This window comes from Hordeum vulgare, chromosome 4H (genome assembly GCF_904849725.1).
Source record: "Hordeum vulgare subsp. vulgare chromosome 4H, MorexV3_pseudomolecules_assembly, whole genome shotgun sequence".
Classification (NCBI taxonomy): Eukaryota; Viridiplantae; Streptophyta; class Magnoliopsida; order Poales; family Poaceae; genus Hordeum; species Hordeum vulgare.
Genome location: NC_058521.1, coordinates 126,408,351 through 126,480,439, shown reverse-complemented (window position 1 = coordinate 126,480,439; position 72,089 = coordinate 126,408,351).

Here is a 72,089-nt window from a genome sequence, read left to right as displayed (position 1 = left end):
ACTCCGCTTTGTTTATCCTCCAGTCTGCAGTGCCACCTGAAGATCTTCCTCACTTGCGTCCCTTCACTTTGGCCAAGGATTGTTGGGAGCATATTATGGTGTTGTACAAGGGAAGCTCAAGCATTCAACGATCCAACTATGAAGTGATACTTGATAAGGCCGATGAGTTTGTGATGAAGGAAGACGAGGACCCTCGTGATCTCTATCGGAGGGTGACTGCTATTGCTGTGGCACTCAAGGATCATGGGAGCAAGGATGTGGATGATACATGGGTCAAGCGCAAGTTCCTTAAAGCCATCATGCCTTTCAACAAAGCCATGTCATCTGTCATTCGTCAGCGGCCAGACTTCCACTCCTTGTCTTCCAGTGAGGTGTTGGATGAATTCATTGCAATGTCAATCATGAACGAAACAGCCGACAATGCACTTGCTCGTGTTCGATCAAAGACAACTTCACCCAACCTTGCGTTGAAAGCAAAAGCAATGCTTGAAGAAGAAGAAGAAGATGAGGAAGAGGAGGGCTGCCCTGAAGAAACAAAGTATGCCTATCATGAGCACATGGCTCTTGCATCAAGGCAATTCTGGGGCAACAAGAGGAACTCAAGACCCTCCTTCACCAAGAACAACTCGAGTGGATTCAAACCCAAACAACGAGTAAGGACATGTTATAACTGTGGTAACGTGAGTCACTTCGTGGCCGAATGTCCCTATGAGAAAAGGGAAGACAACGGAGGCAAGCTCATTCGCAAAGACAAAACCAAATCATTTCCAATCAAGAACAACTTTGTGAAGAAACCTCACCCAAAAGGGATGGTGGCCCTTGAAGAGTACCCTTCCGATGATGATGATGATGATGATACAGTGGCAACGACAACTGTTGCTATTGCCACTACACCTCCCCAGAAGGTGTCTCTCTTCAACGCCCCCAACGAGAACCACATCACCAAGTGCCTCATGGCAAAAGGTATCAATCAGGTAACTCCCATCATTAAGACCAACATTACTTCCGCCCCTTCATTGTTAAATTGTGTTGAAGATAGTGATGTTGGGGAACTTAATGAGCATGATATTGACAAGTTTCTGTGCACTATTAAGGGAGAACCCAAGAAGCACTTTGTTGCTCTTTAGAACAACTGGGTGAGGCCACTGACCTCATTGAGTCTCATGAGGAGACCATCTCCGAGCTTCAGGGACACAGTCGTGACTATGCCGATGAAATTGCCGAATTATCTAATGCTCTAGAAAAGGAGCGCACTCTTCGTTTGGCTCTTGAGGAGTCATATAACGATGATTGCGCTAAAATGCAAAAGAAACTAGATCATGATGTTGTTCTTACTCGTATGCTTAAGTCTGAAAAGTATGCTCTTGAGGTTGGCCATGACAGACTCAAAGAGGAGTTTGACACACTTGACAAGGCCCACAAGGTCTTGAAAGGTGCTCATTTCTCTCTAAAAGAGTCTCATGATCAACTCCAAGCAAAGCTTACCAAGGAGATCTCTACTTGCCCTCCCTTTGTGTTAATTGATAATGCTTGTGCAACTAACCCCTGTTGTGAGCATGTACATCTTGTGGAGGAAAATGCCAAGTTAAAGGAGAAACTTGAGAAGGGCCTTGTGGCATGCATACAAGGTGAGAAGAGTCTAAACGACCTCTTGAGCACTCAAAAGGGTGTTGTAGGAAAGGAGGGACTTGGACTTACCTCCAAGTCAAAAGGTAAAAGGAGGAACAGGAACAAACGATCTCCCACCCTCATGGACATCTTTGTCAAAGAGGGTGAGGGGACTCAGAAGGCGAACAGGAACAAGGTGGACTATGGAAACCTCAAGAAGGGCAAAACCATTCCTACTAACACAACCGGCAAACTCAATTCTTCTTATGTCTTATGTTGTGCTAGTGATGGGCATGTTTATGCCAGATTTGTTGGTTCCTACGATGAGGATATTGAATGGGCTATCTGGGTTCCTAAGACCCTTGTCTCTAACATGAAAGGACCCATTAAAAAATGGGTAGCTAAAACCAAGCCTTGATCTATTGCAGGAGTTTGCTTCCGGTGGGGTGTCATGGTTGCTCGATAGTGGAGCAACAAATCATATGACCGGAAGCAAGGACTTAGTGGTGGATGTGCATCCTTCTCCATCTATGCCCACCCATGTCCAATCCGCCGATGCATCCTCTTCAAAGGTATTGGGATTTGGTAAGGTGGTCGTCTCTCAAGATTTATCTATTGAGAAGGTCATGCTTGTTGAGTCACTTGCCTACAATTTACTTTCGGTTCGTCAACTTGCAATTATGGGTTTTTCCACTTTCTTTAATCTTGATACTGTGGTCCTCCTGAGGAGCAAGACTCTTAAAGTAGCCTATGTTGGATATGTCGAAAATGGTCTTTATGTGGTGAACTTCTCAAAGCGACCCACTAAGACTGCGACATGTTTAATGGCTAAAGTTGATGTGGGCTGGCTTTGGCATCGCCGTTTAGCTCATGTCAATATGAGATCTTTGCAAATCCTTCTGACAGGGGACCATATTCATGGACTAACAAATGTGAGTTTTGCTAAAGATCGTGTTTGCAGTGCCTGCATTGAAGGAAAGATTCATGAAACTGCTCATCGTCCAACGACTCTTATCTACACTAAGAGGCCATTGGAACTTCTCCATATGGATCTGTTTGGTCCTCCATCATTTGATCGTCTTGGAGGCAGAAAGTATTGCTTAGTGATTGTTGACGACTACTCAAGATATACCTGGGTATATTTCTTTAAAAAGAAGAGTGAGACTCAACAAACGGTCATCAACTTTGCTAATGAAGCGCAACGTCAACATGAAACAAAGATCTTGATGATTAGAAGTGACAACGGCATCGAGTTCAAGAACTACACCTTGGATGAGTTTCTAGGTGATGAGGGAATAAAACACCAATCTCAAGTACTTCCGGGTATTCGGTTGTAAGTGTTTCATTCTCAAGAAAGGTGCACGGTTAGCTAAATTTGATTCTAGAGCACATGAGGGTATCTTTGTTGGTTATGCTACAAACTCTCATGCTTACCGTGTCCTCAACAAGTCCACTGGACTAATTGAGGAGACGTGTAACGTAGAGTTTGATGAAAATAATGGCTCCCAAGTGGAGCAAAGTGGTCTGTGTGATGTAGGTGATGAAATTCCTCCCCAAGCCATAAGAAGAATGGGGATTGGTCAAATACTCCCCATTGAGGAACCCCTTGTGGCCGAAGGAGAAGGACAATGCTCTACTCAAGTGGAGCCATCACCTCCACAAGCCCCACACGCTTCCGATGAACACAGAGAAGACTCTCAACAAAATAAACAAGCTCAAGGTCAAGATAAATTGCCCAACAATGATGATGTGTCTCAGGATATTAAAGCACTACCCCAAGACTCCGAACCTGCTCATGATCAAGATCAAGTGCAACCCCGAGATCTAGACCAAGTAGAAGCACAAGATCAAGATCAAGAGCAACCACAAATACAAGAACGAACTAGTGAACCTGCTCAAGTCGAAGGACAAGATGATCAGGAGACTGTCTCACAATTCCCTTCTGGAGCACCAACAGCCGGCTCAAGACGCAAGGGCAAGCAAAGTAAACAAGTTGATGCTCCCCCGTTATCTAATGAAGATCTCTTGGGGCGTCGAGCATCCAAGATTGCAAACAAGCTGAGAGTCAAGTCACATCTTATGAAGAATGTACTTGGCACTTTAAAAAGGGGAGTATCCACCCGTCAACAGATTTGGAATTATTGTGAGCATCACGTGTTTGTTTTGTATTGTGAACCTCAACAGGTACAGGAAGCGCTCGATGATGAGGATTGGCTTATGGCCATGCACGAAGAACTTAACAACTTCGAGCGCAACCAAGTCTGGGATTTAGTACCTAGGCCAACGGAGGAACATAATGTCATCGAGACCAAATGGATATTCAAGAACAAGCAAGATGCCAATGGAATTGTGATTCGAAACAAGGCAAGATTGGTGGCTCAAGGCTACTCCCAAGTCGAGGGTATCGACTACGGTGAAACCTTTGCCCCTGTTGCTCGTCTAGAATCTATTCGCATGTTGCTTGCATTTGCTTCTCATCATAACTTCAAATTACAACAAATGGATGTGAAAAGTGCCTTTCTTAATGGTCCTTTAAATGAGTTGGTCTATGTCAAACAACCCCCGGGGTTCGAACATCCCAAGCTCCCCAATCATGTGTACAAACTTAATAAGGCACTCTATGGCCTTAAACAAGCCCCACACGCGTGGTATGAGTATCTTACTGAGTTGTTACAAGATCGTGGGTTTGAAATTGGGAAGATAGATCCCACTCTTTTTACTAAGAGGGTTAAAGGGGATTTGTTCATATGCCAATTATATGTTGATGATATTATCTTTGGCTCTCCTAACATTTCCTTCAATGAAGAATTTGCTGCACTAATGACTGAGAAGTTTGAGATGTCCATGATGGGAGAGTTGAAGTTCTTCCTCGGGTTCGAGATTAAACAAGGTCTAGAAGGGACATTCATCAAACAAGCCAAGTACACTCAAGACATGCTCAAACGGTTCGAGATCGAAGATGTCAAACCGGTCAAGTTCCCCATGCCAACAAGATGCAAGTTTGACAGTGATCCCAATGGTAAAGCAGTGGATCAAAATGTATATCGCTCCATGATTGGACCCCTCCTTTACCTTTGTGCATCTAGACCGGATATTATGTTGAGTGTAGGGATATGTGCACGATTTCAATCCGCACCAAAAGAAAGTCACTACATGGCTGTTAAGCAAATCTTTCGATATTTGGCTCATACCCCAAACTTTGGCCTTTGGTATCCCAAAGGAGCAAACTTCAATCTAGTTGGCTATTCTGACTCATATTGGGCAGGAGATTGTGTGGAGAGGAAGTCAACGTCTGGAGGATGCCAATTCCTTGGTCGCTCATTGGTAAGTTGGTCGTCAAAGAAGCAGAATTGCGTCTCCTTATCATCCACCGAAGCTAAGTATGTGGCAGCTGCAAGTTGTTGTGCACAATTGCTATGGATGAGGAAAACTTTAAAGGATTATGGTGTCACTTGTGACAAAGTGCCTCTTCTATGTGACAATCAAAGTGCTATCAAGATTTCCCTCAACCCAGTGAAACATAGCAAAACCAAACATATTGATATTCGCCATCACTTCATTCGTGAACATATCAAGCTAGGTGATATTGAGGTTCACTTCATCCACACTGAAGAGCAACTTGCAGATATTTTCACTAAGCCTCTAGATGAAGCAAGGTTCCGGGAGTTAAGGCATGAGCTAAATATCATTGATTCAAGTAATGTGGATTGAAACTAGGCATGTTGCACCTCACTTTGAATTCCATCTTGGTCTAGATGTAGGCATGGACATAGGGGGAGTGTTGTTCTCTCAATGAACTTTCCCTCCCCCCATTATGCATAAATCAATCTAGTCTTTCACTTTAGCCATTGTCAAATGGCACTTGTGCTTCAAAGACGAGCATTGGTCATGAACCCAAGGATAATTCTTCGCGGTGTCATACCATTGTCTCAAACATAGGTGGCCTCGGCCACCGCCCCTCCCACCTTTCTTTCGTATAGAAGAAAGGATATACAATGACAAGTCAGTACATATTTCTAGGATGCTATCTTTTTACTTACTTGTCATTTGCCCAAGTTCTTCTCTTATCCTAGGCCGCGTTGTGTCATTTGCAGCAGTACTACCGCCAGGGGTAGCGGTACTACCGCCAGGACCCCAGCGGTACTACCGCTAGTGATAGCGGTACTACCGCCAGGATTCCCATCTAACACGACCTGCTAGGAAATTTTTAGGGCTGTGTCAAGGGGTAGCGGTACTACCGCCAGGGGAAGCGGTACTACCGCCAGGACCCCAGCGGTACTACCGCTGGCCCGTACCCCTTGGGCTATATAAAGGAGGGGGAGCCCATTTTTCCCAGGCTCTTTCTTCTTCCTCGCGGCTCCTCCCTCCCCTAGCCCGAAATCCCTCTGTTTTGATCTCTATTCGTGGAACTCCTTCACTCCGTTGGATTGGAGGGGTTTCTCCACTTCTCCTTCCTCCTCCAAGGGCCATGAATCCCGGTAAAGCTCCTCCCCTTCTTCTATTGGTTGATGTTCTTGTTCTAGGGTTAGGAGCATTGGTGGTTTAGATTCATGTCTTTGATCTTGTGTCCTGTTCTTGGATGGCATGAAGGAGATATTTGAGGGGAGGGTAGGTCCTATGAATCTTTGCTGTTTAGTTTTGCCATGCCCTAGGATTCACATGTTTTAGATCAAGTACTTGAACTATTTGGATTAGATCTAAAACTTGCTCTCTCTTGCCTAGGCATGCACTTATTTCGGTGGTACTAGTGATTCTCATGTGTGTAGGGCTGTGGTGGAGTTCTTAGTGTTCATCCACAGCCCATTCCCCTCGTACAAATTCGTGTAGCCATATCCGTGAGGTCTATTTTATCTGTCAGATCTGAAAATCAAACCCCAGCGGTACTACCGCCAGGGGTAGCGGTACTACCGCTAGGGGTAGCAGTACTACCGCTAGGACCCCAGCGGTACTACCGCTAGGGGTAGCGGTACTACCGCTAGGAGGATTCACTGTGCATTCTTTTCATGTGCGTGGCAATGAGTGTTTATTGTTCTGCCCTTTCCAGTTCTTTGCCTTGACTCTTTTTGTCGCTTCTTTTCGCTGTGTATTTTGTGTCACAGGTAGTTCTCGCCGTTCGAACCCCCCACGAGACACACAGTCAAAGCATTATCGCAACCTAGAGGCTCCAGAGGGTTCCGCCACTTCAGGTCTGCAACCCAAAAAGCAGTCCTTCAAGAAGACCGCGAACAAGGACAAGGCGATCAATGTCCGCACAATGCCCCCAAGGACTTTCTGCGGTTCCGCACTCAGAACCATTATCTCCAAGAGAAGGTTGTGATCAAGAATGTTGATCATGTTTGGGCAAAGGATCACTGCTGGATCTACCGTTATATTGTCATGCATTTCAAGAAGAACTTTGTCCCCGTTCAGTGGATTGACCTAGCTCATCTTCAGCGAAACCTGGACTATTTTGGTGATGCCCTCTCTCTGATTGACAAACTGGGCATCAAGGACATCATCACTTTCAAGACAGATTTTGACCCCACTGTTGATGCCCAGTTCTATGTCACGGTCCACTTCTCTCCTGATGAAGAGCGCTCTATGGTATGGATGACTGGGACTCAGAAGATGACCAGTACCTGGCGTGAATTCATGGCATTCCTCAAGGTTGAGTGCCAGGGAGCTGACACTCCACTTGGGTCGCGTCCTCATGCTGCAGCCCCCACTGATAGGCCCCCAGCCAAGGACAGACTGCAGCAACTCTATGTGAGGAAGGGGGTGCTCCCCAAGCATTTGGACATCATGCATCGGATCTTCCGCAACACCCTCTTCCCTCGCATTGGTAACTTCGACGAGGTTCATGTCTCTTTGGCTGAGATGCTGCTACTCTGTGAGGAGGCTATGACTAAGGAGTCTGCCCCTCTTGATATTTCTGATGTGATGTTCACGGAGCTCTGGAACTGCATCATGATGCGTAAGGTTCCCATCTACGGGCCCTATCTGTTCGCTTATATTCGTCAGAAGTGGCAAGATACTTATCCACAGGAGGAGCTCTACATTCAGTCTGACTACATTGTGCACGACCCTGTCAAGCTTCGCGTCAAGGATAAATGGGCCAACCCATCAACTTCCTCTCAGCACATGGATACTGACACAGAGACTGCTGCTGACAGAGGAACCGCCTCTCAGTCCCGCTCTTCTGCCATGCCATCTTGGGCCATCAAACTTCAGGATAAGATGAAGACTCTATTCTGTATGCAGGCTATGGGTCAGTACCAGACGCACGTGGCTCAGAAGGAGAGACGCTAGAGGCACAAGCGTGTTCTAAGGACTCTTGATGTTGACATCTCCAGCGGATCAGAGGACGACATCACTCCAAAGGCTACTTGGATGCAGGCTCAAGGGTACCAGTGGTCTGGCGATGAGGCGGAAGAGGAGGAGCAGGACGATCCGGAGGGTACCGACGAGTCTGGCGATGCTGAGGATGAGGAGTAACTACCTGTGGCGTTAGGTGTGCCCCTTTTTGGTGTCTTGTGCCAAAGGGGGAGAGAGTCTAGGAGCTGGATTTGCTTTCAGAGTCGAACTTTGCTTTGCTTTCTTTCGTGGTTTGCTTCGAACTTGGTTTGCTTCTAGTTTGCTATCGTTTGTGAGACATGAACTTATGTGAGATTTATTTCCATCATATGTTGTGAGTCATATGCCCCGTACTGTCATATATCTCTATCTTTTTGTTCTCATATTTCTTACTGTGCAAATCCGGTATTGTCATCAATCCACCAAAAAGGGGGAGATTGTTGGGGCATAGTTTATGCCTAAGTAATTTTGGTGATTGATGACAGTACTGTAAAGGACTAACCGTGTGTGTTAAGGTTTCAGATAACACACGTCAACGACACAAGACGACTCGCCTCCTCATTCATGGAACGGAAGCACGGCGCTCTCTACGATTCTCTTTATTTGAGTCATAGGAAAGCCGTACTATTAAGAGGGGAACCGTAGTGGAAAGGTTTGGGTGGAATCCATCTTTGCACGCGCACACTTCACGTATTTTCCCTTACCTTCATCTTTGGAGCGGCCCCCGCCACTGTGTTTCTTTCCTCCTTGCAAAATGGTCCCCAGCGGTAGTACCGCTGGCCCTAGCGGTAGTACCGCTGGCCCTAGCGGTAGTACCGCTGGAATGCTAGCGGTAGTACCGCTGGCTGGTGGTAGTACCGCCCCTGGTCAGCGGTAGTACCGCTCCAGGAGCTTAGTACCGCCTGCCTAGCGGTTGTTCGTGGACGGACCTTTTTGTGAAGACTTTCTTGGCGGTGGTAGTGCTTTTGCACTACCAGGGGCCCAGCGGTAGTACCACTGGAGTGCCAGCGGTAGTACCGCTAGTCGGCGGTAGTATCGCCCCTGGTCAGCGGTAGTACCGCTGGAGTGCCAGCGGTAGTACCGCTGCAGCCAGCGGTAGTACCGCTGGAGTGCCAGCGGTAGTACCGCTGCAGCCAGCGGTAGTACCGCTGGAGCTCGGGCGGAGAGTGGGGAAATGGTTGGATTCCCCCCCCCACTATATAAAGGGTTCTTCTAGCTGTGGAACCTTATCTCTTACCTCCCCAAGCTCCATTGTTGCTCCCTAAGCTCAAAAGTGCCCGATCTCTCTCCCTAACCAATCAAACTTGTTGATTCTTTAGGGATTGGTTGAGAAGGCCTAGATCCACACTTCCACCAAGAGAAAAGTTGATTCCCCCACCAATCCCTTGCGGATCTTGTTACTCTTGGGTGTTTGAGCATCCTAGACGGTCGAGGTCACCTCGAAGCCATATTCCATTGTGGTGAAGCTTCGTGGTCTAGTTGGGAGCCTCCAAGCTTTGTGTGGAGTTTGCCCCAACCTTGTTTGTAAAGGTCCGGTTGCTGCCTTCAAGGGCACCTATAGTGGAATCACGGTACCTTGCATCGTGCGAGGGCGTGAGGAGAATACGGTGGCCTTAGTGGCTTATTGGGGAGCATTGTGCCTCCAGACCGCTCCAACGGAGACGTACTTCCTGTCAAAGGGAAGGAACTTCGGTAACACATCCTCATCTCCATCAGTTCCACTTGTGGTTATCTCTATCCTTTACTTTGTGTATGCTTATGTTGCGGACTATATCTTACTTGTCTTAATAACTCTCGTTGTTAGCTTCATTAGGGTTCACCTCATTGTCGTAATATTTGTGAACCCATATGTTGTTTACCTTAACTTGCTAAGATTAATTAAAAAGTGGTCGTTGTCTATTCACCCCCCCTCTAGTCAACCATATCGATCCTTTCAGGATCCAATTGTCGTGATGCATATTAACTTTCGCTCCATCTCCCAATCTCCAGACTAGCCCTTCCCGAAGCAAGTCCCTTCCATGAAGGATACTTCGATAGGTGTACGACGATTTGGACGGGCAGGTTGTTGTAAGGATAGGATGCTCCTTGAAGTACCTTGCCTTTAGCACCCTAGCACAAAGGGAGTTCAGAGAGGTGAGAATTCTCCAAGCTTGCTTTGCCAATAGAGCTTGGTTAAACCCCTCATAGCTCCTAAAGCCGAGCCCCCTTCCTTCTTTGAAGTGCACATTGTGTCCCAAGATATCCAATGCACCTTCCTCTCACCATTTATTGCTCCCCACCAGAATTTCGAAGAGATAGAAGTCAGGTTCCGGCATATCTTCTTCGTGAGGAGAAAACAACTCATAGTGAAAGTGGGTGTTGATTGTAATACAGACTTTACAAGCACTTCTCTTGCATCCTTTGACAGCCCTTGGCCCTTCCAGCCCATGACTTTACCTTTTGAGCTCTCTGTAACATATTGGAAAGTACCATCTTTTGATTTACCCACCAGTGTAGTCAAACCCAGGTATCTTTCACTCAAAGCTTCAGGCCCAATGCCAATAGCTTGTTTCAATTCCTCCTTTCTATCACCACTACAGGCCGTGCCAAAGAAGATCGAGGACTTTTGTAAGTTCACCTTTTGGCCCGAAGCCTGCTCATGCCTCACCAGAATATCTTTGAGGGCCATCATATTTTCATTAGTCCATTCGAGAAACACAATACTATCATCGGCAAACAACAAGTGAGTAACGTTGCAGCCGGTGCTCCCAAACAACACTCCTTTGTTCTCCTTATTGTCTTGTGCTCTCTTTAGTAGCGCAGAAAAGCCCTCCACACAAAATAAGAAAAGGTAGGGAGATAAAGGGTCACCCTGTCTCAAACCACGAGAGGGCAAAAAACTCCTCGAGCAGCCACCATTCAATTTGATTGAAAAACCGGCCATAGTGACACATCTCATTATCATATCTACCCATATAGGATCAAATCCATATCGAGCCAACATTTTCTCCAAGAAAGCTCACTCAACTCTACCGTAAGCCTTCATCATATCCAGCTTCACTTCACACAAGCTCTTCTTCCTCTTTCGGGTATGGATGGCATGCACACACTCGTAAGCCACAAGAACATTGTCCGTGATAAGACGTCCGGGGACGAACGCACTTTGCTCCTCGGAGACCAGAATGGGTAAAATGCTCTTAAGTCTGTTCGCCAGCACACGTGTAGGGATAGCCAGAGAAGCCCAAACCAGCGAGACTGCAGTCAACCAGACAATCTCGGAAGTCCTCCATGCGAGAGAAGCTCCTCAAGTTGCCTCCGATTTGGTCAGTTTGAAACAAAACTTCATTGTAGTCACCAACACATATCCAAGGGAGATCATCTTGGGCTCGTAAGTATCTGATAGCATCCCAAGACTTTTTCCTCATCTCTGTATTAGGTTCCCCATAGAATCCAGTGATCCTAGAGGTTTTGCCATCACAACAAATTTGTGCATGAATAAAGTATTGGCTCCACGGCCTCACTGTTGCTTGGACATGATATCTCCACCATAGTACTAGGCCTCCACTCCTACCCCTACAATCAACAGCAACACCATTCCTGAACCCCAAACTCCACTTCAATCTATCCATCGCTCTAGAATCCTTTTTTTCTCACCCAAGAATACCACTGATGGATTGTAAGACCGTATCAGGTCTCTCAGTTCACCAACTGTCGAGTCCAACCCCAATCCTCGATAGTTCCAGGCCGGGATATTCATTGCTCCTGGCGGCCCTGATTAACAGGGTCCGCCGATGAATCTTCCTTCTCAGAGATGCGGTCAAACACTATCGACGTCTTACGCCTCATATCGCTAATGAAACCATCATCTGTACCTTGCCTGTCATTCTCATCTTTCCTTTTCCAGTACTGCATGGGGGCCCTCATCATACTCTCCGAGTAATACCGCGGGTGCGAGGAGTTGTACTGTTGCTTGTTACAGTCCTGCCGCGGCTTCTTCACGTAGTATCCTTTCTTCCTCCCACGTTCCCCATGCATAACGGGACTACCATACATACCGGTTTCATTGTAGTACATATCCCGCCCTGCTCAGTAACCAGGCCGCCCACCTACATGTCGCTCCTGGCTATAACTTGTTGCTTATTTACCCTTGCTCACCTCCCGCGAGGCCTCCTGATCCTCTTTCTGCCGCTGCATATTATGTTGAACTAGATTCTCACGCAGGTCCTTCTCTCTCCGCAGTTCAAGATTTTCCCGAAGGTCCCGACCTCGCCGATCTTGCTGGCCAGGCTGGTCCTTCTCCGGGTTATTAACCTCCTCTGTGTCATGCCTCGATCGACTGACAGTGCGACGATCCACAGAGCTAGCAAATTGAGTGCCCAAGTTTCTCTTAGTTGGGAGGTCCCGAACTCTAACTTCCCTCTGCCGCCGTTTTCCTCCATCTCCTCCTTGAGAGCTGACAAAACTGTTGATGCTACTCTCAGTTGCGTTACTAAAGGAACCCTCTTTTGTGGAGTTGAATCTGCCTGGAGAAGCACGGAGCCAACTCCCCCACTGGTCCGAGGAGTCCAAAGGAGGATCACCCCCCCTCAACATGGACAAGCCTGCCACATTCAAAGCAAAAATGTGGGACCTTCTCATAATAGAAATCATACCATGTTCCCTCCTTGTCCTCCTTAGATTTCTTGAGATTAAAACCACGAATCAATGGCTCATAAACAGAAATCGAAGTTCTGATCCGCAGTTGTTGTCCACGCGCTATTCCATCACCATATGTATCCACTCTTACCGCTTTACCAATCCAGTTGCCTAGGGCAGTCCCAAAGGCCTCACATCTTTTATTAGGTGGTAAATCCATAACTCTAACCCAAAATTCAATGTTTTCAAACACCATCTCTGAGGGCCTAATGTTTCCCTCATATTCCTTCACAATCAGCACAACAAAATCATATTGTCAGGGGCCATTATTCAACACATGCCTCCAATCCCCTTCGCTACCCAAGTGGGCTACAAATGTGTTAGATCACATATCTCTGAATTTTGCTTCTTTGTGTAACCCCCACGCCCTTGGCATCGTCTTCTCTAGCCCAAACATCTTCAGAGGTGTTGTTGAACATACCTTTCCTACAACAGACCATCTCGTTGCCCTCGGGATCGGGATCTCTTTATCCTCGAAAACTAGCCCGTCTACTTCCTTGTTCATCAGTACCATCCCTCCCAACCTAGCTGAGAGGCTTGCTACCGGGTCTAGACTTTTGCTCTCTACCGGAGATATAGAAGATCCCCTGCTAGCAGGATCCCCCGACTTCCGCTGCTTTGGCATTGCCGCCGCTGCCGCAGGTTTCAGGGTCATCATGGCTTTCGCGGCAGCCGCCTTTGAACCATCAGCCTTCTTCGCCATTGCCTCCACCCTTGGCGAGAGCAAGCTGGTCACATCCCGCGCCCAGAGTGCACCATCGCAGCCCTGAACGCAGCTGTATCCTCATCACCCCTATAGGCAAAAGCCTGACGCTAGCGCCGGAAGAGAGTTGCCCGTGCGATCGCCTCCGAATCGCCATAGCGTTTTTTCCCTACGTGGTGGACCCTCGACTTTATTACTGAGAATTCAGTTATATATTATTTGGTTCTTTGAATTTCGGTCACCAAAAGATTACGTGCCACCAAATTAGCCTGACCATAGTGATGTTATGTTAGTTGGTACGTAACTTGGTATCGTGCAGGCTAGACAAGCTACTCCTAATGAATAATGTAGTCAGGACATCGCCTATTCACCGTCTGTTGGTTGCGGAGGCCACTAAATGGGCTTTGGAGCGTGTTGATAAAGGTTGTCGGGCATTCTTTTGGACCGGCACAGGGAAGATCCACGGAGGTAAGTTCTTAGTAGCAAGTTTGTTGTCGGAGAAGTATGAGAGGGCTCGGCATCATTGACCTGGCTAAGCAAGGGCTAGCTCTCCGATTGTGCTAGGAGTGGTTTAAACGTACGGAGGTATCCATACCTTGGCAAGGTCTGTCGATGGCATCAGACAAGAGAGTTCAGATGGATTTTAACAGCATGGTGCATTGGAAGACTGGCTCGGGTGACCGGACCTTGTTATGAAGGAATAGATGGATCAGAGGCTTTAATGTTGCGGATATCGCCCCTTTGGTCTTAACATACGTCAGAACACAAGTTATTAATCGCTTAACTGTGAAGGAGGGTATGCATATGTATCGGTGGGCCAATGATATTAGCGAGGAGATTCACACGGATGGGATGATACAACTTGTTCGTCTATGGGAGATTATGGTGGCGGTTTCCTAGAGCCTTTGACTGAGGACAAGGCCATTTGGAGATGGCACTCGAGTGGAGATTACTCCTTGAAGTGTGCTTATGCCATGGTATGTGAAGGAGACATTAGGGTCATGGATGAGAAGCCAATTTGGCGTTGTTGGGCACCATCATCTTGCAAGATTTTCATATGGTTGCTCATCCAATATAGAGTCTCGACATCGGATAGGAGGATGAGACATGGTTTGCAGGATGAATTATCGCCTTGTTTCCTCCGTGATCAGGAGCATGACTGCGTTGACCACATACTTCTTCAATTTTTCTTCTCTAGGCAAGTCTGGTTTAGGTGTTTCCAAAGAGCCAACAATTAGCTAGCCATTCTCCCTAAGACTGCTGATCGTGTGGAAGGCTGGTGGTGCTCGGCCCGCAAGGCAATTCACAAAGATCAAAGAAAGTGTTCTGATTTGGTACTGACTTTGATCTGTCGAAGTCTTTGGAAGCAGAAGAATGCCAGAGTTTTCTCTAACACACAACAATGTCTTGATCAAAACTCGCTAGTCTCACAAATTTTTGAAGAATTGAAGCTATGGGGGACGGCTGGCAGGAGCGGAGTCCTAGTCTTTTATGATGAGTAGGCGTGTGTAGGAGGTGGAGTCTGTCCTTTGGATCCTTCGCGCTTCTCTCCGGCTTGTGGAAGAAATACCTACGATCATTTCTTGTTAATATACTCTTTCTTCTATAAAGCTATGGTACGCGTTTTGCATACTCTCGAAAAAAACATGCATTTGGGACTAACAAATATGCTGCAATTAAATAGTAAAAGGAGGGTTAGTGCATCTTTAGTGACAACCCGCAAATTTTCTTCCGCATCCGTCCGTGGACAGGAGGGACCAGTCCGTGGACACAGATGCGGGAGGGCGACATCCAATGCTAGTTGCATATATTTGGACAACAACTCGAACTAACCCAATGAAATTCGTGCAAACAGAGAGGATTTCATTCAACTTCAGATATATTTATATAAAAAAACTCGATATTTTGACCGTTTAACTAAAAAACTAGAAAAAAACCTAAACCCTATATCGGACGACCACCACGTACACGTGGCCACCCTTCCATGCCGCTCCGCCGTCGCCGTCGATGTCGTTGTCATTGTCGTCATCGTCGTAGTCCCGCTAGCAGCATAACAAGACCAGGAGGCTGCCTGTCGCTCGCGGATGAGCCCTGTGCCTCTGTTGCGCAGTGTAGAGTGTCGGCGTGGCCACTATCGACATGTCCATCGGAACCATGCCACCGGCTTTGCCGCGACATGCATTGGCGGAGCAATCTAAGCGACCAGTCATAACCCACATGTATAGGGGATCATTTGTAGCCCATTTCGATAAATAAGAGTGTCGAAACCAACGAGGAACTAAAGGTAGAACAAATATCCCCTCAAGTTCTATCGACCACCGAGACAACTCTGCGCATACTTAATGTTTGTTTTACCTAAAACAAGAATAAATTAGAAGTACTTTGCGAGAATAAATTTAAAATAAATTGCAAGATTATAAATATAGTACTATGGTAGCAAGCTTTTTTGTAACAAAAGAGAAGGATTTGGCCCTAGGCAATTGACTACGTTACTAGACCGATAACAAGTTTTTATGTGGGAGAGACCACTGCTAGCATGACATCCCTTACTTGGAATTCTATGCACTTATGATTCAAACTATTAGCAAGCATCCAAACTACTAACGTTCATTAAGGAAAAACCCAACCATAGCATTAAGATATATATTGGCCCCCCTTCAATCTCGTATGCATCAATTTCTATGTTATGAAGAAGTATTCTGTCACTCTTGCCCTCCAATGCATAGTCCTATCAACATACAACTAACCCTATGTTGTGATCCACACGTGTGCCCATATGATGGGCACCAAAGGACAACAACATATCCACAAGCAATTAAACCAATCATAGCAACTTCACCAATTGTACCATAGGACAAAACAAATCTACTCTAACATCATACGATAGCCACATATCATTGGGAAATAGTATGTAGTGTTGAGAAGCATGTTTAAGTAGAGAGTTACAGTGGGAAAAGAGGTGTTACACCGCTCCATAGAGGGGGAGAGTTGGTGTTGAGGGTGGCAAGATTGTTGATGTAGATCGCCATCACGCTCCTAGCCGTGACGACACTCCGGCGCAACCAGGAGAGAGAGCAAGAGAGCTCCCCTCCTTCTTATTCTTCCTTGGCCTCCCCCTAGATGGGAGGAGAGTTCCCCCTTTGGTCCATGGCCTCCATGGCGGTGGAGGGGCAGGAGCCCCTCCGAGATTGGATCTCCCTCTGTGTTCTCTTCTGTTCCGCGTTCCTATTTTCTGGCCCTTCATCGTTTCTTAAATTTCCCGAGATCCATAAGTCCGATTGGGCTGATTTTTTTACAAGATTTTTTCCACAAATTATATTTCTTGCACCCGAAGAAGAGCCCCAACCAGCTTACGGTGTGGCCACTAGAGGGCAGGGAGCGTCAGGGGTATGGGTCGTGCCCTCGTGGGTAGTGGAGGCCGTGGGCCTCCGTTTACGTTGATTCCAACTCCCAAAAATTACATATATTTCAAAATAGTTCTGTGTAAATTTTTATCGCGTTTGGGCTTCGTTTCAAATGGATACTCTGCGAAACAAAAACATGCAACAAATAGGAACTGGTAGTGGGCACTCGATAAGTAAGTTGGTCCCACTATTAATATAAAATTTTGCCAAAAGTATATGAAAGTTGTAGAACATTGGCATGAAACAATAAAAAGTTATAGATACAACACAGACGTATCAGCATCCCCAAGCTTAAGTCCTGCTCGTCCTTGAGTAGGTAAATGGTAAAAAGATATTTTTTATATGAAATGCTACCTAACATAGTCTTGAACAAATGTGTAATCATGGCATGAATATTAAGATACGAGTGATTCAAGGCAATAGTCTATCATTTGAGAAAAAAACATCCATACTCAGGTTTACTAGCAAACAATCATGTCCTTTCAAAATAACAATGCTTGAAGAATTCTATCCCTACAAAATCATATAGCATGTCATGCCTGGTCTTCCTAGCATAAGATATAAATCATGAGCACCCCGGTGTCAAATCAAGGAATTGGATCGCACTTTTTAACGTGCTTCAGCTTTTTATTACTTACTCAAGACATGAATGTGAACCATGGATATAGCATAATGGTGGAATAGAATATGGTGGTAGGTTTCAAAGGGGTAAAAGTGAAGAAGAAAGTCTCGCATCAACTCAGAGTATCAACGGGCTATGGAGATGCCCATCAATAGATATAAATGTGAGGAGTAGGGATTGCCATGCAACGGATGCACTAAGAGCTATAAATGTATGAAAGCTCAATATGAAAACTAAGTGGGTGCGCATAAACTCTATAATGAAAAATTCCCACTGGTATATGAAAGTGACAACATAGGAGACTCTCCAATGAAAAACATGATGCTACTTTGAAGCAGAAGTGTGGAATTAGCATGCCCCTTCTCTATTTTCTCTCCTTTTCATTTTTCTTTCTTTCTTTTCTTCTTTATTTTTCTTTCTCTTTTTTCTTTTTTTCTTTCTATTTTTTTGTTTTTTGTCCAGAGTCTCATCCCGACTTATGGGGGAATCATAGTCTCCTTCATCCTTTCCTCACTTGGTCAATGCTCTAATAATGAATAATGATGATCATCAAACTTCTATTTACTTACAACTCAATATTACAACTTGATACCTAGAAAAAAGTATGACTCTATATGAATGCATGTGGTAGTGTACCAAGATGTGCAATGATCTAGAGTAGCACAAACATAAAAAAATGTACAAGCCATGGAAATATCATGCTGGCTATCTTACGAACATGCAAAGCAATATGACAATGAATGCTCAAGTCATCAAAACAGAAGCGGTGGAAGTTGCATGGCAATATATCTTGGAATGGCTATGGAAATGCGATAATAGGTAGGTATGGTGGCTGTTTTGAGGAAGATATATACGGGGTTTAGATGCACGTGCGAAGTTTGCACAGACTCTCAAGGTCATAAAGGGCAATGCATGGTACCGTAGAGGCTAGGAAATTGTAGAAAGGTACGATTGCGTATAATCCATGGATTCACATTAGTCATAAAGAACTCACATACTTATTACAAGATTTTATTAGATCTCTCGAAGCAAGGCAGTACCCGCATGCCCTAAGGGAGAAGGTTGGGAGGAGTTAACCATCGCACGACTCCGATTGTAACAACACAAAGGATCTCAATCAAGGATAAATTATGCTCCAACTTCATCGCATAACCAGGGACTATACATGCATGCTTAGGGAATCACAAACCTTAGCATCAATATTCTTACTAATCCACAATCATCAACTAGTTCACCCACATATTGCTATCTTAATGTTGCAAAACTATTGCAGGGAATCAAACATACCATACTCAGTGATCTACAAGTTTTATGTAGGATTTTATGACTAACCATGTAAATGACCAATTCCTTTTGACTCTCTAAATAGGTATAAGTGAAGCATGAGAGTTTAACTCTTTCTAAAAAATACCACGCTCTAATAAATATAAGTTAGACAAAAGAGATTCTACAAATAACGGTTTTCTATATGTAGAGAAACAAGCAATCCAAACTTCAAATGATATAAGTGAAGCACATGAAGCATTCTATAAAGCCATACTCAAAATATATAAGTGAAGTGCAGTGAGCATTATATAAGTCAACCTTGGACTCAGTATGGTGCATAAAATAAAAGTGAAAACTAAACACAAAAGATGCTCCAAGATTTACGCATATCACGTGAACGAAACGAAAATGAAAATATACACATACTTGTTGAAGAAAGATGGGATGCCTTCCGGGGCATCCCCAAGATTAGACACTTGATTATCCTTGTATATTTAATTGTGTTGCCTTGGGAATCCCCAATGCTGAACTCTCGCCTCTCCTCCTTCTCCTAATATCTAGACCTCCTCGATCTTCGAACACTTCATCCACACAAAACTTAACAGAAAACTCGTGAGATCAGTTAGTATAATAATGAAAATTACTACCTTAAGTAACGTTGCATACCCAGTCATATTTTGTTTTTGCATTATAGCTACTGTAATATAACTTCTCCATGGCTTATACCACCCGTACAATCGATAGTTTCATCAAAACGAGCAAAACAATGCATCAAAAACAGAATTTGTCAAAAACAGGATAGTCTGTAGTAATCTGAACATTGACCATACTTCTGTAACTGTAAAAATTCTGAAAACTTAGGAAGAAATATTTTTTGCATATAATTGCAGTGTAAAAATTTCAGAAACTTTCGACGTTCTAGTAAAAAATGTAAATTCACGCACTAAAGCCAAAGTTTTTATTTTTGCACCACACATACCAACAAGCAATTTAATCATCCTAAAGGCAAATCTTGGCACATTATTTTAATAATACAATGGATTTGTACAAGTGGATAATTATTTCTGTTTAAAAGTTTCTGTAATTGAGATTCACAAAGTTTCCATGGGCATGAACAAAGTTCAAGGACGGCCCCCACTTCAACGGTGTTCGTCTTTCTCACTTCCACTTTCCTTTTTCAAAAGTTTTAGGTTACCCTCTATATTTTTTGTTTTAAACTTTATAAAAGAACACAACAGAAATAAATGACTCTTTAAAACTTCTAGGTTGTCTCCCTGGCAGCGCTTTCTTTAAAGCCATTAAGCTAGGAATAAAGTGCTCAAGTAATGGATCCACCTGGATCCCAAGGTATATCAAAGCCAATTTTAAATAATAATGATTTTTAATTTAGTAGTGAGCACAAAGCAACATATATCATGCAATGACTAAGTCTAAATCTCTTCCTATGCATTGGCATGCCATAAAAGAACAATTCATGCACATCAAGTAAAGGACAATACATAGCATAAGCAGTTTCTTGCAATTTTATCGTGTTGGAAATATAAAGAGGTGGAGATGTAGTTCCTCTATCATAATAATTGCAAGTAGGAGCAACAAGCACATGCATATTATATCCATCAAAATAATCCTGTGTAATGGTAAAACGCCACTCATAAATATAATCCTTAATAAGAGAAAACTTCTCCGAAATAGTGTAGTTGGGAGAATTCAAAAAGATAATAGGACTATCGTGTGTGGGTGCAATAGCAATAACTTCATTCTTAACACAAGGAACTATAATAAGTTCATATTCACAAGCATAATTCGTATTGACATCTTAGCCACAAGCATAACAAGCATCAATTTCATCAAAAAAGGATATTTCAAAAGAATCAACGGGACCATAGCAGTTATCATAGCATTTATCCTTCAGTAAGCACGAAGGGAAACTAAACAATGTATGAGTTGAAGAGTTACTCTCATTAGAAGGTGGGCACATGTAGCTAATCCAATCTTCCTCCTTTTGTTCTTCACTCTCCTCGTCATCTTTTTCATCCAATGAGCTCATAGTTTCATCAATTTCTTCTTCCATAGACTCCTGTAAAATATTAGTCTCTTCTTGGACAACAGACGAGTCCTCAATATATAGTTTAACATAAGAATTAGAAGCATAGTTTTCATACAAATATTTAAGTATGATTTTTTCCAGATTTGTATACTTTTCAATAAAAGAAGCAATTTCATAAGCACCCTTAAAAGCAACAAATTATTCAATTTGTTCAACATCATAATAACTATAAACACCTTTAGCATAAGATTCCATTATCACTAAACTCACATTGGTAGGGAATGTGTTTCTTAGGGTCTTCAGAGCAACAAGTAAAATCATATATTTCACATAAATTCCAAGCATATGAATGCAAAATATTAATATGATGCCATAAAAGTTTCCCTTTTTGAGATAAGAGGTGTCGCACATAATAAGAATGTTCATCTAATGATTTTCCCTCAAATAAACTAGTTGGGATTTCAGCACAAGCACATAGGGATTGAAGATAATCCAAGTAAAAATCTTCAGCAGTATGATAGATTTTGGGTGGTTCTTCAACCATTGGTTCGGTAGGCACAACTAATTATTTTGGTATTTTGCGTTTCCTACCCATAACTAAAGATAGAAAACAAGAACAAAATTAAAACTACTTAATGATAAAGCAAACAAGAACACATAATAATATTCACCCCATGTTATTGCTCCCCGACAAAACCGCCAGAAAAAGATCTTGATAACCCACAAGTATAGGGGGTCATTTGTAGTACTTTTCGATAAATAAGAGTGTCGAACCCAACGAGGAGCTAAATGTAGAACAAATATTCCCTCAAGTTCAGCCGACCACCGATCCAACTAATGACTACGCACACTTAATGTTTGCTTTACCTAAAATAAGAATAAAACTAGAAGTACTTTGCGAGAATAAAACTATAAATAAATTGCAAGATAGTAAATATAGTAGTGTGGTAGCAAGAGTTTTTTAACAAAAGAGAAGGATTTTCCCCAAGGCAATTGACTACGTTACTAGACCGACAACAAGTTTTTATGTGAGAGAGGCCACTGTTAGCATGTCATACCTTACTTGGAATTCTATGCACTTATGAATGGAACTATTAGCAGGCATCCACAACTACTAACATTCACTAAGGAAAAAAACCAACCATAGCATTAAGATATATATATATATATATATATATATATATATATATTTATTTATATTGGTCCCCCTTCAATCCCGTATGCATCAATTTCTATGTTAGGAAGAAGTATTCTGTCACTCTTGCCCTCGAATGCATAGTCCTATCAACATACAACTAAACCTATGTTGTGATCCACACTCGCGCTCATATGATGGTCACCAAAGGACATCAACATATCCACAAGAAAATTAAACCAATCATAGAAATCTCACCAATTGGTCCATAGGATAAAACAAATCTACTCAAACATCAAAGGATAGCCACATATCATTGGGAAATAGAATGTAGTGTTGAGCACCATGTTTAAGTAGAGAGTTACAGCGGGAAAAGAGGTGCTACACCGCTGCATAGAGGGGGAGAGTTGGTGTTGACGGCGACGAGATTGTTTATGTAGATCGCCATCACGCTTCGAGCCGTGACGACACTCCGGCACAATCAGGAGAGAGAGAGGGAAAGAGATCCCCTCCTTCTTATTCTTCCTTGACCCCCGCCTAGATGGGAGGAGAGTTCCCCCTCTAGTCCATGGACTCCATGGCGGTGGAGGGGCACGAGCCCCTCCGAGATTGGATCTCCCTCTCTGTTCTCTTCTGTTTCGCGTTCCTATTTTCTGGCCTTCGCCATTTCTTAAATTCCCAGAGATCCATAACTCCGTCTGGGCTGAAATTTGACATATTTTTTTCATAATTTATCTTTCTTGTGCCTCGGGAAGAGCCCCAACTGAGTCACAGAGAGACCACTAAAGGGCAGGGCGCACGAGGGGGTATGGGTCGCGCCCTGGTGCGTAGTGGAGGTCATGGGACTGTGTTTACGTTGATTCCAACTCCCAAAAAACACATATATTACAAAATAATTCTCTTTAAATTTTTATCACGTTTGGACTTTGTTTGATATGGATATTCTTCGAAACAAAAATCTACAACAAACAGGAACTGGCACTGGGCACTGGATAAGTAAGTTAGTCCCAATATTAATATAAAATGTTGCCAAAAGTATATGAAAGGTGTAGAACATTGGCATGAAACAATAAAAAATTATAGATATGACGGAGACATATCAACCACTCCTCGCCGATCTTGGCGAGCTTGGCATCAAGCCGGCGGAGTCGCTTGGCGGCCGTCTCCGCGGTGGTCACGGAGCCATCGAGCGCCCACGCCGTGGCAAGGTCCTGGTCATTGCACAACCATTTCAGGGCCACATCAATCTTGGAGAACACGGAGCAGCGACCGACATTGCAACCGTCGTACCCTCACCTACTATCGTGTCGCTCGCTCAGCCTAGGACACCACGACCCGAGAGCCAGAGGCACCATCGAAACCTATGCCTTCCATGTAGTGGAGGATGCACCCATGTGCCTTGGAGATCGAGGGCATAACCTATTGCTTTATACGGGGGTGATGGTGTCTAGGTGGCCATAATGGCTCGTCGATCCACGTGTACCTGTTGTGTGACGGGGGCGACTCTGGCTCCGACTTCATGCAACAGAAGCATTGGGGGATGCAGGCTCCTGCTTCACACGACCGCTGATGTGGGGGTTCCGGTTGCACGGCGAGGGTGTCGGCTTATCCTTCACTTGCTAGTGCACGGATGCTATCTCGTGCTTGATGCAGACCCATGATGGGGACACGGGCTCCTCCTTCACGCGTGCAGGTGATGATGGCACCGGTCCCATCTCACGGAGTGAACGCGCCGTCATGATCTCCATCTGTCGGAAAAATTCTTCGTTCGTAATCGCCGCCTCCGACAATAGGTGTGGCCGCTAGTGCGGCTGCTCCTCCTCATCGTTGAAGGAGATGACTATATCCTCCTTGCCATAGGAGCCCGCCGCCAATGATGCAGATGGCTATGGTGAACGAGCATGGCACCGCCATGATCCGACAGACGACGAGCTCCGAGCGGTACGACTTGTTTGCACGGAGAACCAGGACTTCTGCATCACCACTGGATGGGCTTGAAGAGGATGTAGAGGTCGGACAGAAGGAAAGATTCAGCGAGAGGGTGGAGGACGGTGCAGTGCTATAGACGGCGCTGGAGCGCGGCTTAAATAGGCGTAGCCTGTCCAAGCAATGAGGTGCTCAACCTGCTTCAATGTGGCACATTTGACGGTGTTGGTTTCTCGCGACACGACGCCCGCATTGAAGTCGCGATGCCCGAGAGGTCGCGTTCATGTGCCCTTCCTCCCCTTCCGATAAAATTGCGACTTAAATGACGGTCACTACAAGCTCTCGACCGACATTAATGTGGCTCGGAAAGTGGTGCGACGCGTGGGATGGAAAGCACAGGAAGGGAGGGTGGGGGTGGCCAAGAGCGGCTAGAATCGGGCTTGGAAGTGGTCCATACTCCGGCAAATCTCCCCACCACCCATTTTTGTCTATGTTTGTGAGGGAAATTGCATACGGACTGCTCCACGGACTGATACAGGACCACATTAGTTGTCTTCTGCAGTATGGACAACGTTGTACGGATAGTTGCAGGATGATTGTGGGCGTGCCTTGGAGATGCCCTTAGTTTGGTCATATGGATCATGCATATGATACTAGGGTACGATACTATCTTTATTGTGCATAGTATCATATAATAGTATCTTAGGTGGTCTCATTTTTATTGTCACATAATAGCAAATAATTTATCATAATACGATATCATAATAAATGTTATCTTACTACTTGTCATGCATGTCAATAAATAAGATGATATATGGTACTAATGTATGATAGTACTATGTACTATGAAAGTACTATCATTGACTAGTATAATACACATGAAATTAATGTAATATAGTCCCCACTATGAGTAGCCTTACAGTCTTGAGGTATAAACATTAATACCGACATTTTTAGACATTTTCTGTTTAAAGGTTGTTGACCACATACGCCAACGGTCATCAAAATTACATTCTTGAGGTATAAACTTTAATACCAACATTTTTTCGTCCGTAGTTTTATGTACATGCTTTAAGTTCTTTGTTTTTATTTAATGTACCTACTTTGCTTGTTGCCAAATTTCCACATGCCAACTAAAATCACATGGTACTTAATTCAGTTTGTGCTTCTCTTTGTGGTGCGGTTGAAAGGCTAGAAATGCCCACACAATGTATATGGTATGATATTAAGCATGTGTAGTTGTTGATTCTGGTGACACTCATAAAATAGCAAATCCATGTAAAAAACATCTCGTGGGGATGGAATCCTCCTCTGATGGTGGGGTGGGAGACAATTAGGCATGTATCGAACGTGCTTTATTAAGTCATCCTCCACACAACAACTTCTCATTAGCATGAGCTATGCTTCAAAGAACATTGTCGTTCACCCATGATAGCCACCAGCCAAGCCCCACCCCAACAACCCATCTTATTGTGGAATGAAAGTTGTCACCCTTAGGGAGTGTTTGGTTGGGATTTTCCTTGGCTCTTGTACTTTGGCTTGTAAGCCGAAAAAACTCCTATTTAGAGAAGGGGCCTTCGGTTTGTCTTTTGACTCTAAATAGGCCAAAAGTCAAAGCCAAAATCACCTAAATAGATGTTTTATGTCTTATAAGAAAAAGTGCAAAAGCCATGTAAAATCCCAACCAACCACCCTTAGCCCAAGCACTCTGTTGGAGCTAACTCCTCAAATCAATCATATCTCAAGAAGACCAAGACCAAGAATATATCCTCTGCAATAATGATATTGGAAGAGTCTAGGTGGATAGAGATATCTATTTGATTTATGTCTTTCATTCTTCTCATAATTCATGTGTAATGAGGATTGTGGCTTTGTTATATTCTTTATTTTCTTGTATTTCCTTTTCTCGTTTTGGGAACTAGTTTCATCAATCTTTATGGATCTTTCGGGTTTCGTAATAGGTGGGGTAGGAAGTTATTTGTCCCTTGTGATGCTCTAAAATGTAGCTTTGTCTTAAGTGAAACTTTATAAACTCAAACCAATACCATTTCATTTATCATTGAATATATTTTCACAACATATTTTCTACTCCCTCCGGTTCAAAATAAATTTCACAATTTTGAACTAGGGTTACTTCAAAACTACGACACTTATTATGGATTGTAGGTAGTGCAATATATTTCCATATCATGTTTTTATGATATATGATTGTAAATGTTAATATCGTTTTCTTTAAAGTTGGTGAAACTCTTGTAAAGTTTGACTTAGGAAAACGGTAACATGTAAAATAAATAAAAGCATAGAGAGTCTTCACCTTTTTGTACCAAAGGATCACACTACCTTCTCGAGGTTCTAAACAACAATGCAATAATTCTATCCGCTTTGTAATACATTTGTCTCAGTCACTTGGATATGCCTAGGATTTTTTTCTCAATGATTTCTTTCAAAGATGATCTTGTGGTACCTGAGAATGTTCCATTTCGTTGTAATATTATCACCTATTATCTTACTTATAATATAATCTTTTAGGCATCTATTTAGTTTATGCCACAATTTATTATCCCCATTGTCCGTAAATCTCTTGTCAAAGGGTGTAACATTTGTGATGTGAATTTTGTTTGCGTAACTTTTTTCTGACACTCATGGACAATAACCATCGACCAACACATCTAAATAAGCTAAAAAAAATCTAGCGAGTTTCCTACGATCAACGTGAATCTCATTATAAAATCCTTATTTCATTCTATGTTTTGTACTGATAGATCTCGTGTGTTGTGTTCCATTCTCCAAGCATAAGTAAAAGGATCAGTATGGTCAACTAGAGGGGGGTGAATAGGTGACTAACAAATGTTTAACTCTTCTTAACAAAATTAAGGCTAACAAGAAAATATGTTTTCTAGATATGCAACTAGGTGGAGAACCTATATGAAAATCAGAACAAAACAAATGCAAGAACAAGGTAAACACACAAGGAAAGCTTACACAAAGTAACTGCAAGTGAAGTCAATGGAAATGAAGATTTGTTGCTGAAGTTCCCTCCTTGGGGGAGGTACGTCTTCATTGGAGAGTTGTGGATGCACAGTTCTCTCCAAGATGTCACTAGGACCACATTATTTTCCACATGAGCTCGCAAAATGCAAGATGTCATGACTCCACAAGCGTTGCCCTTGAAGGTGGCGACTGAACCTTTACAAACAACGTTGGGGCTCTCTCCACAATTTAATTGGAGGCTCCCAACACCACCATGATGCTTCACCACAATGGAATGTGGCTCCAAGGTAACTGATACGTCTCAAACATATCTACTTTTCCAAACAATTTTACTCTTGTTTTGGACTCTAATTTGCATGATTTGAATGAAACTAACTCAGGAGTGATGTTGTTTCCAGCATAACTACCATGGTGTTATTTTTGTGCAGAAATAAAAGTTCCCAAAATTGGACGAAAGTTTTTTTGATTTGTTTCTAGAATATATAATGAATTATAGAGTGAATAATCACTCGAGGGGAATCTAGTGGGGCACAAGCCATCAGGCTGTGCCCACCCCCTAGGCTCTCCCTAATAGCTTGTGGGGCCCACGCAGCTCCCTCGACCCTAATTCCAGTACTATAAATTCACATCTTCGAAGAAAAAAAAATCGGAGAGAAGGTTTCATCACATTTTACGAGAGAGGGCCGATCTGGAGTTCATTTGGGGGTCTTGAGAGGGGCATTCATCGTCGTCGTCATCACCAACCCTTGTCCATCAACAACTCCATGATGCTCACCACCGGGAGTGCGTAATTCCTTTGTAGGCATGTTGGATGGTATGGGTTTTGGATGAGATTGATAATGTAATCGAGTTAACTTGATAGGGCTTGATCCCTAGTATCCATTATGTTCTGAGATTGATGTTGCTGTGACTTTGCTATGCTTAATGCTTGCACTAGGAACCAAGTGCCATGACTTTAGATCTGAACCTATTATATTTTCTATGAATATGAAACTGTTTAGATACTATCTTGCAAGTTGTATGCACCTATTACGTGTTATGATCCGCATCCCCGAAGGTGACAATAATTGGGATGCTTTCGAGTGATTGCCGTAGTATGAGGAGTTCATGTATTCACCATGTGTTAATGGTTTGTTCTAGCTCTCTATTCATAGGAGGTCTTAATATCCCTTAGTTTCCATTAGGACCCCGCTGCCACAGGAGGGTAGGACAAAAAATGTCATACAAGTTCTTATCGCAAGCACGTATGACTATATACGGAATACATGCCTACATTATATTGATGAATTGGAGCTAGTTCTGTGTCGCTCTAGTGTGTAACTATTACATGATGAATGTCATCCATATCTATCCATTGTTGATGCATGTCCCTACACTTTGGATATACTGAATCTTGCTAAATTACTACTGTTGCTGCTACTGTCACAACTGCTACAAAATAATTGCTACCATTGTTTATTACTACTATTACTTGTCGTGCTACTAAATCTTCGCTGTACGGAGATCTCAGGTGTGGTTTAATTGACAACTCAACTGGTAAGACCGATAAATATTACTTGGTTCCCCTTGTGCTGAATCAATAAATGAGAGTGAAATACTACCCACAAAGACTGATGCGATCCCCTACACGTGTGGGTTATTTAGACCTTTTTCTGGCACCATTGCCGGGGAGCATAGCTATATTTATTGTGTTAACTTGAGGATATCCAATTGCTACTATTTAGAATCTAAAAGTTCCTCGAACCAATATCATCCCCTCTCACATGAGAGGAGGTAAGGAACTGCCATCCAGCTCTGCTTTTGATTCATCTACTGTTTTGAATCAGCTTGTTACACCACCACCTGTTGCTCATTCTGACATATCGCATGAATAATGCTACTTATGAAATTAATGATGATACTGAAACTGAAACTGTGCCATCGAATGAATTATTTGATGCTCTTATTGCTAAAGTTAAGTAACTTGAAAATGCTGAAACTTATGAAGATTTTGAATCACCTATTACACCTCGCTCTCCCAATAGATATGAATTTAATTATGTAATGGATGGGGAAGTAGCTAGAGATTTTCTTGCTTGTGAAAATAGAGGTGAATGGAAGAATTTACTATGCAAACTGAAAGAAAAACCAATGATGGAGAAAATGAAATATGATCCTAAATTTGCTACCTCTCCTATATGTGTTACTGATAAGGATTATGAATTCTCTGTAGACCGTGAGTTAATCCATATACTAGAGTATGATCCTTTCCATGGTTATGGAAGTGAAACTCTTGTTCGACACCTCACTAAATTGAATGATATTGCTGCTTTGTTTACCGATGACGAAAATATGCGTTACTATTACTTCCTTAAGCTTTTCCCTTTCTCGCTAAAAGGCGGGGCTAAAGAATGGTTCCTTTCTCTTGCTCCTATTTGTGTGCGTAGTCCTCGGGATATGTTTTATCACTTCTGTGTAAAATATTTTTCTGCCCATAAGAAACAAGCTGCTTTACAAGAAATATTTAACTTTGTGCAAATTGAAGAAGAGAATCTCCCTCAAGCTTCAGCGAGGCTTTTCCACCTACTAAGAGCTTTGCCTGATCATCTCTTAAGAAAAATGAAATACTTGATATCTTTTATAATGGACTAACCAATGCTTCTAGGGACTACCTAGATAGTTGTGCTGGTTGTGTTTTCATGGAAATAACAGTTGAATAAGGTGAAGAATTATTGAACAATATATTACAAAATGCTTATAATTAGAGACTTACTGAGGCATCGTCGAAACCTATTCAAAAGAAGAAAAGTATTCCATTCCTCAGTCCTGAAGATACGCAAGAAGCCAAAAGATCTATTAAAGAAAAATGTTTTAAAGGTGAAGATGTTAATAAATTACCACCTATCAAAGAAATAGATGGACTTGATATCCCGACACAGGTAGTAGAGGTAAATTCTCTCTGTACCTTTAATGAAAGTGATATACCTTATACTAAGACTCCTAGTCAGTGCATGGATGAATTTGATAATTACATCGTTAAGCCAGAACATTTCAATAACTTGTTAAAAATCAATTAAGACGTAATGCTATGATGATAGACCGCTTGGGTGACTTGATGTTTAGAATTGCTAATGATGTTAAGGGTCTAGGTAAACATGCTTCCATGGTTCATGCTCAACTAGATCAAGTTGCTAATTCACAAAGTGATTTACTTACTGAAATTAATGAGAATATGAATGATCATGTTGTTAGAGTAATGACTAGAGGGGAAAGAATGACTCAGGAACCCTTTTATCTCGAAGGTCATCCTAAAAGAATTGAGTAGGATTCCTAGAGAATTAATGATAGTGCACCTAGTACATCTAAGAAGAAAAAGAAAAAGAAAAATGATAGGATTTTGCATGCTTCTAGTGGAACTTTTATAGAAAACCCTACTGAGTATCAAAATGATGTTTCTATATATCATGTCGAGACACAATCTAGTAGTGAACATTCACCTAGTGATAATGAGAACAATAATGATAATTATGATCTTCACGTAGATGCTCAACCAACCAATAATAAATAAAATGAGAATGACATGGAAATAGAACCTGCTGAAGATCTTGATAATCCACATCCCAAAAATAAATGATACGAAAAGAAAGACTTTGTTGCTAGAAAACGTGGTAAGGAAAGGGATCCATGGGTTCAAAAACCCATCTCATTCCCTCGTAAGCCTTCTAAGAGTAAGGATGAGGAAGATTTTGAACGCTTTGCTGAAATGATTAGACCTGTCTTTTTGTGCACTCGTTTGACTGCTATTTTGAAAATGTCTCCACATGCTAAGTATATGAAGGATATTATTACCAACAAAAGAAAGATACCTAAAACCGAGATTGCTACTGTGCTTGCTAATTATTCTTTTGATGGTGGAGTGCCTAAAAAGTTGGGAGATCTGGGTATGCCCACAATACCTTGTTGCATTAAAAGAAATTATGTTAAAACTGTTTTATGTGATTTAGGATCCGGTGTTAGTGTTATGCCCATTTCTCTATATAAAGGAATTGATTTGAGTAATCTTACACCTACTCAGATATCCTTGCAAATGGTTGATAAATCCACTACATTACCTATTGGAACTTGCGAGGATGTTCTTGTTGTGGTTGCAAATGTTACTTTCTTAACAAACTTTGTTATTCTTGATATGACCCAGGATGACAACATGTCGATCATCCTTAGTAGACCTTTTTTAAACACTGTAGGGGCTGTTATTGATTGCAACAAAAGCAAAGTCACTTTTCATATCAATGGTAAACAACATACGTGCATTTTCCGAAGAAGTAAACTTTGGTTAATAATATTAATGTCATCAACCCAATTGCCATAGTCACCATTGGAGGTTTTAAAATTCCTCTTCCTACTGCCAAGAAGAAATATTATACCCTTATTGTCGGGGATATGTAAATCCCCATTGAGGTAACTTAGTTTCATACAAAAATTCTTCGATTTAAATAGTTATTAATAAGACTTGATCGACCTTATTAATGGATCCTTTTTGAAAGACACGTGGTTGTTGAATTTAGTAGGCACAACTCTATATATTATTAGCTTACTCTATGTCATTATTAGTTAAATAAAATAAAATGCCATGATTATCTTGTTCTCTGAGTTTCCTGTGCAATAAAAATGACCAAAAAATGAGAAGTCTTAGATTGCCACAAGATTTTGACATGATTTTTTCTGGATTATTTAAAAACAATTGGTGTTGAAAACACATCAGGGAGGAGCACCTATGGGCCACAAGAGAATAGGCCCACCCCCTAGGTGCGTCACGATAGCTTGTGGGTCCCACAGGGCCCCCTGGCTTATCTCTTCAGCCCATGTCACCGTACCTCCAGCAAAAATTCATTCATACTCTCTCTCTCTCTCTTGTGTTCTTGCTCCCGAGACTGAAACTTTCGATCTCTTTGCTCGGAACTCTATTTCCAAAACTGGTTTGAGGAATTCCTCCTTGGTATGTGACTCTCCCATTCCTCCAACTAGTTTTTGCTCTGGTGGTTTATATTTTGCATATTTTTCTGCACTTGGTGCTACTGAAAATGAGCTTGCATGTAAAATTCTTTGAGTTCCAAGTAGTATGAATGCTTTATATGACCTCTCGGCATCTATATGATTAGTTGCTACAATCTTGCAAGTTATATTGACACAATCTTGTGGTCCAAAAATTTCATTAATTTTTTCACAGGAAGATGAGTTTCTTTAGGAGGAGTTCTTCGAGAAGACGCTCTTCGGGAGAATTGTCGAGTGAGGGCTCGATGCGGAAGTCTTATGTCGAGCCCCAAACAAGCTTGATAGTAATGTCTGACACTAAGTCGTGTTGGTGTCCATGCGGATATTTCATGAGAGGTGCATGCATTAAAGAAGAGTTTGATCAATACATTTATGATACCTGCCTCACCGACTTCCTTGCACATAAGTGTCTCCAACACTATAATCTTACTCGTCCATTCACGCATCGATTTTGATATCATCCTCACACTTTTAGAGCGTTGTTTAATCTTTGTGATATATCTTTTAGTATGACTCTAGAAGAATTTCGCAATGCATGCAAACTCCCATATTGGGGCTCACTAGAAAAATCGCAAAAATCTGATTATAATATGTTTGTTAAAAGTCTTGACGTTGGAAAAGATAGAGGGGTGACACAAGCTAGAATAAAAAGTATTCATTTTCCCTGTATTCGCTACTTTGCATTGCTTAATGAGAAATGTATAGTCGGTAAGCAAGATTGTAGCACACTATGCGCTCCTGATTTGAGTCTTATTCCCATTGCAGTGACTGGAAAAAGACATTATAACCTCGGTGCAATTGTTGCCCGAAAGTTGCATTCTAACGCAGGTCGCGCCGACTTCTATGGAGGCATTTATGGCACCTACGTAGCTGCAAAACTGAAAATTTCACCTCAACCTAATGACCCTATGCTGCGTGAGAGATATATAGCCTTTCAAGCCATGCGTCGTCATGACTTCTTTATGGATAGTGTCAGACTGTATGAGTATAACTCAATGTTTAACAAATATAATCCTGTTTCTATTACTTTCCCTGTTCTCGCTATCTTTGACTTTTAGAATAAATGAAGATAATATCTTCTTGAGAGCGAGGTGCAAGAATACAAGCTGTAGTGGAGGTAGCTCGCTTAGCGGAGGAGGCGGCACAAAACGCCTCCCAGAGCTACCACTTGAACTATTATCCAGACCAGCGATGGTGATTATCAAGGTAGACAAACGCCTAAGCTTGGGGGAGTATGTATTTCTCACCGACAATACATTCATGTTCACACACTTAATATAAACTATCGGTGTTCATCCTCTTTCAACGTATATCCATGTTAGTTTTTATTTTTTTGCTTTCTTCTTGCATGTTTAAAAAGCTTTGAAAACCCCAAAAAATATTTCCCGTTTCTTTTCAGTTTTTCTTTCTCGTTAAATCAGTTGTAGTACTAAAAGAAAACCCAAAAAGATGTCCTTTACATGTTGGGAGCTTTTCCATATAAATAGTGTTTCTCGTTTGTGTTTTTATTTTGTTTATTTGCTTTCTTGGGAAAACTAGAAACTCCAAAAATATTTTAGTGTGTTTCTCTGAATTTCTTTTCTTTTCTTTGACCCGTTGAAAGGATAAGACCATGATGAAAATGTTGAGTGGCTCTCATATGCATTGATGTTTATCTAACAAAGAGACAATATTACCTTGTCTTCTCTCTATAAACTGTCTCGCACACTCTAGCTTAGTCCATGACACTCTTGCACTATTATTTTTATCACGTCATTCGGTCGTCCAAGTGAAAGAAAATAATGATGACAATTGATGAAGTGATCATGGTAAAGGAACCTGCTATGAACTCTCCTTGTTTTCTATTTTTGTAAGTATGTTTAGCTCATTCGATCTTGATTCAGTATATCATGAGTGAACATGTTTATGATGACAATTAGAGACTATAGCTTCTCATGCCATGCTTAAATATCCAGGAGTGGATAATGATTTATCTTATGTGTCAACATGCATTAAAATGGTTATGATGTGATATGGTAGTACGGTATTTCCCTCTGAGTAATTCAAGTGGCTTTACTTGGCCCATGTGCAAACATGTAGTTGATTCAAAACCAATGCAGCCTTCATGATGTTTAAATTCAGAGTCTTCACATCCTATCCTAGTTAATGTCCAATGTTAATTATTAATAATGCATGATTATGACCGTTTTTTCTCTCTAGCTGGTCGCTTCTCAATCTATTGCTAGCCTTCACGTGTACTAAGCGGTAATGCTGCTTGTGCATGCAAACTCTTAAACCCAATATATGCCAAATTAGTCCACCATACCTACCTATATGTGGTATTACCCTGCCATTCCAAGTTAATTTGTATGTGCCACCTCTAAATATTCAAATAAACATGTTGTGTGTGCTCGTACCGCTCATGGAGTGATGGGGCGGTCGGTATCTTCCATGCTATGTGGGTTATTCTCAAGATAGGCATTTACTCATCCGTCATTGGACGAGAGAGACTAGTAAAAACGATGCCCAACCCCTCTTAATCAAAATTAAATTAAACAAAACTTCTTGGGACAGTTGATATGTTGGCACGCACCCGTGGGTTTGGTCGGCCATGGTTTGTGAATGGATGGTGGAAATGTGTAAACTTTATATTTCCGCTTGGGGAACTTCGAGTAATGTGTTTAGCATGGAAGATATTGAAAACTCTATCGTAACATTAACAGAAAAAGCACACTACCCAAAATTACAATTCATCTATGTTTTAAAATCTTAGGTTGTGGCACCTCTGCAAATCAATGCTCCCCTCTGTGAAGGGCCTTTCTATTTACCTTCATGTTATTTTACTATTGAGTCACCACCTTCTTATTAAAGCACGAGACATGAGAGCATTATTGTCATTGTTATGCATTGAGTCTAGTTAATGTTGGAGGTGTGCGTGACTTGATCTTTCCTACCCTGAATTATAACATTTAGTTGTTCTTTGAATCTCAGAGGTGATCTGCATTTATGTTTGGCGGTCTTTGAAAGGGCTAGTGAAATACCATGTCATCATACTATATTATGATTGTTTTAACAAATTGTTGGCATGCGATATATTTTCTAATTGCTTGCTAGTTGGTTATGTATTGCCATGAGTAAATATAATATTTGGATGTTATCATGCATATGTTTATTTATGATTTATTCTAAATACATGAACACTAGCTAAGCATGTGTATAACAACGTGAACAAAAGAGTTTGTAAAAAAATTATTTATCACTTTCAGTTTATCAACTGAATTACTTGAGGACAAGCAATGAGTTAAGATTGGGGGAGTTGATACGTCTCAAACATATCTACTTTTCCAAACACTTTTGCTCTAGTTATGGACTCTAATTTGCATGATTTGAATGAAACTAACCCAGGACTAACGTTGTTTGCAACAGAACTACCATGGTTTTATTTTTGTGCAGAAATAGAAGTTCTCGGAATTGGACAAATTTTTTTGTGCATTTTTTATGGAATATATAATGAATTATGGAGCGGAGAACCACCACAGGGGGGCTGCCAGTGGGGCACAAGCCATCAGGGTGTGTCCTGATAGCTTGTGGGACTCATGCGGCTCCCCGACCCTAATTCTGGTCCGACAAATTCACATATTCACATAAAAAAATCACAAACAAGATTTCCTTGCGTTTTATGAGAAGGATCCACCGCCACCTCTTGTGCTTCCTCGGGAGGGCTGATCTAGAGTCCATTTGGGGCTCCGGAGAGCGGGATCCATCGTTGTCTTCACCGCCAACCCTTCTCCAGCAACAATTCCATGATGCTCATCACGAGGAGTGAGTATTTCCTTTGTAGGCTTGTTGTATGGTTATGGGTTTTGGATGAGATAGATCATGCAATCGAGTTAAGTTGATAGTGCTTGATCACTAGTATCCATTATGTTTTGAGATTGATATTTCTATTGGTTTGCTATGCTTATTGCATGTCAATAAGGACTGAGTGGCATGATTTCAGATCCGAACCTTATGTTTTCTACGAATATGAAAGTGTTTATATCCTATCTTGCAATTTGTATGCACCTATTACGTGTTATGATCCGCATCCCCTAAGGTGACAATAATTGGGGTTCTTTTAGATGATTGCCATAGTATAAGGAGTTAATGTATTCACCATGTGTTACTACTTTGTTACGGTTCTCTATTAAAAGGAGGCTTTAAATCCCTTAGTTTCCATTAGGACCCCGTTTCCACGGGAGGGTAGGACAAAAGATGACATACAAGTTCCTATCGCAAGCACGTATGACTATACATGAATACATGCCTACGCTCTATTGATGAATTGGAGCTAGTTCTGTGTCACTCTAGTGTGTAACTTTTACATGATGGATGTCATCCTTATCTATCCATCGTTGATCCATGTGCCTACACTTTACATATACTAAATCTTGCTAAGTTACTACTTCTGCTGCTATTGTCACAACTGCTAAAAAATATTACTATCACCATTACTACTACTACTAGTACTTTTCGTGCTACCAAATCTTCGCTGTAGAGAGATATCCCAAGTGTGGTTGAATTGAAAACTCAATTGCTAAGGCTGATAAATATTCTTTGGCTCCCCTTGTGTTGAATCAATAAATCATGGTGAAATACTACTCGCGAAAGACTATCGCGATCCCCTACACTTGTGGTTTATTAGTAACCTCTTCTGTCTAGGGTGCCTAAGCACCCAATGGTAACAAGATTCACAAGAAATGTATGGGGGAATAAATTTTGCTTTGGTGGAAGTATAGATCTAGGTCTTCTGCCTTAATTCCTAGCAAATTAGTAAGTTTGGTTGGCTAGGAAAGGAGATCAGGCGAGTTGGAGCTTGAGAAACAGTGGATCTAAAATGGTAAGGGTGAGTCTTCATGGAGAAGAAGACTAACTTTATATAGTGGGTGGGTGGATCCAACCGTTATGTCGTGGAAATGCTCAAGCGATACTACCGCTCAAGGGAGTTGTTCTGCCGCAATTATAGGGGAGTTACACAAACGCAACAAGAACCAACAATGGTATTAATGTAGTAGTACTGCCGAAGCAGTACTACCGACGCAAACAAGTTGTACTATCGCTATTTATCAATGGGTAAATACCTCTCCACAGTAGTAGGCGCAGCAAAACAATGGAAGTACCGCACAAGTTGTACTAACGTAGGAGCCAGCAGTGTTACCACTAAATATTGGAGGGCAATAAAGCCCTTCAGAGTAGTATATGTGATGTCCATTGTGCAACGTTATTCTTGTAGATGTTGTTGGGCCTCCAAGTGCAGAGTTTTGTAAGACAACGACAAATTTCCCTCAAGTGGATGACCTAAGGTTTATCTGTGGTAGGTGTAGGATGAAGATGGTTTCGCCGAAACAACCCTGTAATCAAATACAAGAAATCTCTTGTGTCCCCAACCCACCCAATACAATGGTAAATTATATAGGTGCACTAGTTCGGCGACAATATGGTGATACAAGTGTATTATGGATAGTGGAAATAGATTTCTGTAATTTGAAATATTAAATATATCAAGGTAACATGTGAAAAAAGTGAGCACAAATGGTATTGCAATGCTTGGAAACAAGGCCTAGGGTTCATACTTTCACTAGTGCAATATCTCAACACTAGTAACACAATTGAATCACATAGCAATCCCTCAACCTATGAGAAAGAATCACTCCAAAGTTCCTATCTAATGGAGAACATAAGATGAAATTGTTGTAGGTAGTAAAACCACCTCAAAGTTATCCTTTACGATCAATCTATTGAGGCATCCCTCTAAGTGTCACAAACAACCCTAGAGTTCGTACTATAATAACACATATGATACACATCAATCAACTCTAATGTCATCTAGATACTCAATGTCACCGCAAGTATCCATGAGTTAATTATTTGACATGCATCAAACAATTTCATACTTATCATATTTAGTACAACACAAAGAATTTCGAAGAGTACCCCAAGATTTCTATCAAAGAAAGTAGGACGAAAACATGCATTGACCTCTGTGCATAGACACTCAAATGTCATGGGAATCTGCAAGTTGATTACCAAAACATACGTCAAGTGACTCAACAGGATACCCCATTGTCACCATGGGTATCCACATGCAAGATATATATCAAGTGTTCTCAAATCGAATACAACATAAGAAAACCTCAAAGGCAAAGACTGAATTCATCGATTCAACTATATTAACAAGCTCGTGACACGTCAAGATCATGCCATCTCAAGAACACGAGAGAGAGAGAGAAAGAGAGAGAGAGAGAGATAGTTAGAGAGAGAGAGACCAAACACATAGCTATTGGTACATACCCTCAACCCCGATAATGCACTACTTCCTCCTCATAATGGAGATCAATGGGATGACGAAGATGGCCTATGAGGATGTCGAAAAAGGGCGTCAGATGAGATCGCTTCAAAAGAGAGGCTTGCGGCGGCAGAGCAAAAGTTCTTCGTCAATTTTTGGCATTGGTTTCACGTCAGGGGGATGCCCGAGGGGCCCACAAGTTCAAAGGGCACGCCCTAGGGGGGATAGACTTGTGGCCTCCTCAGGCATCCCCTCGCATATCTCTGGTGCTTCGTGGGCCTCTTTTGATCCATAAATAATCACCAAAAGTTTTGTTCAATTCCGATATGAAAGCACATATGCTCCCTTGGTGGTTTTGATAATTCATGACAACATACATTGTTTCTTGGACTAACACTTTTACCTATTATATTTTAGGAATAGTCCATAGAGAGCATTGGCTAAAGGACTATGTGGAGATGCCCCTTGATGCAAGAGAGGAATAAGATTGGCCCAAGCTTCAAGCTAGAAGACTCTTCATTTTATATTTGTGAGAAATCACTTTTAAGTCCATAGGAAAGTGCTACTTCTTGAGCTTGCGTTGGTTTTCCCTTGAAGAGGAAAGTGTGATGCAACAAAGTAGATAAGTAGGTCCCTCAGTTTGTTGAGAACCAAGGTATCAATCTAGTAGGAGGAACAAGCAAGGCTCCAATCTTAGCACCTACACACACAATCAAACACTTGCACCCAACACTAAAAAGGGGTTGTCAATCCCTTCACGGTTATTTGCAAGGATGAGATCTGACAAAGATAGATATAAAATATTGCTAGAACAAAAAGTAAAACAACGACAACAATATTTTTTTTTTGGTATTTTTGGTTTATAGATCTGAAAGTATAATATGGAAAATAGACCCAAGGGGCATACGTTTCACTAGAGGCTTCTCTCCTGAAGGAAAATAATACGGTGGGTGCACAAATTACTCTCGAGCAATTGATAGAAAAGCGGATAATTATGAAGATATCCAAGGCAATGATTATGCATATAGGCATCACGTCCGTGTCAAGTAGACCGAAACGATTCTACATCTACTACTATTACTCCACACATCGACAGACTCCTGCCTGCATCTAGAGTATTAAGTTCATGAAGAATAGAGTAACACATTAGGTAAGATGACATGATGTAGATGGATAAACTCAAGAAATATGATGAAAAACCGATCTTTTTATCCTCGATGGCAACAATGCAATATGTGCCTCGCTACCCCTACTTTGTCACTGGGTGAGGACACTTCAAGATTGAACCCAAAACTAAGCACTTCTCCCATTGCAAGAATTACCAATCTTGTTGGCCAAACCAAACCAATAACTCGAAGAGACTTGCTAAGATATGAAATCATGCACATAAGAGTTCAGATAAGATTGAAATAATATTCATAGATAATCTGAACATAAACCCACGATTCATAGAATCAAGACAAACACATAGCAAAAGAGTATTACATCGAATAGGTATCCATGAAGATCATGAAGAACATGGTATTGAAGAACAATGACAGAGAAGAAGCCATATAGCTACTAGCTATGGACCCGTAGGTTTGTGGTGAACTAATCACGCATCATCGGAGGGGCAATGGAGTTGATGTAGATGCCCTCCGTGATCGATTCCCCCTTCGGCAGATTACCGGAAAAGGCTCCCAGATTAGATCTCAAGGGAACACAGGCTCCCGGCGACGGAAAATTATTTTTTGGTGTCCGTTTGGTATTGGGGGAATATTTGGGAATTCATAGGACGAAGATTAGGGTTAGGAGGCCTGTAGGGCGCCCACAAGCCAGGGGGCGCAACACCCCTAGGGCGCGCCCTGCAAGCTTGTCGTCTCCCGGTAGGTCTCCTGCCCCCTTCTCCAAGTCTGGCAGGTTTCTTCTGGTCCAAGAAAAATCATTCTGGAGATTTTATTCCATTCGGACTCTGTTTAATATTCCTTATCTGCAATACTCAAAAACATTGGAAAAACAAAAACTGGTACTAGGCTCTAGGTTAATAGGTTAGTCCCAGAAATAATATAAAATAGCATATTAATGCATATAAAACATCCAAAACAGATAATATAATAGCATGGAACAATAAAAAATTATAACTACATTGGACGTATCAAGCATCCCCAAGCTTAATTCAAGCTCGTCCTCGAGTAGGTAAGTGATAAAAATAGAATTTTTGATGTGGAAGGCTACCTAACATATTTATCCATGTAATATTCTTTATTGTGGCATGAATATTCAGATCGATAAGATTCAAAACAAAAGTCTAATATTGACATAAAAACAATAATACTTCAAGCATACTAACAAGGCAATTGCATCCTTTTGAAATAATATGGCCTTAGAAAGTTATCCCTACAAAATCATATGGTCTTGCTATGCTCCATCTTCCCCACACAAAGTATCTAAATCATGCACAACCTCGATTGAAGTCAAACAATTGTTTCACACTTTTGATGTTCTCAAACATTTTCAATCTCACGCAATACATGAGCGTGAGCCATGGATATAGCACTATAGGTGAAACATAATATGGTGGAGGTTGCAAGAAGAAAAGGAGAAGATAGCCTCACATCAACTAGGCATATCAATGGGCTATGGAGATGCCCATCAATAGATATCAATGTGAGTGAGTAGGGATTGCCATGCAACAAATGCACTAGAGCTATAAGTGTATGAAAGCTCAAAAAGAAAACTAAGTGGTTGTGCAAAAGATGAAATTCCACTAGTTATATGAAAGTGACAAAATAGGAGACTCTCTATGAAGAACATGGTGCTACTTTGAAGAACAAGTGTGGAAAAAGATAGTAGCATTGTCCCTTCTCTCTTTCTCTCAATTTTTTTCGTGGGCATCTTTGGCCTCTTTTTATGGGCTTCGATGGCCTCTTTTATTGTTTGTAAAGTCCGGAGACTCATCCCAACTTTTGAGGGAATCATAGCTTCCATCATCCTTTCTCACACGAGACAATGCTCTAATAATGCAAATCATAACACTTTTATTTACTTACAACTCGATATCTAGAACAAAATATGACTCTATAAGTAATATGGAAGTGATGGTGCGTGTCATAAAAAAAGAGACGGTGGTGTTGCATGGAAATATATCTTGGAATGGCTATGAAAACGCTATAATAGGTAGATATGGTGGTTGTTTTGAGGAAAGTATATGGTGGGTGTTTTGAGGAAAGTGGGTTTAATGTACCGGCGAAAGTTGCACGGTACTAGAGAGGCTAGCAAAGGTGGAAGGGCGAGAGTGCGTATAATCCATGGAATCAACATTAGTCATAAATAACTCACATACTTATTGCAAAATCCTATTAATTATTGAAGCAAAGTGTTAGGCGCATGCTCCTAGGGGAAAGGTTGGTAGGAATTAACCATCACGAGATCCCGATATCCACACAAAGGTTGACAATCATTACACAAATCATGCTCTGACTTCATCACATAACGGTTCACCATACGTGCATGCTAAGGGAATCATAAGCATCAACACAAGTATTTGTTCCAATTCACAATTACTTACCAGCATGACTCTCATATTACCATCTTCATATCTCAAAACTATATGCAAGCAATCAAACTTCTCATCATATTCAATGCACTTAATATGAAAGTTTTTCTTATATCCCTCTTGGATTCCCATTATATTAGGACTTAATTCATAACCTAAACCAATTGCCATACTATTTAAAAGACTCTCAAAATAATATAAGTGAGGTATGAGAGTTTTAGAATTTCTATAAAATAAAACACCACCGTGCTCTAAAAGATATAAGTGAAGCACTAGAGCAACATTGGCTAGCTCAAAAGATATAAGTGAAGCACATAGAGTATTCCAATAAATTCACAATTCAGCGTCTCTCTCTCAAAAGATGTGTGCAGCAAGGATGATTGTGGAAAACTAAAAAGTAAAGACTCATATCATACAAGATGCTCCAAGCAAAACACATATCATTTGGTGAATAAAAATACAGCCTCAAGTAAATTTACCGATGGATTGAAGACGAAAGAGGGGATGCCTTCCGGGGAATCCCAAAGCTTAGGATCTTTGGTATCCTTGAATATGGCCTGGGGTGCCTTGGGCATTCCAAAGATTAGGCTCTTGCCATTCCTTATTCCATAGTCCATCAAATCTTTTCCCAAAACTTGAGAACTCCACAACACAAAACTCAACAGAAAACTCATGAGATCCGTTAGTATACGAAAAAATAAACCACCACTTTAGGTACTGTTTTGAACTCAGTATTTATTTATACTGGTGAAATATTTAGTGTATTCCAACTTCTCCATGGTTCATACCCCCCGATACAACCCATAGATTCATCAAAATAAGCAAACAACACAAAGAAAACAGAATCTGTCAAAAACAGAACCGTCTGTAGAAATCTATAAACTTGGAATACTTCTGTAAATCCAAAATTCTGAACAATTAGGAAAACCAGGGAAATTTGTATATCAATCTTGTGTAAAAAATTCATATCAAAATCACATTCCACTGAATTTACAAAATTCTTGGACTGAGAGCGAAAGTTTCTGTTTTCAGCAAAATCAACTTGCAAACACCATAGACCATCCCAAAGGTCTTACTTGGCTCAAACACTAACAAAAACAAGAAAACACAATCATTGCAGAGGTAATAATGTGTGCAACACTAAAAACAGAAGCATGAACAAAAGCATAAAAATAAAATTGGGTTGCCTCCCAACAAGCGCTATTGTTTAACGCCCCTAGCTAGGCATAATGCAATAGATCTAGGTGTTGTAATCTTTGGTATGCAATCCATAAGTAGCTCTCATAATAGATTCATAAGGTAATTTTATTTTATTTGTAGGAAAGTGTTCCATGCCTTTCCTTAATGGAAATTGGAATCTAATATTTCCTTCTTTCATATCAATAATTGCACCAATCATTCTAAGGAAAGGTCTACCAAGAATAATAGGACATGTAGGATTGCAATCTATATCAAGAACAATGAAATCTACGGGCACATAATTCCTATTTGTAACAATAAGAACATCATCAATCCTTCCCGTAGGTTTCTTAACTGTTGAAAAGGATCAAGATGGACCTAGAGGGGGGGGGGGTGAATAGGTACAGTTCCAAATTTTAATAGTTACTTAGCAATTTTAGGCAAAGGTGCGGAATATGAGCGTGAGCCTAATAATTGCAATGACAAGGAGTAAGCTATTTAGAGTGAAGTAAGGCAACTGGTAAACAATAATCAAATGCAAGTACGTAATAAGGATTAACACAAGTAGAGAGTTAGGGTCAGGGATAACCGAAACTCCAAGAGAGACGAGGATGTATCCCGATGTTCACTTCCTTGGAGGGAAGCTACGTCACCGTTAGAGGGGCGGATGTTACCACGAAGGCACACCAACGCCATGAAGGCTCACCCTATTCTCCCTTTGAGACAACTCCACGAAGGCGTTTCTCAACCACTAGTGGTAAGCCTTGAGGTGGCTTCCAAACCTTCACAAACTTTCCGGGGGTAATCATAATGGTTTGATTCCTCTCCGAAGACTCCTACCGCCTAGGAGTCTCCAACCTCCAAGAGTAACAAGATCACGGGGATTGCTCAAAACTTGCTCAAATCACAAATCACTTTGGTGGAGAGGAGGAGGAGGAGACGATCTATCTTTTGATTGGAACAACACACAAAGGGACTCACAAATGCTCTTGGGATCTAAGATTGGGTGTAGTCAAGAGTGAGTGAGGAGAAAGGTGTTCTTGTAAGTGTTCTAGCTATGTTGAACACCCTCTCACGAAGTGGGAGGGGGGGGTATATATAGTGGGGAGAGTAAAACAGCCGTTGGGGTCACTTAAGTGTGACAGTGGTCGGACATCCGGCAGTTTCTCGAATGTCCGAACGTCCACAAGGAGTCAGACGTCCGACAGGGGTCCGTCGTCCGAGGGATGTATATATATCAGGAACCACTGTGTAGTTGAAAAGGGACCGGACATCCGGAGGAAGCCGGAATTCCGAGTTATTCGACTCAAACTTCTTTGGTGCAAGATTCCGGATTTTCGAAGGAGGTCGGACGTCCGGAGGGAGCCGGAAGTCCGAGTTATATGGCTCAAGTTTCTCTGGTGCAAAGTTCTGGATTTCCGAAATTGGTCGGACGTCCGACCCTCGGACGTCCGGAGGGAGCCAGAAGTCCGATTTATATGGCTCAAGTTTCTCTGGTGGAGAGTTCCGGATTTCCGAAGGAGGTCGGACGTCCGGAGGAAGCCGGATGTCCGAGGCATTGATTCTGTTTTGAGATAAGAGCAGAGTAGTGGAGATGTGGCATGAGCAGAAAAGTAGAGATGTAGTATGAGCAAGTTCATCACAAAACCTGTGATCCCCTCTTAATAGTGCGGGATCCCTATACTCAAGAAAGTAAATTTAAAGGATAGGCTACATCATATTTTCTCAATCTCGAGCCTTCTTGACATATAAGTCCCTATCTTCTCAGACCACCTTGGCACATAATTCTCAATCTACTAAAAGTACTTGCCATCCTGAGATACACTCAACAAATAAGATTAGTTTCCTATGTATGTGTTGTCATTAACACCAAAACTCGATTAAGGGCATGACTGCACTTTCAATCTCCCCCTTTTTGGTAGTTGATGACAACATATACATAGCTCTCAAAAGATTTAACATACATTTTAGCTTTGGAGAGGTTTAGTACGGAGCTCCCCCTTAGTATGTGCATGGTAAAATATCGGAGCTCCCCTTTAATGTGTGTATCGAAAGTATCATGTGACTTAGTAAGGATAATAGATCATCATATGAAGTAATGGAGCAAAACATAATAGCATACGATGATATCATAGCAATCCATAGCAATCACTCCATTCATAGGTAGCCATACATAGTGCATCACAGTCGTTTATACATTACATTACATTACACAAACATGCAAATTTAGACTAAAAACTAAATCTCCAAAGAGTAAAACTAGGGATACATTACTCCCCCTTTGGCACCAAGTACCAAAAAGGGAGGCACCAACAGCACCAACCATGCTCAGAGATCATCATCAGCATCATCATCATCATCCTCATCGTCAGGCAAACCACTGCCACCAGCCTCATCAAGAAAATCAGCCCACTCAGGACCAGATGGGAAGCCAAAGTCAGAAGGAGGAGCAGCAGGAAGGGCCTCATCGTCACTCACATAAAGAGCGCCTGAGTCTCTCAGACGAGCCTTGAGGGCATTCTTGGAGGAGACGAGGCGAGAAACCACATCATGAGTTTGACCGCACTGGAAAGAGAAGGCCTTCGTCATAGCAGAATGTGCCTTGCCAATGAATTTGGCAAAGCGACCGAGAGGAGCTGAGCTGGATGAAGGGGTTGTTGTGCGGGCAGCAGTGCGGCGAGTGGAGGTGGATGGTGGGGTTTTCTTGGGAGCATAGTTATCCGCCATGTGAGCGGGAATGACCCACTTGTGATGCGTGTGAGTGGGGGCAACAGTGAATTCAGCAACACGGCGGATAAAAGCCTGGATGAAGGGGGCATGAGGGAAGGCTCGCTTGTATTGAAAACTAGCAAGCCGAATCTCATGCCATAGAAAGTGAGGCACATTAATTTTGCGCTTGGGGAACTCGTGTAAATGTGACATGATGTCAATACAGTAGCCGCTGTAGGATCCCCTATCACCCATCTTGGGATAGATGGTGCGGATAAGACACTGAAAAATGATAAAGTAGGGAGAGCGCCAGATGGATACTTGGTTAAGATCCTTCATCCGTTCGTCTGCATCAAGTTCACGAAGTGGTTTGAGGAGAAACCCACATGCCTCAATGGGCTTATGTGCATGGTTAGGATCATTCTTATGGATTTTGAAGCCGGAGTCGGGGAAACCGAGTGCGGCAACAAACTCATCATAAGAGGCGGTGAACTGAACATCAGAAGTCATCCAACTAACAGTGTTGTTTGAGCCAAAGAAACATGTGGCATAAATTGATGAATAGCAGTACCGTTAAAATCGCACCGAAAAGCAAAGGCGGGAGCGAGCCCCGATGACTCAATGAGCTCAATGGCACCCGGGTATTTCGCCGGGTGCGTGCGAATATGCTCAAGATCAATATAGTGATGGACAGAGAGACCCTTAGGAACAATGACAGTAGTAAAGATGTCCGCTTGGATGTTTGTGCGGAAACGTGAGTCCATAGAGTCACGTACAACAGAAAATTGGTCAACGTCGCGGCGGAATGTGAAGTAGGAAGGCTTAGGAATGTAAAGTAGGAGGAGGTTCAAGAGAGATGCGACGAGCTTCACCTTCGGGCTGTTCGGGAGGAGGCGGTGGCATATAGGAAGGCCTGCGAGTCCCAGGCTTTGGCATAGTCTTCCGGACGGCGGGCTGTTCAGCACGATCCTCAGCTGCAAGCTCATCCTCAAAATCGGAGCCATCAGACGAGGAGTGGAGCTATTGAGGAGGACGTCGGGTGATCCGTTTGAAGGGACGGCGTGTCGGTGCATCGGAGTCATCCGGCCCCGTGCCAGTAGGGGCACGAGCGGATGAGCCAGCAGAGTTATTTCGGGCGGTGTGCTTAATCTTGGGCATGATGAACAAGGCCTACACGATTGGAAACCCAATGGGGAACGGTCACGGTCAAACCACATGAACGACGTATGAACTTGTGAGAAAGGGGAACCAATCGCGAGAGAGACCGAGAGGATACCTGCAGACCGTGAGAGGAGAGGAAGGGAAGACGGATCCCGCGAAGGAGATCGGATCCCGCGGAGGAGATCAGCGAGATCCGGGAGCAGGGCCCCCGGTGACGGCGCGGGCGAGCTCCTCTGGCGCTGGCGGCGGCGGCTGTGGTGGCGGCTAGGAGAAAAGGAGGCGCGTGGGGGCTAGGGCAAGGCCCAGCCCGCGCCCTTCTATTTATAGAGCTCCCGATGTGTCGGATGTCCGACAGGCGTCAGACATCCGGAGAGTATTTATCCGTCGGACGACCAACATGGTCCGGACGTCCGGAGTGTGTTTAGCCGTCGGACGACCGACATGGGCCGGACGTCCGGAGTGTGTTTATCTGTCGGACGTCCGAGACTCGTCGGGCGACCGAGAGAGGAATAGGCAGAGGCAAATTCTGGGATTTGGATGATGAGGTGATTTGACATGGTTTATCACAAGGGACACTGAACACAGTTGCCTACAATAATTATATATACTACTTGTGGAAAGTAGTTGATTGATGCATATTTGTAGGATTAAAACACGAAATTATGACGTAAGTCCTAGTGACTCCCCCTAAATGCATGCCGACAACAAGACAAGAACATAATGTGAGTGTGGGCATGTGTACAGGATTTCAAGTTATGTTATCAAGCTCCAAGATACCAAGTTCACGCCTAAGTTGACAGAATCTTGCTACGCTAAGTGGCTTGGTGAAAATGTTAGTGAGCTGCATGTCGGTACCCACATGGGCAATGTCAATGTCACCCTTTTGCACATGGTCTCTCAAGAAATGATACCTAATATCAATATGTTTTGTGCGAAGGTGATCAATGGGGTTCCCGGAGATCTTTATGGCACTTTCATTATCACAAAGAAGAGGCACGTGGAGATACGTGATACCATAATCCTTTAGGGTTTGCCTCATCCATAGCAGTTGGGTTGCACAGCTTGCGGCTGCAATATATTCGGCCTCGGCCATGGAGAGAGAAACACAATTCTGCTTTTTCAAGGACCAACTTACCAAGGAGCGTCCAAGAAATTGACATGCACCGGAAGTGGATTTCCGTCCCACTTTGTCACCGTCCCAATCCGCATCGGAGTACCCAATAAGATCGAACTTGGCATCCTTAGGGTACCATAGGCCTAACTTTGGGGTGTGAACAAGGTATCTAAGAATATGCTTAACCGCCGTATGATGGCTTTCCCTAGGGGAAGCTTGAAATCTAGCACATATGCCTACACTTAACATGATGTACGGTCTAGATGCGCAAAGATAAAGTAACGAACCAATCATAGAGCGGTAAGTAGATGGGTCAAAAGGAATACCGTTGGTGTCTTCATTTAGAACGACATATGTGGCCATGTGTGTCTTCATTGGTTTAGCATTTGTCATATCAAATTTTTCAAGAATGTCCTTGAGGTACTTGGTTTGAGACAAGAAAATTCCTTCTTGAAATTGTTGTATTTGAAACCCAAGAAAGAACTTCAAGTCCGTGTTGAGTGACATCTCAAAGGTCTTGGTCATGGAGGCCGCAAACTGCTTGCATAAATGGATGTTAGGAGAACTAAAAATGATGTCATCTACATAGATTTGGCATAAGATCAAATCATCATTTTCCCTCTTAGTAAAAAGAGTGGGATCGATCACCCCTACCACAAAGCCATCATCGAGTAAGAACTTCTTAAGATGATCGTACCAAGCACGGGGTGCTTGTTTGAGGCCATACAGAGCCTTGTGAAGTTTGTACACATGGTCTTTGTGGTGGGGGTCAACAAACCCAGGTGGTTGTGATACATATACTTCTTCTTGTAGAGGACCGTTAAGAAAAGAACTTTTCACATCCATCTGATGCAGAGTAAAACCATTGAAAGCAGCATAGGCCAATAGAATGCGAATGGATTCAAGACGAGCAATAGGGGCAAAAGTCTCACCAAAGTCCAAACCTTCAACTTGGGAGTACCCCTGTGCTACTAACCTTGCCTTGTTGCGGAGGACAGTCCCATTCTCATCTTCCTTGTTCTTGAAGATCCATTTAGTTCCAATGACATTGTGTTCCTCAGTTGGTCGTTCTATCAATGACCAAACTTCGTTGCGTGTAAAACTATTTAACTCTTCTTGCATAGAAAGGAGCCAGTCATTGTCACACAATGCATCCTGAACCCTGTGTGGCACAGTACTAGAGACAAACGAAAAGTGAGCACAAAAGTTTGTTAATTGTTTACAAGTCACTCTACCTTCCGACACGCCGGTGATGATTTGATCAATATCAACACGACCGACCACACGTGGCATGATGGAGGTCAGGGTTTCACGAGGTTCTACTTCCTTTCCATCATCAACATCCTCAACATATGGATCATTAACGTGCGGTGGAAGATATTCCTCTTCGCGTTGCACCTGTTGAGGTTCATCATCAACCATATCCATACTTTGGTCTAGGTCTTGAAGATCAACTTGTTCTTGAGTGTGATCAGAGTGAGAGACATGTTCTCCTACTTGATCCTCAACAACTGGCATGATATGTGTGCTAGTATCTTGTGGAGGTACGGGCAGTGAACTGTCTTGAGGATGAGAAATACTCTCATCATCTTCATCATCATCATGCGGTCTTTGTTACATGGGAAGAAGTGCACCTACACCCATGTTCAAGATATCTTGCGAGGAATCTTCTTCACCTGCATCACTTAGATCAACCTGCTCCCCATGGGAGCGATTAAATTCATCAAACATCACGTCACAGGTTTCTATAACACATCAAGTGGATTTGTTGTAGACTCTGTAGGCGTGAGAGTTTGATCCATAGCCAACAAAATTCCCTTCAGTTGTTTTGGATTGAAATTTTCCTAACCGTTCCCGTTTGTTGAGGATGAAACACTTGCATCCAAATACACGAAAGTACTTAACATTGGGCTCGTTCCCGATTAGGAGCTCATATGGAGTCTTCTCCAATATTAATCGAAGGAAGAGTCGGTTTGATGCATGACATGCTGTGTTGACAGGCTCACCCCAAAAACTATGTGGTGACTTGTATTCGTCTAACATGGACCTTGCCATTTCCACAAGTGTCCGGTTCTTCCTCTCTGCTACACCATTTTGCTGAGGGGTGTAAGGTGCGGAGTATTGATGTTCAATTCCCTCATCACTACGAAATTCTTCTAGGGTGTAATTCTTGAACTCGGAGCCATTATCACTTCTGATTGCCTTGATGTCCTTGTCAAACTTCCGCTGGACTTGTTCGGCAAAATCAATGAAGGTGATCTTCGTCTCGTCCTTGGACTTGAGAAAGAATACCCATGTGTATCTTGAGTAATCATCAACAATGAATAGACCATACTTTTTCCCACCAAGACTTGCCCATGAAGGAGGCCCAAAGAGATCCACATAAAGGAGCTCTAACGGCCTTGAAGTGGATACAATATTCTTGGGTGGATGTTTTGATTGATGTTGCTTCCCAGCTATGCATGCACCGCACACACGATCTTTCTTAAAAGATACATTTGTTAGTCCAAGGATGTGATTGCCGTTTAAGAGATTTTGAAGATTTCTCATGCCGACATGGTCGAGCCGACGATGCCACAGCCATCCCATGTCAGCCTTGGCCATCAGACAAGTTGTATGGAAAGTGCTCTCTTTCGAGAAATCAACCTTGTAAAGGTTGCCATCCAACTCTCCAACAAAGGCCACTTCGAGAGTGTCTCTCTTAAAGACTTTCACATCCGTTAGTCCGAATAGTGTGTCATAACCAACGGAAGCCAATTGGCGAACTGAAAGCAAATGATATTGAAGAGATTGGACAAGCATGACATTTGCAAGAGACATGTCATTAGTGATTGCCACCTTGCCCAACCCAATTACCTGCCCTTTCGACCCTCCACCAAATATAATGCTCATGTATGGTCGAATGGCTTGCATGAAGTGATAGAGCAAGTTACTATCTACGGTCATATGATTGGTACATCCACTTTCGATCACCCATTTGATTGCTCCGGAGAAAACAACCTGTACACGAATTAAGACTTGGTTTGAGGTGCCCATTTCGTCATGGGGCCTCTCACATTAGTTACAAGAGTCTTAGGGACCCAAATAGCATAAAACCGGAATGCATTACGGGGACCAACGAATTTAGCATAAACCTCTCCTTCCTTTGATTTGCGAAGTACATAGGATGGAGGCATGAATTCAGTTGTCTTGTTGAGAGTGGGCAAACCCCTAGTGGCCGACCCACTCACAACCTTACCTTTCTCCTTGTGTCCCTCTCGTACAAATATTTCTTTAATCGGAGTGGTACACTTGAGAGGAGATGCACTTTTCTTGGCGGTGCTTGGATTGAACCCAAGCCCTTCCTTGGCAAAGACTTCATTGTGTTGACTTAAGATCTCATTGAGAGTCTTTTGTCCTTGTGCACATGTCATGAAACCTCTATCTAGCTGTGCCTTTAGCGAACAGTTTTCCTCAAGGATAGATGACAGTTCACTACTAGAGTTGGTAGTGCAGGTATCAACATTAATAATGGGTGAGGAGTAAGCCTTAGCTAGAGTGTCAAGATAAGTAACCTTGAGTGCCTCAAAGCTCTTTGTAAGAACAGTGAGTTTCTCTTCCTTGTCCTTGAGAGACAAGGATAGGCGCTCACAGTCCTTAGAAAGAGAAGCTTGAGAGTTCACAAGTCGGTTTTTTATCATTTAATAACTCTTTGCACACAGATTCAGCCTTTTTCAAGGAGGCAAGATCATTAGCATGTTTATCAAGATTTTCACCAACTTTTGAGCATAATGCATCATTTTGTGCTTCCTCATACAGGACTTTCTGCTCAAGGATTTCATTTATTTCCTTCTCCTCAGTGACGAGGGTTTCGAGTTCCTTGATGGTAATGGTGTGCTTACTCACCATTTCCATAAGTATGCGAAACATAGTGAGCTTATTTCCTTTAAGAGAGCACATAAATTTGTTTATTTTGGCAAACATAGGATGATCTAAGTCATTATCCTCATAGTGATCTTCCACATCAAGGTACTCATCAGGTGAGGTAGAAGCTAGACTGAAGGAGTTTAACCGTGGAGTTACCTTAACCTTATCATGGGAGCTTTGGTCTTCCTCATCTTCTATGGCAGTCTTTGCCATCAAACACTTGTGAGCGTTGCCCTTGTAGTCTTTCATATAGTTGTAGTGAACAACATCGCCACTTCTGTTGACTAACCTCAAGGTGTTTTGTGTATCCTAAGCTACTCCGGCAACCCCACCAACGTCTTCTGGATCTGATTCTTCTTGTGCAACCATGGCTCTTCCATCCCTTATCTTGAGCTTGGATTTCATAGGGTTTGGCAATTTCTTCTTTACAAAGGTCTTCGGAAACCTTGGTTTATCTCCTCTCTTCTCATAGGGGCAGTCATTTGAGAAGTGGTTGGTTTCCTCACAGTTATAACATTTCCTTACTTTCTTCTTTGGGAATCTTCCCTTGAATTTTCCTGCACTGAACTTATTTACAAAGAGAGCAATGTCCTCATAAGACGGGCTTTCATCAGAGTCAACATCATCACCATCTTCGCAGTCATCATCACCCTCTTCTTCTTCACTTTCTTCTTCGTCACATTCATGCTTGGCTTTCAAAGCAAGATTAATCTTTGATGTTGAAGTGCCATGCATGGCAAGGTGCTTTGTTGCATTTGCCTTTGACTCTTCATATAATTGGAAAGTGGATATGATGTCATCTGGAGTCATTTCTTTGAACCCATGGTGCTGCCTCATGTCCCATACCATTTGATAGTGGTACGGAGCAAGAGCATGAAGTAACTTGTCCACGAGAAATCTCTTGGTCAGGTTGAAACCCTCTTGTGTCTTGTCACAGTCACAGGACTCAATGTCTGCGGCGAGAGTCATGAGCCGTTCTAGCAGTTGCTTGGGAGATTCACCCTTTTCCATACAGAAATTCTGCAATTGCTCCTTGGCAATTTCATATTGAGCAAGCCGAAGAGTGGAGGTACCGGTCTTGGTCCTTATAATGCTATCCCACAGTTCCTTGGCGCTTGTGATGTGAATGTAAGGTCTCCGTTGCTTGTCATTCATTCCTTTTCTTATGCACATGATCGCAGTGTCGTTGAGATGCTTGTCATAAGTTTCTGTGGGAGTGAGGCACCTTGGATCTACAGGATTGTAGCCATGCTCGAGGATGTCCAACATCTCATCATTGGCGTACCTAAGATGATCCTGCATACCAACTCTCCACAAAGCAAAATCGGAATTGTCATCAAGCAAAGGAGGTTTTCCTCCAGGATTGTACTTAGATTTCTCAACCTGAGATCTAGCATAAAGCCATGGAACACTGATTTGGTTATTGCCTGGAGATTGTTGGCCAAATGAAGAACCGTGCACATTTTGCCCTGAGGCCCTCGGGGACGTGGCTGTCCCCATGGTTAATGATGCCAGTCTTATTTGGACCAAGGCCTCAAGAGAAGCATCATGCTCCTCTTTTTGCTTGGCAAGGGCCCGTTCCAGGTCCTTAGAGGTGAAGGACCTGACTTTCGTGGAAGTCCCGTCCCTCTCCACTGGACCTACAGTAGTGGGAATCCCGTCCATCTCGCTCTAGGGCGGTTAAGCCACAAGAATAGAGCACGACGCTCTGATACCAATTGAAAAGGATCGAGATGGACCTAGAGGGGGGGGTGAATAGGTACAGTTCCAAATTTTAATAGTTACTGAGCAATTTTAGGCAAAGGTGCGGAATATGAGCGTGAGCCTAATAATTGCAATGACAAGGAGTAAGCTATTTAGAGTGAAGTAAGGCAACCGGTAAACAATAATCAAATGCAAGTACGTAATAAGGATTAACACGACTAGAGAGTTAGGGTTAGGGATAACCGAAACTCCAAGAGAGAAGAGGATGTATCCCGATGTTCACTTCCTTGGAGGGAAGCTACGTCACCGTTAGAGGGGCGGATGTTACCACGAAGGCACACCAACGCCACGAAGGCTCACCCTATTCTCCCTTTGAGACAACTCCACGAAGGCGTTTCTCAACCACTAGTGGTAAGCCTTGAGGTGGCTTCCAAACCTTCACAAACTTTCCGGGGGTAATCACAATGGTTTGATTCCTCTCCGAAGACTCCTACCGCCTAGGAGTCTCCAACCTCCAAGAGTAACAAGATCACGGGGATTGCTCAAAACTTGCTCAAATCACAAATCACTTTGGTGGAGAGGAGGAGAAGGAGACGATCTATCTTTTGATTGGAACAACACTCAAAGGGACTCACAAATGCTCTTGGGATCTAAGATTGGGTGTAGGCAAGAGTGAGTGAGGTGAAAGGTGTTCTTTTAAGTGTTCTAGCTGTGTTGAACACCCTCTCACGAAGTGGGAGGGGGGGTATATATAGTGGGGAGAGTAAAACAGCCGTTGGGGTCACTTAAGTCTGATAGTGGTCGGACATCCGGCAGTTTCTCGGATGTCCGGACGTCCACAAGGATTCGGACGTCCGACAGGGGTCGGTCGTCCGAGGGATGTATATATATCTGGAACCACTGTGTAGTTGAACAGGGATCGGACGTCCGGAGGAAGCCGGAAGTCCGAGTTATTGGACTCAAACTTCTCTGGTGCAAGATTCTGGATTTCCGAAGGAGGTCGGACGTCCGGCCCTCGGACGTCCGGAGGGAGCCGGAAGTCCGAGTTATATGGCTCAAGTTTCTCTAGTGCAAAGTTCCGAATTTTCGAAGTTGGTCGGACGTCCGGCCCTCTGACGTCCGGAGGGAGCTGGAAGTCCGAGTTATATGGCTCAAGTTTCTCTGGTGCAGAGTTCCGGATTTCCGAAGGAGGTCGGACGTCCGGCCCTCGGACGTCCGGAGGAAGCCGGATGTCCGAGGCATTGGTTCTATTTTGAGATAAGAGTAGAGTAGTGGAGATGTGGTATGAGCAGAAAAGTAGAGATGTAGTATGAGCAAGTTCATCGCAAAACCTGTGATCCCCTCTTAATAGTGCGGGATCCCTATACTCAAGAAAGTAAATTTAAAGGATAGGCTACATCATCTTTTCTCAATCCCGAGCCTTCTTGACATATAAGTCCCGATCTTCTCAGACCACCTTGGCACATAATTCTCAATCTACTAAAAGTACTTGCCCTCCTCAGATACACTCAACAAATAAGATTAGTTTCCTATGTATGTGTTGTCATTAACACCAAAACTCGATTAAGGGCATGATTGCACTTTCAACTGTAGAATCCACTAGATGCAAATTTAAAGAGCAATCATCAAATTCACGGAATCCTAGCACATTATTCACCCAAATCACACAAAGTATGGCACTCATAATCTTTAATTTTAATCTTAATAGTAGGTTCCCACTCATCATAAAGCTTCCTAGGTATAGAAACTTACAACTCAAGTTTCTCTTCAAAAGATTTCATCACAACATCCACAATATGTTTAGTAAAAGCTTTATTTTGATTATAAGCATGTGAAGAATTCAACATGGATTGCAACAAGGAAACACGATCAATAAAAGAACAACTATCATAATTAAAGTCCTTGAAATCCAAAAGAGTGGGTTCATTGCTATTTAAAGTTTTTACCTCTTGAATCCCACTTTTATCAATCTTAGCATTAAGATCTTTTCGGGGATACTACCCGGGGGTACCAAAGGCGGAGATTATAACTCTCCAAGACAATTAGGGGGCCGCCTGCCCGCTGGGCCGACTGGCGACAGCCGGCCCATCCACATGACCGGCTGGAGGTAGCCGGTCTCCTCAAGTCATACGTACGGCCGACTGGCGGTAGCCGGCCCTTCTCTCCAACAGTCGGATGCAGTACGGTCGGCCGGCTGGCCAGTAGCCAGCCGACCAGAGTGCTCCGTCCCATCGAGTCATACAGCGGTACGCTGACATGACAACACCGCATGGCTACAGTACCCCTGGCACAGGCTAGGGGTGTAGCGGGATGATGGTCTAGCTAGCATGGCTACAGGGGGCCTAGACGACCCCGACGCTAGCTAGACGACGCGGCTCTGTAGATCTCGTACCTCCCGCGCATGCGTCATGGCGACCCGGCGCGTAAACCGCTCGCGGTGCACGCTAGAGGGCCCTACGACAAGATACGGCATCCGGTGGGACCCCCAAGGCCGGCCAGGGGTTGACGGCCGGGTCCCACCATCGATTTTATCCTCAACACTGTACCCCTCTGGCTGCACTATAAAGCCTCCCCTCAGCCTCCCGAGAGAGGGGCTGGTTCCCTTCGCATTAGCAGACACGTATATTACACTGATACAGCTCCATGAGCACCATTGTATTGTGACCCCATATAGTCACACAGACAAGACGTAGGGGTATTACCTCACCGGAGGGCCCTGAACCTGGTAACACCGGCGCCATGTGTCTTGCGCCCAAACCCGTTCCCAGACGCCGCCGACGCCCATCGGCCCCAAACCATGAGATAAGACACCCTATGGCATCTGTCCTGGAAATACCACGATAGTTGGCGCCCACCTTGGGGCCGGCAGCGACGCCGGCTGGAGTGACATTCCGGGAGGGACCCTACACTACTTGTGGTGAGCGCGTGGCGCACGGCTTGGTCGTGCGCTACAACGCGTTTGACTGCGTCAACGACAACACCCGTCGTGTGGAGGACACGGCCTTCCCCGTCGACGGCTGCATTATCTCGTTTGGCTCGCACCACATTTACGTTGCGGTGGTGGCGGAGCACTACCCCGCTGATGTAGCCAGCGACGATGCGCTGCCATCGGCAGGCAGCAACAGTCTCTCCAGGGACATCGACATCCTCTACCGTCGTGTTGAGGTGCTCACTACTGCTTCGGCAGCTGGGGCGTCAGGCCATCGGACCCCGATCCATGCGGCCGTGGAGTCACTCCGCACCCCTGTGCCGCAGGCGGCCGGCCCAACGGTCGCCTCCCAAGAGCTCGACAAGCACCGCCAATAGCTACTTTGCGAGGCGAAGGCGCTGGAGGCAACCCAACGCGACTTCAAGGCTGAACGGTGCGAGTTCACCGCCGCCCACTGCATCACGCCGGTCAACTCTGGGCCGAGCCGGATCACCTTTGTGAGACATTGTGGGGGCATCGTCGGCCAGGAGATGGCAGGCGGCCATCCCCTTTACGACAACCCCGTCAAAAACATGCGGACGATACAAGCCGCAGTCGCGGAGCTGAGCGAGCTCGATGGTTCGGCTCGTGAGGCACAGGTAGACCGCATCCGTCTTATCGTCGAGGCAGCCAACGCGCAGCAGGCGCAGGAGGTGCCGTCCAGATCTCGCTCGAGGACTCACGACGATGCCGGCGCGCCCATAGCCGGCCGACGGGAGACACACCAGGCATCTTCACCTGGAAACGGCCAGAACCGCCGCCGCAGCCGGCAGACTGGAAGCCATGGCCGGTGGGATTGCAGCCCGCTGGTTGTCGACAGCTAGGGCGGCCAGGGAGATTGCCAGTCGGCTCGGTCTGGCAAGCGCGAGGAGGGGCCACGAGGCCCGGTAGGCGAGCGCATCGGCGGCCGCGAGCTGCATAATCAAGATGCACATCTTAAGCTGGACCGCATCACCAAGATCCGCGCGGTGGGGGAAGAAGGCACTACCGACCTGTCGTGCTTCGGGCTACGCATCCTCACCGAGGCCTTCCCCAAAGGTTTCACCTTGGCCCGCGATACCCCCAAGTACAAGGGCTCCACCAAGCCTGAAGATTGGCTCACCAACTACACCACCGCAGTCGGCATCGCTGGCGACAACAAGCGCGTGGCGCTGCACTACGTGCCCCTCATGCTGCTCAGCTCGGCCTGCACCTGGCTTAATAGCCTGTCGGCTGGCAGTGTCAACGGGTGGCTCGACTTCCAGGAGGCGTTCGTCCGGAACTTCACCGGCACATACAAGCGCTCGGGCCGGCCTTGGCAGCTTGCCCTGTGCGTCCAGGGCTCGGACGAGCCTCTCCGCGACTACCTCACGAGGTGGACCGAGCTTCGGAACTCTTGCAAGGGCATCCATGAAGTGCATGCCATCTGATACGTCTCCAACGTATCTATAATTTTTGATGGTTTCATGCTATTATCTTGTCAAACTTTGGATGTTTTGCATGCTTTTTATTTATTTTCTGGGACTAACTTATTAACTCAGTGCCAAGTGCCAGTTCCTGTTTTTTCCATGTTTTTGACCCCTTTCAGAGGAGATTATGAAACGGAGTCCGAACGGAAGAAAATCCCCGAAAAGATGAAGCTGCCAGGCCCGCGCGGGGTCATCACCGTCTCACTGACTACAAGAAATTAGTTGAGTGTGCTCGAGCCGGCTCCAAGTTGGTTGAGTCTCTTGTTATCGCCAAGGAGCGGCGGCGGCTCGGCCGGGCCGTGGCCCTGACCCGCGAGCCGCCTGCCGTCACCGAGCCCAAGCTAAAGCAGCTGGCTGCGGAGGCTTAGTTCCAGCCGGACACCGGCAAGAACACCAAGAGGATCCCTCTGGACCCGGCTGATCCCACCGGCAAGTATGTCATGGTGGGGGACGACCTCAACAACAAATAGGAAAGCGAGTTTGTCGACTTCCTCCGTGAGAATCGGGATATCTTCGCATGGTCCCCCAAAGACATGCCGGGTGTCCCGAGGAAGTTCGCCGAGCACTTCCTCCACGTCCGGCCAGATGCTAAACCGACCAGGCAACCCATGCGCCGTTTCTCAGAGGCAAATAGGAAAACCATTGGTGAAGAAGTCGCCCGGCTACTAGCAGCCGGCTTCATCATGGAAGTCTTTCACCCGGACTGGTTGTTGAACTCTGTCCTGGTGATAAAGAAAAACAAGACTTGGCACATGTGTATCAATTACACCAGCCTGAACAAGGCATGCCCCAAGGATCCATTCGCTCTGCCCCGTATCGATCAAGTGATCGACTAGACGGCCGGCTGCGAGCTGCTCTCCTTCTTGGACGCCTACTCAGGCTACCACCATATCAAGTTAAATCCGTCCGACCGGCTGAAGACTACTTTCAGCACACCCTTTGGGGCGTTCTGCTACATCACCATGACGTTCGGGCTGAAAAACGCTGGCGCAACATTCCAGCACTGCATGCAGCGATGCCTCTACAGGCAGCTCGGTCGCAACGTGCACGTCTACATGGACGACGTTGTGGTCAAGACAAAAGAGACCCGCACCCTCCTGGACGATCTCAAGGAGACGTTTGCAAGCCTGCACGAGTTTCAGATCCGGCTAAACCCGGAGAAGTGCGTGTTCCGCATGCCAGCCGGCCAGCTCCTCGGCTTCCTCGTCTTCGAGCGAGGGATCGAGGCCAACCCGGAGAAGATCCAGGCCATCGAGCGGATGGCCAAGCCGGCCAACCTGGCCGGGGTCCATAAGGTCACCCGCTACCTAGCCTCCCTTAGCCGCTTCATCAGCCGACTGGGAGAGAAGGCCCTCCCACGCTACCACCTACTCAAGAAGGCAGACGGCTTCGTCTGGAGCGATGAGGCCGGAGACGCCCTGCGTGACCTCAAGCGCGCACTTAGCACTGTGCCGGTGTTGGCCGCACCGGCTGACAAAGAGCTGATCCTACTCTACATTGTGGCGACCAGCCGCGTGGTCAGCATCGTCATGGCCGTGGAGCGCTCGGAGCCAGGCCGAGCGCAGCCGGTCCATCGACCGGTCTACTACGTGAGCGAAGTGCTGTCAGCCTCCAAGCAAAACTACCTGCATTATTAGAAGATGTACAACGGTGTGTTCCTCGCGGCCTGGAAGCTCAAGCCCTACTTCCAGGAGCACAGTGTGATGATGGTCAGCACCGCTCCCCTCGGGGAGATCATGGGCAACAAAGATGCAGTCCGCCACATAGCCAAGTGGACGCTGGAGATGGCCGACCACGACATCCGGTACAAATCCTGCACCACCATCAAGTCACACGCTTTGGGGGACTTCCTATTCGACTGGGCGGAGACCCAGTACCTGCCGCCGCCCCCCGACTCAACCCATTGGCGTATGCACTTTGACGGCTCGAAGATGCGCACCGGCTTGGGGGCCGGCATCGTCCTCTCCTCTCCAAAGGGAGACCGGCCGTGGTACGTCCTACAGATACACTTCGCTACATCCAACAATGTGGCGGAGTACGAAGTGCTCCTACACGGCCTCCGAATGGCCAAGGAGATCGACCTCCAGCGCATCCTCTGCTTCGGCGACTCCGATCTGGTGGTGCAGTAAGTCACTGGTGAGTGGGACACCATAGACTCCAATATGGCCAGCTACCGCTTTCTGGTCCAGCAGCTGACCGGAGGCTTTGAGGGCTATGAGTTCCATCATATCCTCCGAGCCATCAATGAGGCGGCCAACACACTAGCGAAAATTGGCTCCACGTGGCAGTCCATTCCAGCCGGCGTGTCCCTGGGGCATCTGTGCAACCCCTCCATCACACATTCTCCAGAGTCGGAGTCCATCTTCATCCCGGCAGACCCGGGGGGCTGCACCACCAATCCCGAGGGCTGCATCGCCCGCCCCGGGGACTGCCAAGGCCGGCCCGGGGGCTGCCGGCTCCCAGCCGCCTGCCCCAGCAGGCGCGCCACCTGCAGTTCCCCAACCGACGCTTTCTGATAGCCCGGGGACTGCAGCCCCCCTCCACGGGTCCCTCCCGCCCGACTCAGGAGCCGTAGTAGCCGGTCAGCTGCGTGTTGCCCCCAACCTAGAAGATCCAATAGCGGTGGATGTGCTCACCGTGGCCACGGCGACATCCTGGGGACAGAACATCCTCGACTTCCTCGAGGGCGGCATCCTGTCGACTGACGAGGTCGAAGCCCGACGAATCCAAAGACGTGTCAGAGCATACACTATCATCAACAACGAGTTCATCAAGCGCAACATGTCTGGAGTCTTTCAGTGCTCCGTCGAGGCAGAAAAGGGCTACGAGATCCTCCTCGACATCCATCAGGGCGACTGTGGTCACCACGCCGCCTCTCGCTCCCTGGTGGCCAAGGTGTTCCGCCATGGGTTCTACTGGCCGACTGCCCTCAAGGAGGCCAAGACGTTGGTCGACAAGTGCAACGGCTCTGAGCGCTTCAAAGCGCGCAGCCACCAGCGCTGCAGCCCTGCAGAGAATCCCCCTCACATAGCCATTCGCCGTCTGGGGTATGGACATGGTGGGTCCATTCAAAACCGCCAGGGGTGGTATGACCCACCTCTTGGTGGGCGTTGAAAAATTCACAAAGTGGATCGAGGCGAGGCCGATCAAAAAGCTAGACGGCACGACGACCTCCACATTCATCAAGGACATATCCATCCACTACGGTCTGCCAAACAACATCATCACCGACAATGGCACCAACTTCGCCAAGGGCGCCCTCGCCCGCTACTACATCGCACAAGGCATCCGGCTGGACCTCGCATATGTCGCCCACCCGCAGTCAAATGGCCAGGCGGAGCGGGCAAACGACCTCATCTTTGCCGGCTTGAAGCCCAGGCTGGTCGAGCCACTCGAGCACTCGGCCGGCGCCTGAATCGAGGAGCTGTCGGCTATCCTGTGGAGTCAGCGCACAACGCCGAACCGATCAACAGGCTATACACCATTCTTCTTAGTGTATGGGGCTGAGGTGATTGCTTCCAGTTGCTCAACAATTAGCAATTGTCTTGCAATGGCCCACCAGCGTGTGGGATCGTGGCAGTTTTCAAGGGTAGAGTATTCAACCCAAATTTGTTGGTTCGACACGATGGGAGTGAAAGGATATTCTCAAGTATTAGCAGTTGAGTTGTCGGCTGAACCACACCTGAAAGATTAGTATCTGCAAGCAGGATATAAGCAGCAAAGGTAGTATGATAGCAATGGTGCTAGGAAAGAATCTGTTGACGATAGATTATTCCTAACTGACGTATCAATGGCGCCAGTAAAGTATTGTAGCAGGTAGTAGCAGTGTAACGAGTAACAGCAGTAGCAAGGAACAACAATAGTGATAGCAGTAGCAAGTAGCAGCAGTAGCAAGTAACAGCAGTAGCAAGTAGCAATAGTAGCAAGTAACAAGAACAACAAGTAACAATGACAGTGGGACAAACTCGTAGGCAATGGATCGGTGATTTGTTGGATGACATTCATCATGCAACAGTTATAACACGGAGAGATATGTGGCTAGCTCCCGTTCATCAATGTGATGTAGGCATGCATTCTGTGTGTAGTCATACGTGCTTAGGGAAAAGAACTTGTGTGACATCTATTGTCCATCCCTCCCGTGGCAGCGGGGTCCAAATGGATACTAAGGGATATTAAGGTTCTCCTTTTAATAAAGAACCGGACCAACGCATTAGCACTTGGTGAACACATGAACTCCTCAAGCTATGGTCATCACCGGGAGTGGTTCCGGTTATTGTCACTCCGGGGTTGCCGGATCATAACACAGAGTAGGTAACTATAACTTGCAAGATCGGATCTAAAACACACATATATTGGTGACAACATAATAATTTCAGATCTGAATTCATGGCACTCGGGCCCTAGTGACAAGCATTAAGCATGGCAAAGTAGTAGCAACATCAATCTCAGAACATAGTGGATACTAGGGATCAATCCCCGTCAAAACTAACTCGATTACATGATAGATCTCATCCTGCTCATCACCGCCCAACGAGCCTACGAATAGATTACTCACGACTGATGAAGAGCTTCATGGAATTGGAGAGGGAAGAAGGTTGATGATGATGATGGCGACGATCTCCTTGATCCGGAACCCAAAACAGACTCGAGATCTACCCTCCAGGGCAAGAACGGTATGTGGCGGCGCCTCTGGATCGTGAAACGTGATGAACTCTTCTCTCCTGAATTTTTCTGGGACGAAAGGGAATAAATATCGTTGGAATTGGGGGCGGCAGAGCCACGTGGGCCCCACAAGCCTGGTAGCCGCGGCCAGGGGGGAGGCCGCGGCTACAGGGCTTGTGGCCCACTGGCCCGTCCCCTCCGGTGGATCTTTGCGCAGGTATTTTTCATATTTCCAGAAATATTCTCCGTAAATTTTCAGGAGGTTCCGAGAAATTTCATTTCTGCACAAAAACAACACCATGGCAATTCTGATGAAAACAGCGTCAGTCCGGGTTAGTTCCATTCAAATCATGCAAATTAGAGTCCAAAACAAGGGCAAAAGAGTTTGGAAAATTAGATACGATGGAGACGTATCAGTGATCAACCCCACCGACGTCGAGTTTGACTCGCCTCGGGTCACCCAATACACTAAGGCAGACGCCAAGGAGACAAGGGAAGACGACGTCGACCTCCTCGAGGAGGCACGCGAAATGGCCTGTCCAAAACAACTATTTACCAGCAGGCTCTGCGCCACTACCACAACCGGCGGGTCAAGCCACTCGCTTTCACAGAGGGCGACATAGTGCTCCAGCAGACAGCCGGCCAGCACAAGTTATCCGCCTCATGGGAGGGCCCCTTCATCATCAGCAAGGCCTTAAGCAACAACGCTTACTATCTGATCGACGCCCGAAAGGCCAACAAGAACAAGAAGGATGCCTCCGGAATGCACAACTCCTACATCCATTTTACAGCTGAAGTATGCACGTATGTATATGTACTACTTTCAATAAATAAAGCAGCCGGCACCCCAGAGCAGGACTCGGGGACTGCCGTTTTATCCCAGTGCGGGCCTATGGGAAAAAAGTTGACTAAGGGCGAGATCGTTCGACCGTCTGCCGAGACGGATTCAGAATCTAACTTGTGAGAATTTCGAAGTACTAGCGCCCCGCCTCCCGCAGGCCACTCCTTTGTTCGGCTCCAGTCCGTCAGTCGACTGGTCGACAGGAAAAAAGGCCAAGGAGTGGTGGAGATAGGAAAAGAAATTCAAACAAGGGATGACGATGAGCCAAAGGGGAGGCGACAGATAGATAAATTAAAAACATGCAATAAATAAGATAAGGGCCCAGGGCCAGCAGTACGAATACAATAGACCCCCACTGGATGGACTTGTTCTTAACAGTTCAAAGAGTGCAAGAGAAATAAAGCAAGTAAAATAAGGCCGGCTATGGCACCGCTGCCTCCTGGTCCAGCCGGCACGAGTGGCCGACCCATCTAAGCGTCGAGAGCCGATGGGGCCCCCTGGCGGGCCTCCGTCTCGCCAGCCGGTGGTGCCTCCGCGTCGGTATCTTCAGGCGGCTACACCTCCGGAGGAAAGGACGTAGACGCTCCGCCTTCGGCCTTGGCGGCAGCATCGGCGTTGGCCGTAGTGGGCTCATACGAGCCGGACCCAACCTTCTCCTCAACCTTGCCGATGGGGATACCGTAGTCGTCTTCAGGGAGGGGCACGCCGTCATCGGTCAGCTTAGGGAAGTAGGTGTCCAGCGAGCTGTAGCTGGCGAGCTCGTGGGTGCGGAACGCAATCTCTTCTTCATGTCGCGGCATGTCCGGCTGCGCAACCGCCCGCAGGGTGGCTAGCCTCGCCAGGTCTATGCGAGGATAGCAGGATAGCGTGAAGGACAAGGCGAGCCAGGCGCCAACCCGGGCGGCCGAAGCCCTCCATGCGTCAAACTGGTCGACGGCATGGCCCAACCACGTCGCGACTAGGTCCACCGGCACCTCTTCGCCACGATCAGCCCAAAGGGCCCGAACGATGTCCTGGCCGGCTGACAACAGCCGGCGCCAGAGAGCCCAGACATGGACGATCCGAGCCTCATAGGCATGCATCATCTCCGCGGCCGTCCAGTCGGCTCCTTCGCCAAAATCAGCACCGGCCCGGTCCTGTTCGTCCCGGATGGCCGTCACCGCCCGTTCGATGTGCGCCTCCTTCTCAGGAAAGTGGGCTGCCCCACGAAGAAAAGAAGACAAGATCAAGCGCAAAGTTGCAACCGGCTGAGGAATAAAAAGACTTACCAGCAAGGATGGTGTCCACCCCCTTAACGAGGCGTCTGCGCTGTCCACCCGCCGGTCAGCCACCTGCCTGAGCTTGCCGAGCTGAGTGACCTCTTCCCGGAGGGTCATGGCCACCTTGTCGCTCTTGGCCGCCACCTGCAGCGCCGTCGCCTTCTCCGCCTCGGCCGCCTGCTGAACACCACCGAGCCGCGTCACCTCCGCCGTCTATGCCACCAACTCCTGGACCAGCAGGTCGCGCTCATGAGCGATCTGGTCACGCTTACCCCGGACCGCCTTGAGGGCCTTGCGTAGTGACTCCAGCTCGGTGGCGGACGCGGCCACTGCTGGACAGCAAACGGACATCAGACGCTACAAAGGAAAGAAGAATGAGGATTTGGCCAGGCTACCACGAAGCCGCGCAGCCGGCCCGTATCTCGGGGACTACACCCAGTGGGTGCGCTCGTGCGCACCCACCAACAGTAAGAGAGATTACCTTTTGCCGCCTCCAGCTCGGCTTTGACAATCGTCAGCTCCTTTGTCCGAGCCGTAAGCTCCTCTCCTGTCTGGCGATAGCTGGCCTTGGCGAAGCGGCTGACGTCGATCGCATCCTAGAAGATGGCGCCGCGCTGCGACTGCTCGAGATGAAAGAAGACATGAAGAGAATAAGGTTTGGCCCGGCTGCCACGCGGCCGCACAGCCGACCCGAATCTCGAGGACTACACCAAGTGGGTACGCTCGCGCGCACCCACTAACAAACCAGCAGACGAAAAAAAGGTTCAAACGGAGGAACTTACCCCGAGCGCCTGGTCCAGGGCGTTGAGGCCGGCTGCCATGTCTTTGGCAAGGTTGACCACGTCGTTTTGGCACCGAAGGAGTGCACTGGCCACTTGCACGGGTGCCGAGAGTCCCGCGCCAGCCTTGGAAGGGGCACGAAGCAGCCGCACCCAGGCAGTCGTCACCGTCGACACCGACCTTGGCCAGCTACTGCCAGCCGACATGCTCGACGTTGGCGCCGTCCCCGTCACGATTATGGCTCGGTCACCGTTTCCCGGTCGCTCTGGCTCGCAGCTCGTCGCCAGACGCTGCACGGACTATCTCGTCGGCGTCCGGGGCGGCGGCCTCCATGATGACCGGTCAACAGCCGACGGAGTCGACGCTGGCTCGGCATCTGGCGGAGGCGTCACCATCGGCGAGGGCTCAGCGTGTGGGCCAGCCTGTCAAGGAGGGGGCCTCGACGAAGGGGCCGTAGGCGGCACCGATGGTGCGGCGCCTTCCACTGCCTCGCCCAAGGGACCGCTAGCACTAGCTCTCCCACCCGAGGTGGCTAGACTCGCGTGGCGCTCTCGCTCGAGCCGCGCCGTCTGCGCATGCTCGACGGCTAGGGGGACCCATGTGGCGGCCTCGAGGACCGACTCCTCCGCGTCAGGAAGCTCAACGACAGCTGTGCAGAGAGAAAGGAAGAGAGCACGAGCTCAGAGGCCACAAGGCCACCAAAAAGAAAAAATACGAAGGCACGAGCCTCAATGGGGCACTTACCCCTCTTCGAGAGGAAGCTGGCGACCTCCGCGCTTCAGCCGCCTGTGCGGTGGTGGGTTGGCACCCGGTGATAAGACGGACCACCGCGCCTTCTTCGCCACCGGGCTGCCGTCCAAGCCGCTAGCCGGTCGCTTGTCGCGGCGGCGCTCCTCTGCCGTCTGGCGATGAGCTGGTTGGGTAATCGTTAGCCGGCTCACAGCTGGTGCATCCCCACCCCGTGCTCGGCGACGACCCTAGGGAGGCACCTTGGAGGGCGGAGCCTCCTCCAGCACCACTAGTGCATCGGCGTCGTTGCTATGGAAACAAAAGTCATTCCCTGGCGCTTAGGAATTCTTCTTGTTACTTCTCTGGTTTGCGTCGGTTTTTCCCTTGAAGAGGAAAGGGTGATGCAGCAGAGGAGCAGTAAGTATTTCCCTCAGTTTGAGAACCAAGGTATCGATCCAGAAGGAGGGCCTCGTCAAGTCCAAAGTACCTGCGCAAACACAAACAAGCTTGCACCCAACGCTTCAAAGGGGTTGTCAATACCTTCAAGATTGTTTGCAAACTGAGATCTAAAGGCGGAAAGTGCAACGAAGTAAAAAGTGTAAGGCTGAAAATATGGTGTGGAGTAGACCCTAGGGGCCATAGTGTTCGCTAGAGGCTTCTCTCATAATAGCAAATATCACGGTGGGTGAACAAGTTACTGTCGAGCAATAGATAGAACCGCGCAAAGTCATGACAATATCTAAGGCAATGGTCATGCATATAGGCATCACGTCCGAGACAAGTAGACCGATACTTTCTGCATCTAGTACTATTACTCCACACATCGACCGCTATCCAGCATGCATCTAGTGTATTAAGTTCATGACGAACAGAGTAACGCCTTAAGCAAGATGACATGATGTAGAGGGATAATCTCAAACCAATGATGAAACCCCCATCTTTCTACCCTTGATGGCAACAACATGATGCGTGCCTCGCTACCCCTTCTGTCACTGGGTGAGGTCACCGCACGGAATGAACCCAAAACCAAGCACTTATCCCATTGCAAGAATCATAGATCTAGTTGGCCAGACAAAACCCACAACTTGAAGGGAATTACAAGTATATGAAATCATGCATAAGAGAGATCAGAAGAAACTCAAATAAGATTCATAGATAATCTGATCATAAATCCACAATTCATTGGATCTCGACAAACACACTGCAAAAGAAGATTGCATCGGATAGATCTACATGAAGATCATGGAGAACTTTGTATTGAAGATGCAAGAGAGAGAAGAAGCCATCTAGCTACTAGCTATGGACCCGTAGGTCTATGGTGGACTACTCATGCATCATCGGAGAGGTCATGGTGTTGCTGAAGATGCCTTCCGTGTCCGAATCCCCCCTCCGGCAGGGTACCAGGACGTGCCCTAGATGGGATCTTCCGGAGACAGAAGCTTGCAGCCGCGGAAAAGCGATTGCGATGATCTCTTGATTTTTTTGGGAATATTTGGGAATATATAGGCGCAAGATCTAGGTCAGGGGACCTCCAGGGGGCCCACAAGCCTGGATGGCGCGTCCCCTGGCCGCGGGGTGGGGGCTTGTGGGGCCCCTGGAGCTCCTCTGGCATGGCTCCCAAGTTCTTCGATCTTCTTCCGTTCCAAAAAAATCTTTTCGGGGATTTTCTTCCGTTTGGACTCCGTTTCAAAATCTCCTCTGAAAGGGGTCAAAAACATGGAAAAAACAGGAACTGGGCAATTGGCACTGAGTTAATAAGTTAGACCCAGAAAATAAATAAAAAGCATGCCAAACATCCAAAGTTTGACAAGATAATAGCATGAAACCATCAAAAAGTATAGATACGTTGGAGACGTATCAAGCATCCCCAAGCTTAACTCGTGCTCGTCCTCGAGTAGGGAAGTGATAAAGAATGAATTTTTGATGTGGAATGCTACCTAGCATAGTTGTCCTTTGCAACTTCTTCACGTGGCAAGAATGTTCAGATCCGTAAGATTCAAAACAATAGTTTGCTATTGACATGAGAACAGTAATACTTCAAGCAAACTAGCAAAGTAATCATGAACTTTCAAAATAACAAGGCCAAAGAAAGTTATCCCTACAAAATCATATAGTCTGGCTATGCTCCATCATCCTCACAGAACTAATGTAAATCATGCACAACCCCGGAATTGGCCAAGTAATTGTTTTCTCACTCTTACTTTCTCAAAAAATTATAACTATCACACAATACATGAGCGCGAGCCATGGATATAGCACTATAGGTGGAATAGAGTGTGGTGGTGGTTGTGAGACAAAAAAGAGGAGATGGTCACACTGACTCGGCGTATCAATAGGCTATGAAGATGCCCATTAATAGATATCAATGTAAATGAGTAGGGATTTCCATACAAGAGATGCACTAGAGATATAAGTATGTGAAAGCTCAAGAGGAAAACTAGTGGGTGTGCATCCAACTTGCTTGCTCACGAAGACCTAGGGCAATTTTGAGGAAGCCCACCATTGGAATATACAAGCCAAGTTATATAATGAAGATTCCCACTAGCATATGGTAGTGACAAAGTAAGAAGCTCTCAATCATGAAGAACATGGTGCTAACATGAAGCACAAGTGTGGGAAAAGATTGTAGCATTGTCCCTTCTCTCTTTTTCTCTCATTTCTCTTTTTTTGGGATCTTAGGCCTCTTTTTTTCTTTTCTTCTCTCTCTTTTTTTTTGTTTTTGGGCTCTTTGGCCTCTTTTTTTTCCTCACATGGGACAATGCTCTAATAATGATGATCATCACACTTTTATTTACTCACAGCTCAAAGATCACAATGATGATGACTCCATAGGAAATGCCTCCAGCAGTGTACCGGGATGTGCAACGATCTAGCATGGCGTATGACGTTGAAACATCTCGCTAGCTATCTTACGAAAATGCAATGGCAATATGAGAGTGACGGCACAAGTCATGAGACAGAACGGTGGGAGTTGCATGACAATATATTTTGGAATGGCTATGAAAATGCCATAGCAGGTAGGTATGGTGGCTGTTTTGAGGAAGGAATTTGGTGGGTTTGTGCACCGGCAAGAATTGCGCGGCACTAGAGAGGCTAGCAATGGTGGAAGGTGAAAGTGCATCTATACCATGGGCTCACATTAGTCATGAAGAACTCACATACTTACTGCGGAAGTTTTTATTAGTAATCGAAACAAAGTGCTAAACGCATACTCCGAGGGGAAGGGTTGGTAGGTGTAAACCATCGCGCGATCCCGACCTCAACACAAAGGATGACAATCAATAAATCAATTATGCTCCGACTTCCTAACATAGCGGTTCACCATACGTGCATGCTACGGGAATCACTAACTTCAACACAAGTATCTCTAGATTCACAACACCCTACTAACATAACTCTCAATATTACCGAATCCAAGTCTCAAAACTAATTGAGCGGAATCGAAACTTCTCTTTCTACTCAATGCACATGAAGATGGAGGTTTTTGCATCCTCTTTGGATACCTAGCACATTTGGGACTACTTTCATAACATAAGCCAACTACCAAATCACGCACCACCGTGCTCTAAAGATATAAGTGAAGCACAAGAGCAAAAAGTATCTAGCTCAAAAGATATAAGTGAAGCACTAGAGTAAAAGTATCTAGCTCAAAAGGTATAAGTGAAGCACTAGAGCAAAAGTATCTAGCTCAAAAGATATAAGTGAAGCACTATGAGCATTCTAGCAAAATCACGATGAGTGCATGTCTCTCTCTCTCAAAAAGGGTGTGCAGCAAGGATGATTGTGACACAACAAAAATAAAAAACTCCTAAGATACAAGACGCTCCAAGCAAAACACATATCATGTGGTGAATAAAAATATAGCTCCAAGTAATGTTACCGATGGATTGAAGACGAAAGAGGGGATGCCTTCCCGGGGCATCCCCAAGCTTAGGCTTTTTGGTGTCCTTGAATTTGGCTTGGGATGCCTTGGGCATCCCCAAGCTTGAGTTCTTTCCACTCCTTATCTCTTTGCCCATGAGAACGTCACCCAAAACTTGAAAACTTCACAACACAAAACTTAAACAGAAACTTGTGATAACATTAGTACAAGAAAACAAACTACCACTTCTTTCGGTACTGTAGAAAACTTGAATTACATCTATATTGATGATGGGCTACTGTATTCTCACTTTTCCATGGCTAGTACCCGCCGATACTAACCATAGTTTCATCAAAACAAGTAACCAACTCAACAAAAACAGAATCTGTCAAAAACAGACCAGTCTGTAGCAATCTGTATACTTCGTATACTTCTGGTACCTCAAAACATCTGAAACATTACGATGGCCTAGGGAAAAAGCATATCAATCAACAGAAAAAAGAATCAACTCAAAATCTCTTTCTTATTAAAGATGAAAAATCATCTCGTGAGCGAAAAGTTTCTGTCTTTTTCCAGCAGGATCAAACAACCATTACCAAGACTAGTCATAAAGGTTTTGCTTGGCTCAAACACAAAAAGAAACACAAAAAACATAATCACAACAGGATTATGAAAGTGTGGACGCAACAAAACAGAAAGAAAAAGATAAATTCATTGGTTTGCCTCCCAACAAGCGGTATTGTTTAACACCCTTAGCTAGGCATATGAGCGATATAATCACGTATCGTCGTCTTTGGTGCTCAAACCATAAGTGACCCTCATCATGGATTCATAAGGCAATCTTATTTTCTTTCTAGGAAAGTGTTCCATTCCCTTTCTTAAAGGAAATTGAAATCTAATATTCCCTTCCTTCATATTGATTATAGCACCAATAGTCCTTAGGAAAGGTCTACCAAGAATAATAGGGCATGTAGGATTGCAATCAATGTGAAGCACAATGAAATCCACGGGTACATAGTTCCTATTTGCAATAATAAGAACATCATTGATCCTTCCCACGGGTTTCTTGATAGTAGAATCAGCAAGATGCAAATTGAGAGAACACTCTTCAATCTCATTAAAACCCAGAACATCACATAAGGACTTTGGAATCGCAGAAACACTAGCACCCAAAGCACACAAAGCATTGCACTCATAGTTTTTGATTTTGATTTTGAAGGTAGGTTCCGACTCATCATGAAGCTTTCTAGGGATAGATACTTCCAATTCAAGTTTCTCTTCAAGAGCTTTTATCATAGCTTCGACGATATGATCGGTAAAGGCTTTTTTTTGGCTATAAGCGTGTGGAGAGTTCAACATGGATTGCATCAAAGAAATGCATTCAATCAAGGAGCAACTATAATAATTGAATTCCTTGAAATCCACAGTAGTAGTTTCATTACTACTCAAAGTTTTAACATCTTATACTCCACTTTTAATGCTTTTAGCATAGATGGACTCCGAATCATTGGGGCACTTTTCAACCAAAGTGGATTCATATCCATCCCCATAATCATTAGGTTTGACACAAAAAAACAAAGATTCAATGGGAGTCACACCAAGCACTTTAAGATCTTCGTGATTCTCATCACGAGAACACGCCTTTTTAAGCCATTCATGTCTAGCACGAATTTGAGCGGTTCTTTCTTGGCTCTCAATCATGGAAACACACATAGCTTTCAAAGTTTCATCCATGTTGATTTTGGGAGGAGCACATCTAACTTTCAAAGCATCAACATCACAAGAAATCCTATCAACGCTTTTAGCCAAATCGTCAATTTTGAGTAGTTTTTCCTCTATGGACGCATTGAATTTTTTTGAGAGTTGACGAACTCTTTGATATTACTCTCTAGATCAGAGGGTAATCTATTGTAATTTCCATGAGTATTGTTGTAGGAGTTGCCAAAATTATTAGAGGAGTTACTAGGAAAAGGCCTAGGAACATAGTTTCCTCTAAAAGCGTTGTTGTTGCCAAAGTTATTCCTACCAACAAAATTAACGTCCAAGCTAGCGTTGCTACTCTCAATCAAAGAAGACAAAGGCATATCATTAGGATCCAAAGGAGCACTTCTACTAGCAACCAAATTCATTAACTCATCCATCTTAGCACTCAACGAGTTAATTTCTTCTATAGCGTGTACCTTCTTAC